Source organism: Copadichromis virginalis, linkage group LG22 (genome assembly GCF_057382275.1).
Source record: "Copadichromis virginalis isolate Kocher_CV1m ecotype Utaka linkage group LG22, C_Virginalis_male_GT1.1, whole genome shotgun sequence".
NCBI lineage: Eukaryota > Metazoa > Chordata > Actinopteri > Cichliformes > Cichlidae > Copadichromis > Copadichromis virginalis.
This window is the reverse complement of record NC_140638.1, coordinates 13,420,284-13,488,653: the sequence shown is the minus strand read 5'-3', so window position 1 is coordinate 13,488,653 and position 68,370 is coordinate 13,420,284. Positions and strand designations below refer to the sequence as shown.

Genomic DNA, 68,370 nt, shown 5'->3' with positions numbered 1-68,370 from the left:
TGTGAGTCAATGTCAATGACTAAATAAAAGAACTGACCAATGATTATGACAATGACTGTTTTCTACAGTCACTGGTCAATACCGACATGTAGATGTCTCTAGACCTGGACTCTATCAAGCTTGTGAAGCTTGGGACAGATGAGTTAGAAGAACAGACGAGTGAGGCAACACGAAAAACTCAAAAGCATTACAACTTAGCATCACCAAAGTCTGATGAGTAAACTGATCAACTATCATATCAATCTTAATAAATCTGTTGGAGGAGTTTGTTAAAGTTCATCGCCTGAGAGCATGGCATCTTAAATTTAAAATGGTAAAATTGGGTTGAGGGTAAGTCTTGAAAAACCTACAAAGTTTCATCCATGTAAAAAAAAAGTGCATGGACTATTTCATTTATATATTTTAGCCAGTGTGACACAGCCATTTGTTCCTCACCTAAATGTCACACACATAAAGTATGGAAGTCTATCCATGACTGAGAAGTGTGAAAGCAAATAGATCTCATTTTTGAGATCTATTTGGGTAAATAATAAAAAAGAAGCAGACAGGGTCTGCGCACCGTCAGTCTTTGGGGTTTAATCCTGTTTTTGCATTTGGCCCTGCACTTGTTACTGTTAAGCAGACATGACATGATACACACCAGACTACCAAGGTCAGGTTTCTCCATCGCCATGATACAGTGAATCCTGGTGGAATTACCCATGACATGCCACATCATTACATACATCATAGCGTGTGCCGTGTCCTGCCTGGAATACACTGGTGTGGGCAGCGCTGTGAGCGCGTGTGACTCTCAGTGGGAACGGTTGAGCTGGCTTTTCTCAGTGTATCTCCCTGCCAGCTCCTGTTCCGTTCCAGTACTCAGGAAACCTGTCCTCCAATCGAGCAGGCCTGGCAGACACAACACAACAGCCTGTGAGAAGGAGGGGCATGAAAACTGAGAGAATGAGATATTGAAACTTGAAAAAAAGAAACAGAGTGGGATATGCAGAATAAAGCAAAAAATAAAAATAAAGGAAGACAGGGGGTGTGTAGTGAAAGAGTTATTTTTGTAAAAGAACCAGAAAGAAGGGGTGGGTGGGGGCTTTCGAAGCTGATAGGACAGGAGTAGGACCAGACACGGAAAGCTGAGAGGACCACAAATAAAAAAGAAAGGCCTGACAAAGTATGTGAACGAAAGAGGAGAGGGCAAGAGAAAAAATGAGGGGAGGGAGGGAGCAGACAAGGGAAAGAGCTTTAAACAGGGGGTGAAATCAGGAGATTTGCAGGTGCAGCTTGAACAACCAATGACCTTAATGGTGCATTAAATCCAGCTGTTGCTTATCCAGACTTTCCTCAATCCCTCTAACACCTTCAGCTGCACAAAAGCCTGCATGCAGCATCTCAGTTCTCACAATGGTGAGTGAATATATATATATATAGCAGTGCAAGTAAAAGGAATGAGAAACAAAAGCATAAAGACGGTGTGTGACAGGGATTGGCAGAGACGGTGATTGTTGAGGAGATACTTGGTATTTAAGAGCAGAAACTGCAGTGATTGTGTGACTCCAGCCAGAAAGCAAGGATAAGGCCCATAGATAAAACAGGAACAGTGGTAATGGAGCGTTGTGTTGACTCTATCTCCTTGACTTTGTCAATATTAGCCGAGTGAAAGGTCCAGATAAGAATGTGTGCTACTACAAAGCTATATAAGGATCTAGATTGGTTAGATACTAATTGTGTAATATCTCAAGTGTGTGAAGCAAGCTGGGGAGATTAAAAAAAAAAAACGCTAAAAAAAAGCCAGAAGGAGAGAGGAGGGGGCGAGTGTGTGTGGACTGTCAAAATGCTGTTTAAGATAACAATAGAGCCTGGATTCAAAAACAGGAACCCTCTGTTTCCTGAGCTGGAGACTGTAGCTGTGTGTAATGTTGTCATTAGATGTGAGTGTTGATGTGCTTGAGAAAAAGCAAAGAGTGACCTACAGTCCAGTCCATGCACAGACTTCTTTTGGTTGGTGACCAAGAACAAGAAGAAGTGATACGTGTCTGGGAATCCAAACAAGGGGCAAAACAAGATGAAATCTCTCAAACTCAGGGTTTTTTCCATGAAAACGTGGGTTGGAAAACAACTTAAAAATTAGTACAGCCTGGCTGGAAAATGCTAAACCAATTAGCAAAGGCTTAGAGCTCATCAACCTCAGATTTACTGATGAAAGATGAAGAATCATCGGAAAAAGCATGGCCCATTTCTCCTTAAACCTCTTCAGGAACTAATTTAATTGCAATATTCATTAAAAAACTTTACAGTGTATTGACTAGAAATGGAAAATTGTGAAGTGTATTTACATTTTTAGTAATAAAACTAAGTTGGCTTTTTTTTAACCCTCTCAGGCTCAAATTAAACTTTTTGTTGCTAATGCACAACCAAGTCCTGCAGTGGTACTTCTGAGTAAAAAAAAAAAAAAACTCAAAATATGTATGTGGGGTAATCAGGTTGTTAGTTTTTAACTGTTGCAAATCGGCAACGCCTGCCTTGAGAAGGTTAATCTACTCTTTTACTTAAGTGTTTAAATGTAATTTATGTCAATGCCACAGCCTTGACGTGATGTCTAGGGGAACACTGGGAGTTACTGGAAATATGGGACCAAGCGCAACAAGGGGAAAAAGCAGCGGAAACACTCTTAAGTGTATTAAAGTATGACTTTTATTTACAGTGAGATAATTAACAAAGACAAACCAAGTGCAAAAAACAAAAGGAAGCAGATAAGTTTCAGAGCCTTCCAAGGCCAAAGAAATAAAAGGAAAAGAAAGCCCACAACGCCTAGGGAAACAAAACTCAGTTGGTCTATGGAATCAAATCGTTTCCGATGTTACCACAAAAACATGAGAAGAAGAAAGCAAGAAACAGATTGCCTCCCATGAGTTATCAAGTACTCCGGGGTCATAACAGGATACTTGTCAACAAGCTCAACAATAGATGGCACTCTGAGGATGAGTGGGACATGATGTCCAGCCCCAGTGATGGTCTGATGACCTTTTAGGCGTGGGTGATCCAGGCACTGGGGTGTGGCTGACAACCCTGAAACACAATGAGAGCAACATCGCTCGTCCAAAGAGAGGTCAGAAAAAGTGTTGTCCTCGAGGGTAACACTTCGAGTATTAAACTTTAGATGTCAGAAGTCTCATAAACAAAAAGTAACAAAAAGAAATGCTAAATGGCTAAATGCTAAAATGCTTACAGCAGAGCTTCCAACTCTATATTAGATGTTCAGTGAGGAGCACCACCATAATCCTCTCTTTTGTTAGATTTTGAGAGGCACGGAGCGAGAGAAGAGACTTGTTATATTTTAAGCTGACAATAAATGAAATGAAATGACCTGAAAGAAGAATCAGATGAAGAACAATTTTTAGCTAGGTCTTCCTGCCACTAACAGTCACTGTTACCTGTCACCACAACCTGAAGCTTTAATGTCTTTGTTTTTGAACAGTTTTCAGTCACATCTTTAGGCAGATACGTGATAGATCGAGTTTCAAGTGTTAATCTTTACATCGTGTATAATGGTTTCAAGTCTCAGTGCAACAAGGTGTGTGTTATCCCAATAAGACCATTAGTTTAGGCCTGTGTTGATGTGTCCTTAAACAAAGCTACTTCTCGGTTGTCTCCTTTGTTTTCGGCTTCAAACGGCACCTTTGTGCCCAGATGGATCATAACGAGTGAAGCTGAGTTTGTCTGCTAACTTTAAAGTTTAAGAAGAGGCTCTTCAGACAGTTGAGGTGGCTATGAATCAAAGTAGGGGCATCAGGGTGGAGGACCCGGCTACCCTTCTCATCGGGTGTCCTGGACTTAAAGTGGGACTCCTGAAGGTTTTGACATTGATAAGCACACAGCTCATAAATACCCTTGAGCCGCGATCATTATGGACAGCCAGGGCCTGTATTAAATTGCAGACATAATAGTTGTGGGATCCCTGCGCTACTTAGGGCCCACTTAATGAAGTCTCGGGCTACTCCGTTGGGTGTAAGGTCAGAGTGTGGTCAAGTGTGACCATCCTTAACCATGTGAGACCAGCACTTGCCCTCGGTGGCCCGAGTAAAGAGACACACCTGTTTCAGCTGCTGCTGTGATGGCAGCAGTGAAACAGTGGAGGAATGTGGCCCCCACCCTTCACCCTTCACCCTCCACCTCCCACGCCCCCCCATTCCCTCTTCTCCTCTCTCTCCACGCTATCAACGCTGTCCTAATGAATCTCATCACACAGCCTGCGTTTGTCCCACTAGTGCTTTGTTTGTTGACCTTTATAAGACGTCATTACTTGTTATCTTCATGTGTAATTCTGCCCCATAACACAACCCCTTCAGCCACATTCATAGGCCACAATATGTGTGTGTGTGTCAATGTGTGTGTGTCTGTGTGAGTGTCTGATCAAATGCTTCTTGTCAGTGTAACAGCCATTAACAACGGGCATAAGCTTGATGATGTCCCCTTCCTCCCTCCATCCATTCTCTCCTCTCACCCTGAAACACAGTGTCCTTTAGGATTACCGTTATTGACAGTGGAACTAATTGGCACATGGCTATGAAAGTTCCCCCACCCACCCCCCGGCCATTTTAAATTGGACTGCACAATTTCCTTCAACATCTGATAGGCAAGTATGCCCACAGGACCTGAGGAGGTATTGATTATAAATGTATTAATGTGGGTCAGTGCTGTGCACGCAGCAAGGGGCGGATGATGGAGAGCTGCATGTCTAGACTGGAATAAACTGACCTCGTCTTGTGTTTACATAATTGATGGTAATGGCAGGAAGGGGGAATTCTGTCTAGTAGTCCGATCTGCTCACTACATTGTTTTCCCTTGAAAGAGGCGATGCAAACAGCTCTTTGGGAGATGCTTCTGTATTGCTAAATTAAATGCAGCTATAGACCATCAGGAAGACAAAGCGCATTGATTTTAGTGTAGACATGGCAAACTTTATTTCACTATACTGTATTAAGGAGGTCTAGGATAAACTGAAACAAGCATTAAATAGGCAGATCTGCCAAACTGAACATCAAGTTAAAGACAAAAAACTAATTACGCCCAGTCGATGGATGCAAGCATCACTGACTGCATTCAAGATATCGCTTTTGGTGTCTCATTATGCAGAGAATGACCTTTCTTGTTTCTTTTCTTGCTTTGCATGAATGGGGAAATCGCATAGATTTGGTCATCCAAGCATAAATCCATACGTTATTGATTTACTCTACAAACTAATTATGCATTTATAGCAGCTACAGAGTTAAGCTATTGCGCGGTACGCCAAATGTAATCAGCGCCTGGCGCTTGAAAGGTGAAGTAAATAATTTATTTCACATTTACAGGTCAGTTTTGCAATTGAAACCACACAAAGATACGCCATTGTTGATGCCGCTGGTGACTGCCATTGACCTTATGTTGAAATGCTACAGGTCAAGGATTGGAGGACTATGGATTTGGGGTGGGAAGTGGCAGCTCAATGAGGCCACCACATCAGACAGGCTGTCTGTCTGTCATTACCCATAAATGAAGTTGATTGGGTCAGACTGCTGCTCTGCAGTCATGTCCATCTTGACACAAGCCATATTGCCCCGCCACCCCTCTCAACCCAAAGATCACGACTGCTCAACCTCACAGAAATCTGACCCCGAGGCTCCTCCCTGCTCCTTAAGGCACCTGCCAACCTTTCACCCCTTCACTGGGTGAGCATCTGGAAGGTGATGAGGCACAGAAACGAAGGCCAGGGTGGGCTGTTGCAGGGTGGTAACAGATAGCCCTAAGGAGTCATTAGACTTCAGAAAGCTGGTCCTATTTGTTTTCACAGATTAAATACCTACTCCCCCTTCTCTATTACATGTTTTGAGTGTGTCTGTTGGTATTACTTCCCACGTCTCCTTCTTTTTGTGTTTTTTCCCCCCTTCATGTCCATCTTTCTTTAACAGTGCACACACAGATCAGACAGGCTATGATGTGTGCACAGCTGGTCTTGACAGAGCCGTCCAGGAAACGTGTGGTTTACAGATCCCCTGTTGACACGCTGATTTGAATTGCCTTTTTCCTTTTCAGAAACCTGGAATTTTTACTGTGCAGGGGACATTGAGGTCCGACTCAGCATGTTTGACCATGGTGGAAAACCAATCTCAGTGTGCTGCGTCCTGACTGACTGACTGATTTACTGAGTGGATATGTCACAGTGCATACTGTAAAGCTCAATCCAAAATCTTGATTTCTTACCACACATGCACTGGCCCCACACCTGCTCACACCATTTGTTACAAAGATTCTGTACCATTAGTTTCTTTAAAATGCTATTCCCACGCCTCGGTTTTATGGAAACAGTAATATCCAAGTTGTTAAGTTACAGGCAGAGACTACAGACATACTAAATCTGAAGCTACGCCATCCTAAAAGTTACACCTTAGGGCCAAAAGCTATGCAATAAAGTTTGGTTCACTTCACTCACTTGATTGAAGAGACAGGATTTTAATGGTTCTAACCAGTGAACCATTCTTTTCAGGTTAGCGTAAAATCAATCTGCAACGTGAGGCATTCACATTGTTGGTTTAAGAGGTTAGAGTGATAGTTCAGCATTATGCAAAATACAGTTGCTTACTTTCTTGTCAAAAATTAAACTAAAAGATCAAATTTTGTGTCTAACAGGAGGAAACAGCCACTGTGTATACCAGAGGTTTCCAGGGGTGTCATATGTGTCAAACCCATTTTAGTTCATGGGCCACATGCAGTCCCAGTTCACTGGCCTGTAAAACCCATGCATAATAATATGTATAAAATAATAATGATGATAATAAGAGGAAAAACCTTGAAAATTTCCCCAGTGGAATGAAACATTAAAAAGCTCACATTTAATGAACCAGCTTTTTACAAAACAGACGACGAACAGCCTGAAGTGTCTCATTGAAAACAAAATACTCTAAGCTTAATTCAACAGTACATCTCAGTTTTTTCACATTTGCTCATCTTCACATGAAGTAGGCCACTTAGATCCTAACAACAACCAAATTTTACATCTTTATGAGTCAAATAACTTTTGTCAACATCTTTCAAAACTTGTAAAATTACCCAGACATTCCCAACCTCTGCAGTAATGCTGCAATCACCTAATTTTCAGCAATAGCATTCTCTTCCTTTGAAGTGCTGTAATTATTAATGACTTTGCTGCACTTTTACACATTGCAAACCCATGCGCTGGGTCCAATTGGATCCTTTGGCAGGCTGGCTCTGGCTCCATATGTTTGAGGCTCCTTCTCTAAGGAGTCACTACTTCTAGCCAAGAAAAAGCTTCAGCTTTATATTTAACAGACGTACATGGGAGTGGTAACTCTTAACATCTAGGCCTGTAATGTACAGTATCATGCCAAAAACATGCTAGTTGTAGGGCTGCGCGGCGTATGTGTCACGCCTTCCACTACACACTCATTGCATAATGCTAATTGTATCATTCAATTGAGAATACAAAGCTTAGTAAACAAATCCAATAGAGTGGGATATGCCACCGGAGTGTAAACATTAAATTGACTTAGCCCTGTGTCTTCCCTCACAATTGCAGTGCAGTGGGTTACAGTGGCCATATGGGCTCCGTCAAGCATTACTGTCACCCCTCATTTAGAATAGTGAGGAGAGATGGCCCTGCTATGCCCCTCAAATCCTCTTAGCCAACATTTAGCTGATTGATTTTTTCTCCCCCTCCTACCTCGATTTAGATCATCAATGCGATAAAAGCAGGAAGTTGTATATTATGAATTCCATTTCGTCTCATGTGGAGATGGATGGACGGGTAAAAGGAACATAAATGTTTCAGCAATCACTGCGTCTGGAAGAAAAATATCCAGGCAGCGTTATTAAATTTAAAGGCGGCGCAAACTCAGTAAAAGAAGCGAATGATCTGAGTGTGATTCAATCCTTTCGGCAAATAACCTGTGTCACATGGTGGAGGACTCGTCGCCTGTTGTGATTGCATATATATAAAAAGTTTGTCCGGTTATTTAAGAATAAATGTACTTCTTCAATTACATAAAAGTTTTGCTGCTGTGTTTTAGTGGGAGCTGGCAAAATCAACTTTGAATCACATGCGCATTATAATGATGTCTTTTTAAAAATTATTCACCCCCCTGTCTGTTTAATTCTTAGTGCCGGCCTCCATCACAAAGAACCATGGTAATAGTTTTGACTCAGCAGAATAGCATTAAGTTGGTTCCTCTTAAACAATGTATTCCCCTTCAGGCTATAGAAACCACTCTGTGCATTAAACAAACATCTCAGGCCTCTTGAACATGACGTTCAGCTCCATGTTGGCTGGGTTTGGGGATTCCAGCAGACCGAGTCCTATGTGTTCTCCAGATGGCACCACACACTGTCTCTCACAGATTGTATATACCCCCGAGATCCCTCATAAATTCAAATGATTGCCTCCTCCCCACCCCCATCCTCTCCCCTTGAACTATACTAAATGATGATCATGGAGATTATGTATTAGTAATTCCTGCCAGGTCTTTAAAAGAATGCCCATGCTGTGTGCTTAATACTCAAAGGAGGGATTATGCAGACCCCTACATGTGGTGTTGTGGCTGCATACCTCCAGTCAGACTAAACCCAATCTGTTACAGATTTGGACTAAAAGAAGAGAGGTGCAGCAAGCAAGCAGGGGGGTAGGTGGAAGGTTGCGCAGGCCATATTCATACTTTACAGTACATTCCACTTCTTCTATATCATGGGGGATCAGAGCTAAATCTCCCTTTGGAGGTTGTATTTTTATCTGTGTGCATAAGGACGTTAAAAAAAAAGAAAGAACCTTGGCTTGTGTCAAGGCTATACGCTTTATTATTTTTCTCTCAATCTCTCTTTTTCTCCTTCATTTTTTATTTTCCCTTTGTGGTCGAGGCAATCCCAAATCCCCATACAGCTTCCCCTTGAATGTGGGTCCAATTAAACACATATGTGGATTTTCATATTGAAGCTCATAAAAGGTAAACGGCAGTGATTTACATTACATTTACATAAGGAATGCTAAGTGCCTGCACATGTGAGGTGTTAATACATCTATCAAAAGCAGATGGTCATCTCTATTCATTGCTCTCACCCCGATTGTTTCATTGACCAAAAGAATCTCATGAGCAGGGATGTTATTTTCGAAACATGGAAAAAAACCATAAGCATATTATTTGTTATGAGGAAAGGGCAAACATCTAAACATTTGGAAATATCTACCAAGTCACCAGTCTGTTTCAACCAACAGGTGACGTCTTTTTTTGCTTTATCAGAGTAAACTCCTGTCTTAGTCACTATGTTAGCAGCAGCCTGGGTCTAAAGGGCACGTACAGAATGTCTGTTATAAGTTAACTTTTTATTGCATTTGTGTAAACAGTAAAATTTGATTTACTGGTACATCCTACACATCCTTTACAGCACATAATTCCAAGAGATCGTTTGGCAATGAATGCTTTTTCTGTGGAGTTCGGGAACTTGGCATGAGTGATCCGGTTAGACTTTATGAGTTAGATCAGCCAACGTGTAAAGGTTTGTGTGCTGTTAAGTGAATGATTTAATGCCACAGCTATCAGTGGCCAAAGTGTAGCAAATCATTAGAGGTGTAATGGTTTAAAGTCCAAAGGCTGCTCTCTGGTTGTGTCCTCCCATGTGCATTTGTGTTTCAAGATTTTCAGGCCACTTGTGTACATTGAATGTGAGTTGGCATCAGTTTGGCCCCTTAACAAATAGATGAATAATTTGTATTATGCTAAACAACCACATGTAGATATATGCCACAAGTATGCTAATGTGGTAAGCTGCGAATTTTAAACATGTTCATTTTAAAATTCATATTTAAATCCTTGCCTTTACTAAAGTAGCTTCGCATGACTTACACTTCTAAACGATCCGTCTTAAACCGAGACTCGGTCTGAAACAAACTGCTACTCTGTCTTTATGCCAACTTTCCTCTGATTGGCTGCCCTTCAAAAATGGAGAGCTTGAACACCATGTGGGTGGGGTGCCGTGTTCAGACAGAGAAATGCGTCCAAGATGACCATTTTATAGAGATTATCCCCATTTTTTGACATCATACAGATCCATCCATCTTCTTCCACTTATTCAATTCAGGTTCGTGGGAGGCTGTTGCCTAGCTCAGGTGTAGTAGGGTGAGAGTGAGAGGTTGTACACCTTGGAGAAGTCGCCAGTTTGTTGCAGGGCAACTTGAGACAGACAACCTTCAAACTCACCATCACACAAGCGGTCATTTTAGAAACACTTCATGTAGATCCAAGAGTAGAAAAAACTCTGAAAGAGTTCTGTGCCCCTCACCCCAACTGGTCATACAGATAGCCATCCCTCCCAAAGCCTGGTTCTTCCCTAGGTTTCTACAATATAAAGCACCTTGAGGCAACTGTTGTTGTGATTTGGCGCTATATAAATAAAACTGCATTGAATTGCACTTGGTTGATAGCAATTACTTGTATACATAAGCTGGCCTCATAATTTGATTTGTTTAATAGAAGCATCCACAACTGTAACAGGACATGTATGATGGAAAAAAAGGAAAAGTATAATAGGTCAACTTTAGAGATCGCTCACAAAGAAAGCAGAGCAAACTTGGTTTGTTAATTTGTTATTTATTTAATTCAAGTGATCAAACCTGTGGCTCTCTATTTTTTTTTAAAACTAAGTTTGACAATTCCTTAATTCTTCTTCATCACCTTCATCATCATAATATTTTCTTTATATGGCAAAAAAAAGAAAGACAAAGCAAATATTTATCTTTGTATTTAAGAATAAGGTTAGCAGCACATTTCAGTCATTTGTTTACCAGTATCACATACCAAATAATATATGGGGAACATCCTCAGTGATTCTCCTTTCCAAATAAATGTATTCAGACCATTACAGTAACTGCGTGTGTCTCTAGTGCTTTGCTCAGAGACGGAGTACTGCTGCCCCCTAGCGCTGAAACGGCGCCAACGTTTCACTGCCGGAGCACAGTAAAGACGCCGATTAAGAACAGTCTGAAACGCTGATTGAATTCTAACAACCACGGCAACACAATGAAACAGAAGGTGAGTCTGTAATAATTTAAACAATTTGAATTTATTCAGTGTTTCCTTCCTTAATCCATTTTTCTTTTGCAAACATTCTGTCAGCAGACGAAGTTTACACGTTAATCTTCTGTTTCTTTTCATGAGAAGCGCTGCTCATTAACTTACAATCAAGCAAGGTTGGGGGAAAAAAAATCCAAAGTATTGTGTGCGAGAAAACAAGTTTTCACTATCTGCCAGTCGGTGCCGTTATCAGTCAAGCCACACGCCCCCGTGAAAACAGGGAATTAAACACCCAAATGCACACACATACACTCACGCACACACACAGACAAACATCAGACTATTTGAAATCCAAAACAGCGATGCACAAACAGAAGTGTGGAAACTAGTGATTAGCTGTGCAGCAGAGGTATAATTGGAGCCTCTAATTACAGTATTGCCTCATTGTTCCTCTCTACCTCTAATTTACCACATTTACATCCCAGAAAAACAATCACTTTGGTTGGGATCATAATGGCTGAATGACTAGCATTAGCTGTGGTTAAACACAGATTTAGTTATAGATGCAATAAAAGCTCTTTTGTATTCACATAATGTTCATATCTCTGAAACAAAAGAGAACCATTAAGGACACGAAATGACAGAATAAAAGCTTCTACATGAAAGACGACACTGTGTGAAGCTATGTATACATTAGCATTATAAATGTATGCAGTATAGCCTGGCTACAAGTGCAAGCATCAAAGATATAATTACATATCAGGTGCTGGATAGTCCAGACACTACTTAAGCAGTAACTCTTGCAAAACTGCATGTAACAAAAATGTAAGAAACATAATTACATTGCATATTTGTTGCTATAGAAACATTTTCTTGTAGAAGAAAATTAAATACAAACCAAAGTCGCTGAGATGTCTAACTTTTCGCTCTAGCTTTGTAAATACTTCACAAATTAACCAAATACATTCCCGATTACCAACTTCAGATCAGCCATTATTTAAATTGGAAACTCGCGGCTGGATGGTCACCCGTCTGACCGGAGTCTGATCTGCGTTGCGATTGGCTACCAGCTCTTGAAGCTGTAGGGCCCCTCCACCAATGAAACAGAAAGCGGGGCACACGGGGCCGGTGCAATCCACGTGGCCTTCCCAAAGAGGCCGCAAGGAATGGGCATCGTAGAACGTGACGCGCCCTTTCTCAAAGTCAAGGCACACACCGAGCCGGGGCGGCAGCGGGTAAGTGAGGCCAGCGGGCGATGAATGGCCGTTGCTGTTGGTGTCCCGCTGTTGATGGTGGTAGCTGTGCTGCGGCAGGTAGATTTTACCCATCCCCATAGTCAGAAAGCAGAAGGGCGGCGCAGAATCCAGGGCATCCTCTGCGCCGCTGTCATGGCCGCTGTCTGGGTCGTAGCTGCAGAGAGACAGAGCGAGCTCTTAAGTTCTTTTCTGACCACCGGCTTTCTTTCTTTAAACTAGTTTTTGTGGTGTTGCAGTCACAGCATGTGTGACAAATGTTGGCAGGTGGAGTCAAGTATTTAGAGCCTCCTACTTTTTGCACACCTAAGATTTTGTTTATACTAAATTAAACCTAATCTGTAATCCTATTTGAAGAGTGGATCCTAAATACACATAAATAAGCATTAATATTGTAGTAAATCGTAATTTGCATAATCATCACTGCTGGAGTTAAAATCTATTAGGCTGGATCTGGAGCTGTCATATTTTCTTTGCTCACCGGGGACTGGCCATGTCTTGTGGAAGGTGAAACCACTCCTGCAGTTTGGATTCCAGGCCCACTCCCACCTGTTCCAAAAAGAAAAGAGAAACAACCATTGTGTAATTGATAAAGAACTTATTTTTATAGCAAACCTCATTTAAGTTATCCAATTTTGTCCTTATTTTAATTAAGTGGATGCATTTTAAAGAATGGATTAGCCTTTTTCTTAAAACAATAGGAGTAACCATTGAAGCTCTTTTCTGAACTGAGCAGCTACCCTTGATTAAAAACCTGGAAACTATTCTAATGCTCATCAGACAATATCTTTATTAATATATACGAGGTATCAAAACCCATCATTAAGAATACATGGGAAGCTGTTGTATGTCGCCCTTATTGGGGTAAATAAGGGTGACATATTTGATATGTCAGCCTTTTTGATATTGGCTGGGGCCTTTCTGGTACTCAGACGTCGTCCCAAGTAAGTTAAGTTAATTGGCAATTCTAATTTGTCCATAGGTGTGAAGGGTTGTCTGCCTCTCAATCTATGGCAGCTGGAATCTGCATTGAGAAAATAAATGATGTAGTTAAAACTCTGGAGTTTATATTACCTTTAAATAGAGCCATGGAGAAAAAGAGAATTACAGTTATTAGGTATATTAGTTTCAGTATAGTTTGGGTTATTTCACAAGCTGGAACCATTTCCTCATTTAGATTCGACAGCATTTCTAATAGATAACAGCAGATGGCGTAAGCATGAATTGAGGCTGCACTTTGGGGAAAGCCTCAGAGGGGATTGGCTGCGACTCCTAGACAAGGCAGATCCCCATCTACTAATGAGAGGTAAATAAATTGGAAAAGGGAGCAAGGGTGAGGCACGGAAATGAGAACAAACTGCTTGTAGTCCGCGTGGTGGGTTTATGTGTTCTCTGGGTTCGTGTCACTATTATAAGTGGATTAGGGCTCATTTTAAAAAGGAAGGCGGCAGACAGTGTGTTTAAATTCACACACATTCACACACACTTTGTCATTTCATTCAAACATTTCATTTTGGTTGAATGAAATGACAGAAGGCTGATCTTACATTGTACCAAATATGATGAAATCACACTTTAACTTCATTAACATATCATTCCCATTGAACCTTCCTCACACCAACTCTGAGGACATTTTAAATTTAGATTTTATGATTTTTTTAATACCCTTAAAGCCGTACATCTCGGACCTCTGGGTATCACACAGGCCAGTTTGTACTTTGAGATTGTTTGGACAAAGAGGCCATTTGTCTGTTCTAGTGCTCTTCTTCAAACTAAAATAGAAACTGTTAAAAGGTAGTTTGCAGTCACGACACAAAAACATAAACATAAAAACACAAAAATTTTATTTTCCTTGAGTTTCACCGACCACATTTGTTTTTATTAGTCTTTCTTAATCTGATGACCTGTGGCCTTAAGCAGTGCTCAAATTTGGTACTTTTTTTAAGAAGATTAAAGCATTTTTAATCTGGAATATTTAGTTTTTTTTAAAAAAAGTCTATACTATACTCTACACACAGTAATGGGAATATTGACCTGGCAGTACGTTTTCATGAAATGCTCAGTTCAATTCAGTTTTATTTAAATGGTGCCAAATCACAAGGACTTAAGGCACTTTATATTATAAGTATAAATCCTGCAATAATATGGAGAAAACAGAAAACCCCAACAATCAGATTAAACCCTATGAGCAAGCACTTTGTCAACAGTGGGGGGGCGGTGGGGGGCTGAGGGGAGGAAGACAGAACAGAGACACTTTGCGGAAAAAAAGGCAAAGATTAATAATAACCAATGATTGTTGAAATGTGTGCACATGAATTCACTTGCCTTCACAAGGTAAGACCCAGGCTCCACTGAGCATGCCCAGTAGTGCCGTCCTTGTGTAATGGCTACATCCCCTACAAGTAGGTCAGAAGTCAGGTGACAGGAAGTTAGGGCGTGGTCGGCAGCCTGCAGCAGAGAGAGACCAGGAACGCTGCGGGCACAACGCTGCTCTTTGCTGACCACCAGGCGGTCGGCGTGGAGACCCCAGCGAGAGTCCAGGTAGAAGTTAAGCACTGAGAGGAGAGAGTGTGACAGAGGACACAGCAGAGGGAGGGGAGAGAAGAAGAGAATGGAGGCAAGAAAGAGGGAAAATTGAGAAAACAAAGGGACAGGTGCATACAGAGATGACACATGGGGGTTTTAGAAGTGACAGGAGGTGACAGACAGATTTACAATCAGAAAACGGCAAAGAGAAAAACAGTGAGGAGAATAAGAAGCAGCTGAGAGGAGAGCCAAGAGGGAGAGGACCACAGAGTAGGCATGCACCTCCTTCCACCAGCACTGGAAGAGAAAAGGACACTGGTCCACACAATGCACTGATGACTCAGGAAGTAAAATACAGAAGCTTTGGCAGCGTTAAGTGCAGTATTTCCACAGGAAGTACAGTGGGAAGATATGCAATAGCAGGAAGGAAACAACAGCCAACAAGGACACGAGGAATTCAACAATCACTCAAATCGATGGTTAAAAAGCCCTAGATCTGAATCAGATCCATGTTGTTAAGCCTCAGGTCTTAACAAACCGCAAACCTCATCAGCACTCAGAGAGATCTCGTTACAGGAGCTAAAGTGGGAGGCGGAGGGATGAGTGGGTGTCTAAGCAGGGGTGGAAGAACAGAGGATGTGTGGGATGACCGTAAAGAGAAACAGGGAAAAGACCAAATAATTTAGTGGTATGGGGTACAGAGATTTGGTGAGAGGATACGTATGAGTGCACTTCTTACGTTCTGTAGGAGGCACGTAGTTTGGCAGCGTGGAAGTAGCACAGTTGAGGATGACAAGTAGAAAGCTGTGAAATGGAAATAATACATGAGAGAAAGATGAGGAAATAAAGAGTAAGAAAGTGAAGACGATTCAAAAGTGAAGAGAGAGAGAGAAGTGGAAATAAGTGAGAAAGGAAAAATTGGAATGACAGAAAAGAAAAGAGAATGGATTTTTAAGCATTTCACCACAGCAAGCATTCCAATGCTTTCATTTTAAATGAAAAAACAAAAAATGGGTGCGATGTGGTGAACGTGTCAAGTGTGTGTGATGCATTTTACACTCAACAGAGGGATAAACCATCCAAATTCATATCTCCTTTCATAGTAATTATAACATATTTGATACTGTCTAAAGACCTTGGGGTCTTGAGGTACAGCAAATGTATTTGGAAGAGTAACAGAGATGCCTGCTGTATTTAGCTACGCTAGTTTAAAAAAAACAAAAAAAAAAAAACACAAAAGACGTTGTGAGCCAAGAACTGTTTACTGGGTGTTTACTCTGGGTATGTTTTCTTACAGTTTTACCTCCAGCATGCACAGTTACTGTGAGCTAAGTTAATGTTGGTGCCAGTTTCTGTGTTTCTGTTACAAGCAACGTGCCTGCATGGCGAGAGAAACAGACAAAATAAATCAGAAAATAAAGTCCAAGTAATAAAGCTTTCACCAAGAAAAGTGGGCTGCGTGTTTACACCGTTTTTCTTGTTTATTTATTTTCTGCAGTTGCTTTTGTTTCAGGTATTAATATTTTCATACTTTTGAGGATTATGGTTTGTACAGTGCACATTGTTAACCCTGCAAGATGTGAATGACACTAAAACACATGCAGTTCATTAAGGTGTGCTAAGAGTCTCCTGACGATTCTTCCATGTTGGGAGCTGGGACTAAAATCAGGTTGGACTGCTCCTTTAAACCAGCTCTGCATAAGAGTCTAACCTAAAGGTGTTCAAGGGAATCTGATCGCAGGTCAGTTAAATTAAACTACTCGTGGAATGTACATAACAAGCAAATTTTTATCACATTATGGCTTTTCAAGTGACTTAAAATGTGACTCTTGTCTAACAAATTTACAGTTTCTGTACAGTGCTGTGATTGTACTGTTGAAGTATTTTCCACCTTCCTGATTTCTTAGTTTCATGCATATTTATCCCAAATGTAATGTTTCAGATCATCAATTGAATTCTAATATTAGAAAAATATTACCAGAGTAAATACAAAATGCTGTTTTTAAATAGTGATTTCATTAATTAAAGTGGAAAAAGTTACCTGGACCTGTATGGAAAAAGTAATTATCTCCCTTGTTAAATCCTTAATTAACTGTGATTAACAACATTTTTTTGGACAGATGAATTTAATTTAACATGTCACACCCAGGCCCGATTGAATCAAGAATCACTTAAAAAGAAGCTGTCTGATAGTGAAGTAAGCTAAAAGATCTGAAAAAGCAACACATTATGCCACAATCTAAAGGAAAAGATGAGAAACAAAATGAGTGACATCTCTCAGTCTTGAAAGGGTTACCAAGGCCATTTCTAAGACTTTGGGCCATCAACAAACCACAGAGTCCTCCTCCACTCTTTAACCAGGGGTGGCCAGCCAAAAAAAAAAGCCAAAAAACATACTGATAATCCCAAAGACTTTTGAGAAAATATTCAGTGGACTGATGACTGAGACTAAAGTTGAACCTTTTGGAAGGTTTTGAAGGTTTGCTGCTCATAAAATCCAAGATAAAACTAACATAAAAGCACTCGTGCAACAGTCAAATATGGTTGTGGTAGTGTGACACGCAAAACCCTCCAGTTTGGCAGAATTGAAACAAAAGTCCTCCAGAGCTGGACTGACTGGGAGAATCACTCACTGGCAGGTGTTGCAAAAGCTGGATTGCAGTTCTTGCTGCCATCACAACCAATGACTAGGTTTAGGGGGCAATTATTTGTTCACACATGGCCGTGTAGGCTTGGATAGCTTCCCCCCCCCCCTTGCTGAGAATTAAAATCATCATACAAAAACATGCTTTTTGTATTTGCATCATCTTCGTCTAATACTAAAATTAGTTTGATGATCTCAAACATGTAAGTGTGACATATGAAGAAAACTAAGACAGATGGGGCGAATACTTTTACACAACAGTGTTCATACACAGCATGTTTATTATCAGTTAGCTTGGTGAAAGAGAGATACAATCATAAGGTGATAATTCTGACAAAGTCACAGTGCTTACAGAGGCTGCTTGTGCAGAAAATTTAAAAAACTTTATGCAGGAAACCATCTGAACCTTTTTGAAGCAATGCCTGAAAGTCACTGCACTTTAAACTGGGGTGCAATTGCTTGGTGTCATAGTCATGATTATTAATTGGGGTAAATGTTGAGTCGTCAGATAAGATCTCATAAATAAAACATTGACTCCCAAAAATATATATGGTATAAAACTGGTTGTAGTCCAGTTTCAAGGTGTGGTTGCTTTCCCAGGACAATCTGTGACATGCATGTAAACAACCTCACGTCAAACTAGTTTGACATGTTTCTGGTTTGTTTTGTTTTTTCCTCAAACAGCCATGTTGTTTGGGTGTGTTTACACTGTGACAAAGTCGTCCTGTTCAGTTGTTAATAAGGACAACTAAGAAGCTCGGTGTGTGCCCTCACCTGGTGCAGGCGGGGTGTGCAGGTACACCTCCTCACTGTACTCTCCGTAGCCTGCCTTGTTGCAGCCTCTCACCCGCAGCACGTACACGCTGTCCATTTCCAACCTGTCAATCACAGCGCTGCTTCCACTCACTTCGTCCATTCGCTGCCAGCCCCAGCGTGCAGCAGCCAGTCCTCCTCTGATCCCACCTCTGGACGCTCCTCCTGGTACTACACCACGACGGCGATACTCTACAGAAAAGTGCCAGGATGGTGCAGACTCCGGGGGCAGTCGCCAGCACAAGAACAGCTGGTCGTAGGCCAGACTACGCTGGGTATCGATCACTGGAGCCAAGGGCACTATGGCAATAACATAATGATGAAGTTATGTTATATATGTAATAATAATAATTCTATAACCCACTCGCATGTAGTTGGTATGAAATTATTTAGACAGTGAATGTTTAATTAGAAAGTTAATAGAAAACTTGCTCTTACGCTATTTCATTCGTATCTTTTTTTTTAACCTTCAACTAGAACCCTCCTCACCCTGGATGAAGTTCAACTCTGTCAGGAGTTTAAGTTCTTTGGAGACGTCCAGCTGGAAGTGTCTGAATGATGGATCGGCCGCTAGTGTGAAATGTTGCAGATTCTCAATTGCTTTACTCAGCCTAGTGCAGTGAAAACAGGGAGAGCGGCGTCAGAGGAATCAAAGGCTTTCAGGAGGGACAGTGAGGAAGACTCACAGTTTAAAAGGATGTATGAAAAAGAAAATACATTAATAAATAAAAGATAAGACTGCTTTTAATCTATATTTCTATTATAATAAAAAACATAAGCAGCACATTAGTGACATCCCTTCAGTTTTTATTTCCAGATACTGTGCTGTATGTGGGGCTTTCCATATTTCCTTTCACATATTTACATTTGAACCTAGCCAGGGTGTTCCCTGCCTCCTCTCTGATGGATATTTACTTTTACAATAACAGATGCAACAATAAACTGAACTTTCAAATAATGAGTTAAGGGTATGCACAAATAGTCCCAGTAAATGTAATAAAATAGGCAGCCAGTCATAAGAATGTAGGCTCAAAGGTGCACGGGAGGTAAAACAGCTTGTTACAGAAAGAAAATAACAAAGGGGCTTATTATTATATAAATAAGACTCATGCAAAGCAACTCCAAGAATAAAAATATGGTACTGGAAACTTTGACAATACACACATTTTGTGCTATTCTTTGGATTTACTGACAACACTGCTTATGCTGTTTCTTTATTTGGCAAGATGATCAACATGAATCCTATATTGGAACCAATGAAGTTATGATTCCTATACATTCTAAGGCTGCTTCTTCTACCCTGAAGCCAAACAACACAGAGAAGAATGCAGGAAGAGAAGTCTCTGAAGATTTCCCCTCAAAAAAAGAAAGAAAGCGCTAATCTAAGATCTATTCAAATCAGAGAGTGATTACTTAACGTAAACAAAAAGGAAACCTGTTATGAGTCTGGCGAGAAGCCTGCACAAAACAGGGCTGATCTGTTTCTTTCAGCAGTTCCTGCGTGTACGCCATGAGCCCAGCGTGCTCCAACAAGCCACGTCTCTCCGCCACTTGAGCAGCCAGTGCCTCGCCTCGTTTCTGCCGTGCCCCCTCCAGAGCCTGGGTGAGCGAAGCGTGACGCTCGGCGAGAGCGGCCGTCAAATCCCTGATGCTCTGAGCCAGCTGCTCTCTGGCCGACACGCTGTTTACCTGGTGAGGAAAAAGCACAAAGACAAGTTTGGAGAACTAACACCAGGCTTCTGCTGGTACATTCTTAAAAAGGGTCCAAATAACATTATAAAACACTTTGAGAAAAAACACATTTTTGGAGTTATATAGGTTTGTAATGATATGATTAGGGATGCCAGCTATAGTAGGTAACAGGTTTACTGTAAAAGAGTCAAACAGGTTGGATCATACATGAAACATGCAGCAGTTGTACATAGTATCCAATCCTAAACAGCCAAGCTGAACAAATACTTGCAGTAGCTGCTGACTGATTTTAATCCCATGTTCTGGGAGATTTTGTGGGCCAGAAGTATTAATCACCTCAGTCTGTGTGATGGAACTCTCCAGCTGGGTAATCTGAGCCAAAACTGTGTCCTGGTTGGACAGAATGTAGTTCATCTCCTTTGTAATCTTCTCCTGTCAAATTAACACCGAATACGTGACACAGAAACAACAAATGCACACAGATTATCAGTTTCACACAGCCACACATCTGCATTATCTTGCACACTATGCTTGTCTAACAGTTAAAGCTGCATTACTGTAGCTTTTTAAACAGCACTGCATCATTTTTATCTTTACCTTCATTGCATTTGGTGGTTGCATTTCAAATGTTAGTGAAGTGCAAAACTATTTTAGAGATCTGGACTTAGTCTAAGTGGTGCAACAATTCCTCCATGATAGCTCAGAATCTCATCTCTGCAGTCTTGCGTGAAAGACTTGGAGCAGAGTCGCTACTTCTCCAAATAAAAAGGAGCGAGTTGAGGTTGTTTATCTGACCTTGTCAGATGGCACCTGGGTGAGGTGTTCCAGACAAGTGAAAGAAGATGGAAGGATAGATAGGGACAGGAATCAAGAACCGGTTCTCTAGTCCAGTTCCTTGGAATTGTTAGTCTGCCTGCCGATCGATCCTGTTTATCGGTTGCATTTGCACTTGTGCAACAATCAGCTGATTTCGGTTTGTTTGTCAGAGGAAGCAGTGAAGCAGTCTTTGACTACTATAATATATTATTTTAACCTGTGAAATGGAGGGTTTCACACTATTCACATATATGCTGGCTTCACTACTACATTCTTTGTGTGTATTCCTGCCTCTAGTAAACCTTTTACTGTGCGGGACAGAGATAGATGTCAGATTGTGAGTCAAACCTTCAGCGCTTGGTACGCCTGGGCCACTGGGAGGATTTTATGTCCGGTGTGAATGCGGCGCAGTTTGCAGAGGGGGCAGAGCAGCCGCTGACATGACCGACAATAGAACTGCAGCTTCTCCTGGTCGTGTTCTGGACAAGTCAGCACCTGAGCGAGACAGGCAAAATAGATGAGAACAATTTAATCTGAAGCACATTTTACTGATTGGAAGAAAACAGGAATGTAGCACACAAGTGTGAGTATGCTTGGGTAATTTATTGATTTGCCTTTTACTAAGCAGCAAAGAGCAAGCGGAGGGCTCTGAAAAACAAAAGTAAAGTAAATGTAAAGGGGTCTCTGTATTTTCTTCTTGTGTTGTTACAATTTAAGTGGGTCAGAAATCCATATTTTGCACATGGAAAGAAACCATAACTGTTCCATCCATGCAGTCTTACAGTAATGTAGAATTACTGTCCTTTATGCAACTTGAACTGTGCCTCACATGGCAATCACACTTTCTATATAATGCAGTGCAATATAACTACACTCGATTTACCACTTATTTAACAACATATACAATTAATACTTATAAACCCTCAGCAAAGCATGTCTTGTTGAAAAGTGTAACAAAAGACTTCATGTCTGCTGTCACTTATGCTTTATTTTAGCACAAGCAGATGTGGATGAACAGTATGCGTGTGTCAGTGTTTCAGTACCTTTGGTCTGAAGTTGAGTGTAGGCTGGATGTGCTCATGCTGCGCCCGTGGCGTTCCCCATGGGTGATAGAGTTTGAAACACTCATTGCAGAAATTAGACCTGCAGTCAGCACAGCCCTTGGTGGCTTCCAGAGTTTGAGGCGGCTTACAGAATTGGCACATCACAGCCACACTGCCCAGACTCACCGTGTGTCTGTACCTGAGAAAGGTAAGCGAGAAAGAGAAGACAGACTGATTTAGCCTCACGTTATTGAGCTCGTTCCACCTTTTTTTTTTTTTTTTAAATGAAGTGGGACCTGGCAACCAAGCAAATAAAGGATTAATGAGTTGAATATTTGGACATGAAATAAATTCTCATTAAAGGAACACAAATGTTTATAACAAAGAGTGAGTCGAGCCCATGGGTGTGCTTGAGACAAATGGTAATGAGCAGGTGATGAATGGAAAGCTGTGGAAACATGCGGTCAGCCAGGGTAGCTACAGCATGTTGCAGTGCACGCTCAGTGCTGGTTCAGCTGCTGAATACTGACAATAAGTTTTGGACCTGTTCCCATACCTTCTGCTTTTCAGGTCTAAGTCCTCTCCTTATTTACATTTGTCCATAAACATCATGAGCACTGAAGGACATCAGCAATCTGTAGGGTTATCTAACTGTTTTTGTCATGAATCTGTACTCAAATAGCATCTTTCTGCTCAAGTTAAACACAGAAAGCACTTTTTACTGCAAGTCTCATTCGCTCAGTCACATACACGATCATTTTTCTAATATTCATTCATCTGAAGGAGCTGGGGTTCGATCCATTGACCTTGAGATGGCCTGCTCGACCACCTGAGCCACAGCTCCCAATCTTCTGTTTGCAGATTGAGTCTATACTTACCTCTCCACTATACGCTCCAAGGTGAGGTTGCGCAGACAGTCAGTAAGGCCTTTCTCTCCCAGCTCAACATCTCTGCCGCAGGGGATACAGGGGAACATCATCACCAAGGGTGGACCTTCCTTACGGCGTCTACCTGGGTACGTCCCATAACCGGGAGACCGTGGCATGGATGGTGAAGGGGGGTGTGGACCTTAAACAAAAAAGTAAAACCAGTTATAAACAAAGAAAATTAAGGAAAATCATGGTTGCCATTTCTTTTAGTTTAGGTTATAAATGGAGAGAGGTACTACAAACCTGAACGCAGCACGCGGTCGATGGGCCGTTGTTCATTTTTAGGTGTGGGCCTGCGTGCCTGACGAGGTGAACGGGTGTTGGGTGTGGAGGCTGGTGAGTTGGGTTCTGGTGGAAGCTCTGGAGGCGGGTATCCATTTGCTACCAAGACCTCGGAGGCACACAAGAGACAGACGCTGTGCAGGCATGGCAGGACCACAGGCTGTTTAACTATTTCCTTACACACGGGGCAATGCAACTCATGCTCCAGGCTCTTCATGTTAGACTGTTGGAAGCAAACAAGCAAAGGATGACTATCTGCACATGGTGCTGTAGAGAAAAACAGGCTGAGTATCCAGACATCCTGAAGATGATTGTGTTTAGGAACGCAGCACACAGACACCTGACTGTGCACAAAAAAAACTTTAACTTGAATAAATGGAACTAAAATTTGCCGGCAGCATAAAAAGCTCTCAAACATGAATGCCAATGGAATTGATTAAAATCTAAAACTATCCAATTATAGCATAAAGATGCAAAATTAAGACTATGACTCAGCCAAATGTCGTTTTATACTTAAGAGCTTTGATTCTTACTTCCATACATACATTTTTACTCAGTACCAGAACAGCATTCAAGTTTTAGACCAGTCCGACTTGCAGATGTACAACTGAGGGGAAACGGCTTCACAGCAGATACCCTGAGAAATACTTAGCAATGTGAAAAAGATGTGCCACACAGGCGACACAGGGTGCCAATCTTGTTAAATATGGATTAAGATGAGGCATTAATTATTCAACCACCCATCTCTTAAATCACAGCCATGCATGTGACCATGAGCCAGTAGCCACATTTCTTTATGACTCAGAAATTCTATAACACACTTGTTTCTAAGAAATTTCGTAAAAATGTGTAGTAATGTGTAATATTAGCACGCAAAATCAGGTTTGATAATGCATTTGTCTTTTTTTATACATTACTGCCAATGCAGCACCTTCGCTTTGTGAAACTACAGCAAACAGACCTGGATGGCGAATCAAAACTCGCACCTCTGGAGCACCTAACGCGTGCTCTGCTCAAGGACATGGATCTGACAGAAAAGGACACTGACTATTGCATAAACCTGTGACTTTACCACTGCAGTCACTCTGATCTGATAAAAGATTAATTCCACTCTCATTACATCCTGGTCTGTGTGAAAAATACACAGATTTTATGTCCAGTGATGTTAAGAATAATAATATATTTTATTTGTTGTCCTTTTCCCAGTCATGAGAACCCCCCCCCCCCCCCCCCCCTTTGCTTTGTGGATGCCCTTGACACAGAACCTACTACCAAACTGGTTGCAGGGCATCACAGACATTATGAGTTAACTTCAAAACCAGGACAAAGCAAACAGACTGACAGTGCTGCATAGGGGATTTGGGGATTGTGTCACTGTGATGTGATATGATGCCACCATCAGGGCTATTTAAACACAAAGATCATGCATAGGGTTGCAGAACAATTGGAATATTATGAAGGGAATATAAAAAGGAAAGGTCTACATTCATACAATATAGCCGGATGAAAAAATCTGTGCAGATACTGGCTGATAGCGCACCATCTACCCAATTTGCAGATAGCACCACCTTAGTCAAATTAGAATTACACGGAGAGAACTGGCGGATAGCGACGACCTGCACTGAAGTATAAAACTGGATTAATGCTAATAACCTCCTTCCTCCCTCAGTCCACCTCAGTCATTTTCTCCAATGTCAGCTCTGGCCTATCTTTTTCTCATCCTCTAGCAGCTTAGCCTATCGCATTTTCAAGCACCTCCGATTCCTGCAGGCTGAGCGCACAGCTACAAACTGTGGCTCTCTACCTCCATCTCACACGCACAGTCCGCACTGCTGCTGAGGCCGGCGGGGAAAAACAAGCAGCGCATCCTTACCTTCACCTGGAATCTAGGCGCCATGACAGCATTTCCAGGATCAGAGCAGTGTCTGTGTAGTGCAAAGAGGGGAGGGGTTTGAGCGATTACAACGACCTCCTAGCGCAGGTACGATGGGCTCTGGAGGAAGCGGGCTATGGCGACGGAAAAGATAACGCACGTGACTGCCTTTGACTGCTGAACGTGCTCTGTGTGCACCTCTAAGACCACTCCACCACGCTCTGTTGGAGCCGTGTCTAAAAATTACCTCTAGGTTTTAACCCTGCAATGCTTGATGCTCCCAGATGCATCGATACACGTTTTTTTTATTTGTCTCAGCAGCAGCCCCGAGTCCTGCATCTCGTCTCCATGGAAACGAGCATCCAGAGTGCCGAAAAAAGAAACGTGTCATTTGGGTCTGCACCCATGCTATTATTTTTTTAATGACATTATAATTGCCACATTTGAATGGAGGTTAAGCTCAAGTCCGATATGTAGGCTACCGACTATAGCTCATTAATGTCGGTAAAGCAAAAATCGAAGAAGATCAATATTTAATTGGCTAAAGATGATAAGAAAAATATGTTTTAGTTTTATTTTATTTCAGTGGACTTTAATTGAGGTTCAGAAACAGATAGCACACGGATTGGGCCCATGTGATAGAGACACTCCGCCGATAATTCGCTTTTTCCCTTTAAAACATGATAAAACATGATAGCTACTCTTTATTTAAAAGAAATAAATAAATACAAATTCATACTCCACGTTATATTCAGCGTATATCAACTAACAGCACAATGTCACAGATATACACTTACGGTGGCGCGAACCAAGGCTTCCATCGCTGATGTGGCTGTTTTTAAATCCATCTCTGCCATTTTAAGAGCATAGCTTCCCCCTGTTTTCATCATCTGGAAATAGATTGTGGTGTGTCCAGGCCGATGGCCATGTAACACATATTAAGAACGCGAAATATGCCGAAAATATGTCTCGAATATAGAAGTGTTTTGGATATTAATATTATTTTTTTCTATTAGATGTTTAATTTGGACATTTTTACGCGCGTTAATTACCGACTGATAATAAGCACCTTGTGCTGCTTTTAGGCATAAAAACAAAACGCTTTCTGGAAAAAAAAAATCTGAATTTGTTCTTAATTTACGAGTACATCCACGCCGAATAGCTACTACTAAAAGATGCCTGTGGCTTTATTCCTCACGCAGGCATCCCTCCCCCTACGTTTCCCATCCTGCACCGGATGCCCTCAGCTGATGCGGAACACAGGGAAAATCGCTGTAAATCCAGGAACCCATTCCTTAATAACTCAAGAACGTAGTGGGGGGAAAAACAGTATTTGTCGGTTTAAAACTGATTTCCGGGATTTAAAATGTTGTAAAGGAGTCGTTGGCCTAGACTCTGTCGAACACATCTCTCGCGGATGATGTCAGTTTGAGCCAGAAAAAAACAATCATATCATAAGATAGAAGCTGCAACCAGCTTTTGGCAAAGGGAGTTTTATATATCTTTTATTGATCAGGGCAAAAACTCTCACTGACTTATAAAAATGTATTTTTCAGGAGCGATCACGCCAAGAGGATAGCAGAAATTGCAACAAATTTAACAGTTCTACAATGATAATATAAATAAAGATATATGCTGACGGCAATGCAGACACAGAGTAGGTAAAACAACACAAAGTCATAAATATACTCGGGAAAGCAGCTACTTTTTGTGTTTTGTATACAAACTCTTTCATAACTCCTGTTGACCAGAGGCTATTTACTAACGTAAGCAAAGATATAGTACATAAAAATAAATTAAAAAGGACAAACATCAGAAATCACTTTTTTTTCAAGTTTTAGGATCCTCAGATCAAGTTTAGTTGTTGAATTTTCTGAGGATACATAAATTTATTTTTATGTACTATATCTTTGCTTACGTTAGTAAATAGCCTCTGGTCAACAGGAGTTATGAAAGAGTTTGTATACAAAACACAAAAAGTAGCTGCTTTCCCAAGTATGACTTTGTGTTGTTTTACCTACTGTCTGCAAAATACAGTATATAATGACCAAAGTCTGGAATCTGTAGGCTAAAATACGCTACTTCAGAAAGTAGCCAGAATGAATCGTCCTACAGCTATGTTACAAACGCCGTTCCTTCGCTTGACCCCAGTTGCCCTCGTCTGCTCCCTTGCAACAATGTTCTTTTATTGAGGTTACATGAAGATACATAAGTTCATTAACATATGACGTATACATACAAACAAAGAGTACCTTGCCTGTGCGTTGTGTAAATGTGTGGGTGTGTGTGTGTGTGTGGGGGGGGGCAGAATGTGACCCCATAAACGACCTCCCTAAACCTGCTGGTCTGGAAGTCCAGCAGTTCATCTAAACAAAAGGCACTCAGACTAAAACAGATATAGATATGTTTATCCAACCATGAAACAATAAGATCAAGGACCTGATTCTGGACTATTGCGCCAATTTCAGGCTTAGGGTCACTTCTGGGGCAGTTACTTCATGCTGGCACCGCCTCGGGAAAGGTATAATAACAGGCTGTACCATCTCAGTTACGCTCTTTGCCCTTGCAATGAACATGGTGGTAAAGGCTGCTGAGGTGGAGTGTAGAGGGCCGCTAACAAGGTCAGGTGTTCGTCAGCCCCCTATCAGAGCCTATATGGATGACCTCACCATTACAACATCATCAGTCCCAGGATGTAGGCGGAGCTTGCAAGGACTTGAGAAACTCATCTCATGGGCAAGGATGAGTTTTAAACCTTCCAAGTCAAGATCTATGGTACTGAAGAAGGGCAAGCTCTCAGGAACCATTATTCCATCCATAACGGAACAACCAGTCAAGAGCTTGGGGAAACTCTTCGACTCCAGCCTGAAAGACTCTAATGCCATTCAGAAGGCAAATGAGGAGCTGGGAGTGTGGCTCATTAAGGTGGATAAGTCCGGCCTGCCTGGAAGATTTAAAGCCTGGATCTACCAGCATTCCATCCTGCCCCGAATCCTGTGGCCCCTGCTTGTCTATACAGTTCTAATAACTATTGTGGAATAAATGACAATCCAACAATACAAATCTAACAAATGCAATAAGCAAAAACTGGATTGTTCTTCAAAAAGACTGCCATAGCTATTCACATGTCTCAGTGTTTCCTCCACAGGTGGAAAGTTTCCTGACAGGTGTGTTCAATAATGACCTAACCAGCTCTCTGTTGGGTGTGTAGACTACTTCCTTATATTAAAATTCCTGTTTGAACAATGAACATGAGATATGCATGCCTCAGCTGTGTTTGACTCGGTCAATGTGTTTCATTACAAAAGTGCCGCTTTACTTCAAGCTGTCGCTAGCAATCAGAAAGTGTTTCTTTTTGTCTTTCGTCAGATCTTTTATTGAACTGTGCAAGTATGCTCATCAACACTAGGCCAGGGGAAGAATTATAACTGCAACAAAGAAAGACCATTATTACCCACACCTGGTCAAAATGGCAAAAAGGAAAATCAACCATACTAAAATAAGTAGGCACACTATAAGTAAACCAGTTCTGAAACTGAAGCTACCAGTCCTCCAACAGAAATCAAGTATAAGAAAGCTATACCTATTTTAGTGATTGCAGTATAAGGTGGCCTCTTGAATTTGCCTGTATGCGAGGGCCTCCAGGATGGAAGCGGTTACATATTTTTAAAAAAATGCAAACCAAGTTGCTAATCAGGAAACAGACAATGGGAGTGTCACGAACACCCTTTTGAACCTCGTGGAGGTGGTTTTCTCTTCGCTCTATTGACTCTGCTGAATCCAGGTAGGAGCAGATTCTTCTGTGACTTTTTTATTGTTTAGATAGAAACTAGACAAATTTTGTTTCTTGTGGTTGAAGATTGATCTGTAATTATGTTAAACTGGCTGGTTTTTGGTTCTACTCTGACTGCATGTATTTTGTTTTAAGGTATTTGCTTCAGTGAAGCTGCTCTTCCGTTTGACATATGTAAAACTTTTAGTTAAGAATCACATTTTTAAAAAGTAAAGAATTATTGTAAGTACAGTCTATCTACATTTCTGTCCCTCTGCCGATGCATGCCAAGTAATATTTTATGATCCATTTTATTTCTTGTCCAGATTCTTGTACAGCACTGCAAACATGTCAGACCCAACAAGACTGGAAATGGCATTGGCTGCAATGTTCAGTGCCTACATGTCCTACCAAGGAGATGACAATAAACTGACCAAAGAACAATTTCTAAAATTAGTGAAGAATGAACTACCCTTACTTTCTCAGGTAAGGGAAAACATTGTACTAATTAACTGCAAATGATCACAATAACTTTGGTGACATCCAGACACTTTTAAAGTGCAATGTAAATGTTTAAGGCATAGTTTAGCATTAAAATCTAGCCCTACAAATCTATTGAGTTTGCAAATGTATCATAACAGCCTGACTAAAAGCATGGACCAAGAGATAATTTTTTTTAAATAACTAATTTAAAAAAAACAAAGTATTATTAAACTTGGCACTTTTTTTGTTGTGCAAAAAAAGTGCAAAGGTTTTTTTTGCACAACAAAAAAACTTTGCACTTGTTTCACTTTCCAAGTTATTAAATGTTTGTTTCACCTTTGCAGGGAAAAAGTGAAGATGAGCTCTTCCAGTGTGTCGACCACAATGATGATAAACGTGTGGACTTTGAAGAGTTCGCCTCACTGGTTGCTGGTTGCGCCTGTGCAAGCCATGACGCCCTCCAAGAGGTCATGAAAGAACTGGACACAAAAGGCTGCCCAAAGTAAAGCACTGCTGATGTGGAAAGAAACCCAATATAGGCCTTCCCTGGATTCACATTAAAACAATAAAGTTTGTCAAAGTCAAAGATTGTGCTTGTTTTTTCTTTAACTTAAGGATGCATAGAAATGTTTGCTAGTTGTCTATTCACACCTCTGAACTAGTTGTTTCATGTTAGGATATACCCTTATTGTCTGCTTTTCTCACTTTACCCTTATCATAGGGTTTGAAATAAACCCTATTATAAGGTTAATGTAAAGGATTACTTTGCAAAAAGGTAATTAGATTACGGTTACTTCCCTGTTCTCTTCCACTCTATACAGCAATAACTGATATAGATGTGCTTCTGCCATAATATGTTTACAAACCCTGCCTGCAAATGTTCACGTTTTCAGAAAAATTGGAGATTAAAAGAAATTAACTGTCTCTTTATCTGAACAAACATTTTAAATGGTCTTCAGTTAATAGGTACGCTTCATCAGACACTAGAAGGCAATAAATTAGTTGCCTTCTAAATTGTTTATTACCATTAGTTGCACAGTAACCAGGTAGTCTCAGTGTGCAGCAAATGGCCTTGAGGTGCTATTATCTTTAAGAAAATAAATCAATAAATGAACAAGGATAAGTCTTCAAAACACAAAGCTTTCTTTATTTGGAAAAGCTTATACAACATTGAAAGTTACAGTAGTAGAATGCGGAAACTTTGATAATGATGACAGACATGGGAATAGATGCTCAAGAGTTCCCTCTGCTGGTGAGGAATATTTCATTGTGGTCTGACATGTTTTCAGTTTGATGGAGAGGAAACAAGATGGCGGAGTGAGCAGCAACTTTACTGCAGGCGTCCGAACTTTTTGGCTTTTTTTTGTCCTGAAACTCTGAATTTATTAAAAGCAATAACCCGTTTTTTGCGCTTTTTGTGCACTTCAACCAGCCACTGGAGAACTAACTGTAAACCAGCTTTAATTTGTAATTTGTCCGGGGTTAATTTTGATACTTGTCCTATGATCACGATGGATCATGACTACAACGTTTCGGTATTGAGGGAGGCGTGTGACGAGGAGGATATTCAAGATTTGGAGATCACTGACATGACTTCCAAGGACTCCAGAATCAACTGGGCTCACACTCCGACGAAAAGCCCTAACCCGAAGAAAGCAAGAGGGGTGCGAGCGCAGCCGCTGGAGGAGGAGGACACCGCTGCAGCAATCTTGCAAGCAGTCAATGTGTTAACGCAAAAGATGGATGAACAGACGGCGTTGCTGCGTAAGTTTGAAAAGCGCATTGACATGAACACGGCGGAAATAAGAAAACATAAAGAAAGTATAGTAGAACTCCAGGAGAAAGTTGGTGAGCTGCAGAAAGAAAACAAATCCCTGCGCAGCTCCTGTGAGGAACATGCTCGATATAAGAGGAGATGGAACCTAAGGCTGACTGGTCTTCCTGAGAAAGATGATGAAAACACGAGAGAGTCAGTTATCGGGATTCTCACCAGAGTTGTGCCCTTGTCTGTGGATAAACTGAGAGAGACTGTTGATACTGTTCATCGGCTGGGAAAGAAGGGGAACGCTGCATCTTCCGGGTCCCCGAGAGCCATAATTATCCAGTTTGGCATGAGAACGGTCCGGGACGACGTCTGGAAGAAATCGAGGCATGCGAGGGTTTGCAAGGAGATGAACATCCACTTCAAGGAAGACTTCTCCAAGGAAGATCGGGAGGCTCGAGTTAAGCTGTGGCCGCTGGTCCAGGATGCCAGGAGTAAGGGAAAGAGAGCGTTTTTGAAGGACGGCTACGCTCTGATTGATAACCAAAGAGTGGACCCGAACTGATTTTCTTTTGTGTGACCTTTTACACCTCTCAGGTATGCTGCTGTTGATTAAGCCTATTGCTTAGCATGTCATTTAATTTAAAAATTTCCCGGTTGTTAAGGGTTATTGCACTGAATAGTTATTTTATACAGGACACGGCTGCTCGTTCCTGCGTGTCTTCTTAAGTTTCTTTTTCTTTTCCCCAATACCTTTGTAATAGTGTTATATGTTATCTGTTATTTCCTTGAACGTCAGGGGGCTAAGAAACATTGTGAAGCGTAAGGCTATCTTTCTTTTTTGCAAGGAGCAACAGGCTAACTGTGTCTTTCTACAAGAGACCCATTCGGCAGAGGCAGACACAAAGTTCTGGAAAACACAGTGGGGTGAATCTGTTTTCTTTAGTCATGGTACGTCTCACTCAGCTGGAGTGATGATTTTATTTAATAGGTTTCCGGGAAATGTCATAGACTGTAAAAGTGATTCTGATGGTCATTGGCTGATGATAGTGTCAGAGATTAATGGTTCAAAATACATTCTGCTGTGTGTATATGGTTATACTAAGAGAGCTCAGAATAAGAAACTTCTAACCTTCCTTTGTGAACAGTTAGAGCAATGGAAATTGAGCTATCTTGTTGACAAAGTTGTTGTGGGGGGAGACTTTAACATAGCTCCTGATCCCTCTGTAGATCGTCTTCCATCCAGGACCTCATGCCACAGTTACGATGAAAGTATCCTTAATTTGGTCAACAAAGTTAGTCTCTGTGACGCTTGGAGGCTGAAAAATCCATCTGTATCTCAATTTACTTGGTTTAATTCATCTAATAATGGTCAGTGTTCCAGGATTGATTACTGGTTAGTCTCTAACAATTTGATCAACAACATTTCTAAGTGTGAAATCTCCGCTTCCCCTCTAACTGATCACTGTTTGATTTCCTTATTCATCTCATTAACCAAGGTGAAACATCAATCCCTTATTTGGAAATTCAACAACAACCTTCTGCATAATGACAACTTCTGCCTTGAAGTGAGAAATTTAATTGTGGAAATTGATAAACTAGATATGTCACATGTGAGCAAATGGGAATGGTTTAAATTCCAAGTTAAACAGGTAGCAATTCAAATTAGCAAATCCATTGCTAAACAGAAAAGACAGGAGCAACAAAGCATTATTGAAAGAATTAACAGGCTATGCTGCAAACAGGATTTATCTCTGGACGAACATATACAACTAAACACTTTTCAATCTCAACTAGACAAAATGTTCTTAGAGAAAGCCAATGGTGCCTATGTTCGTTCAAGAGCCCGGTGGATTGAGGAGGGTGAGAAAAACTCTTCCTACTTTTTTAATTTAGAAAAATACAGACAATCAAATAAGAAGATTCAATCACTGAATATCAAGGGGGTTTTGACTGAGGACCATGACAAAATAAACGTGGAAATACTTCATTTTTACAGTAACCTTTACAAGTCAACCTATTCAACGGAGAATGGCACTGTGTTTCTGGAAAGTCTTAGAGGCCTTAATGGGACATTGGATGTGGATATAAAGGTTCGTATGGAGAGTAAACTTGCAATCGAAGAGCTGGACAAGGCAATCGGACAAATGCCCAGGGGCAAATCACCAGGTATTGATGGGCTAACAGTGGAATTTTACTCCTTTTTCTGGCATGACATTAGATTAACTCTTTACAGTGCTTACTTAGAATGTATCTCATCAACTAATCTTTCACCTACAATGAAACAAGGTTTAATCACTTTAATTCCAAAACCCAACAAAGACAAACTACTTCTGGATAATTGGAGACCCATAACCCTTCTGTGTAATGATTATAAATTACTGGCTCATGTATATGCGAACCGATTAAATGATTGTTTAACACATTTAGTGGATGAATGTCAGTCGGCGTTTATAAAAGGAAGACATATACACAATCACATTAGATTGATTTTTGATATGCTTGATTATCGCCAGTATATAAAGACAGAAAGCTTAGTGTTGTTTTTGGACTTTTATAAGGCTTTTGACACGGTTGAACATCCCTTCCTGCTTAAAGCCTTGAATTTCCTGGGTTTTGGGGATAACTTTTGTAATGTGATCAAAATGTTTTACAGTAACATTTCTAGCTCTGTCTCGCTTAACCCTGGAATGACACCTAGGTTTGAAGTGCAGAGAGGTATCCGTCAGGGATGCCCTATTTCCCCCAAATTGTTCATATTAACCACTCAACTGCTGGCACTTATCATCCAAAAAGACCCTGATTTGTATGGTATTAACATTTTTGACAAGGAATTCAAAATAAGCCAGTTTGCTGACGATACTGCACTGTTTTTAAGAGATAAATCCATGGTAGCTAAAGCGCTTAACACTATCTCATTATTCTCCCAGGCGTCAGGACTATGTCTGAATATTAACAAATGTGAATTGTTACCAATTCACACGTGTTCTGATTCTAATATAGCTTCTATAAGAGTTGAACTGGAAGTTAAATATTTAGGTATAGTGATTTCTAAAAATATGTCCCGAAGAGAAGACAACAACATCTGCAATCGTATCGTCGACATGAAGAAATCCCTTAGTCGTTGGTTGACCAGGGATATCACTATATTTGGCAGAGTCATCCTTTCCAAAGCTGAAGGTATCTCTAAATTAATTTACCCATGTCATTCTCTTTATGTTTCTCCCCAAAATATTAGGAAAGCCAACTCAATTATTTTTCAATTCCTATGGAAAAACAAAACCCACTATATTAAGAGATCACAGTTGGTTAAAGATTATGAGAAGGGTGGTGTCAGAGCCTTAGACTTTGAATCAATGATCGGAACTTTTAAGATCAACTGGCTCAGAGCTTGCTTATCTCAGTCTGATTCCATGTGGTTTCATATACCCAGATCTTTATTTAAGGAACTAGGAGGAATTGATTTTCTATTAAAATGTGACTTTGAGACTAGTAAAATACCTGTTACACTCTCTAATTTTCACAAACAGATTCTTCATTTTTGGAAAATGATGTTTACACACAACTTTTCTCCTCATATGTCGACCCTATGGAACAATAGAGTGATAACTGCTAACAAAAAGACATTATTTATCAGGAACTGGTTTGAGAGTGGTATCTTGTTTGTAACTGACTTGCTGGATTTGAGTGGTGCTCTATTGGATTACGTGTCTTTCTCAAAGAGACACAACTTTAATTGTCCATTAAAAGAATACAGAAAAGTTTGCTGTGCTATCCCTTTGGCCCTAAGGCAGCTGATACGCAACACAATGCTACACTCTGAGGTCAATCCAGCGCTGCCAAACCTAAAAATTGGTAACTGCATCCTAAATGATAGTAAATGTAACAATACATTTATCAGTGTGAATTTTAAATCTATTCTTTTCCAGGGGTTTAACTCAGGTAGATATTTGCAGGCCCTTCATGGGGACCAGTCACTCATGGAAAAGGCGTTCTCAAAATTCATTCAGTGGCCTGTCTCCCCAAAAGTAAAAGAAACTCATTTCAAGATAATTAATAATATATATCCTGTGTCTGAATTTTTAAAGAGGAGGTTTAAATTTGAGGTTAACCAGTGTGCATTTTGTGATTCAGCCTGTGAAACATTACACCATTTGTTTTTCTCATGTCCTGTGTCAGCTGCCTTTTGGTTAGAACTACACAGCTGGTTATCCCTCAAGATCAACGATATTCCCCAGTTTAGTATTTCTGATATTATTTTCTATATGGCTAAACAACATCCATCTGTCTCTACTGTGATTAACATTGTCATCCTGTTAGGTAAATACCATATACATTGTTGTAAATGGAGGAATAGAAAACCATCCTTTACTTGGTTCATCAATGACTTTAAACATTATTTCATGTCACTTAAAAAACTGAAGTCAAGCAGATTTGCCGCAATCTATGATGACATCTCCCATTTGCTACTGTTTTGATTATTACCTATATTGTGTATCAACCTGTGCTCCTTTTAATTTCTTCCCCATTAATACTGTGGATCTTTTGTCTAGCCCCCTCCCCCCATATCCTTGCTGTTAGTTTTGTTGTATTGACTATGTTTTTTTTTTTGTTTTGTTTTTTTTTTATCCTCCACGAGAGTTCATTTGCACTATAATGTATTATTTTGTTTGTGACTGTATTGTTCCAATTGTTAATAATAAAAAAATAAAAATAAAAAAAAAATGTTTTCAGTTTGATGGAAACTCAGTTTACAGCCCACATCAATGCTTCCCTGAGTAGCAGAACAGACATATGACTACATTGGTAAAACTGATACAAGAAATCACTGCTAAGGGAGTCTGATAATAAGAAGAGAACTGCTTTAACCAAGAAACAAAACTCTGGAAATCTGGACTGACGAGTACTGTACTTGTAGCTCTTTCAGTTAAAATTATGTATTTATGGATAACAGCAAGAAAAATACCGATCATTGATACATAGCGTGATCAAATAGGTTAAAATAACAAAAGTTGAGTGCAGGAAAAATTGCAATGAGGTATTTTGGTGATTTTTATGTTCAATTGTGTCCTTTTTCTCCTTTGTTAGTAAAATGAGACACAAACCTCTAAAAAAAAAAGAAAAAAAAAGACAGAACCGATCGAGTTGTTATTCAAATACAGCTTTAACACTTGGCTGCAAAGCGTGCCATTTGTAATACCCTGTTTTCACCACAATGTGGCGCACTGTATCCACCTAGCTATCTGTCGTCCATCTTTGATATAAAACGCTTTTCAGGATAATAGGAGTAAAGGTTCAGGTTATGATAGGAATATAAATGCAGATAATATGAGACAAAACAGTCCTTGAAGCCACACTGGCTGGATTGCCTCTGTTGTGGATGATAGCTCTAGTTTGCAGAATTGATCTTGTACTCAGCAGAATGCTGCTGATTGGCTCTTCTTTAGGTATCAGTCTTACAGGTAAATTACAGATTTTCGAAATTACAGTAAATACTTTTTAAAATCCCTTAAACCTAAGGTGTGTTTATTATGAGAGATTAACATAAAAAGGTAGAGCGTGTGTGTGGGAGGTGGGCGGTGGAGAGGGGCGGAGGGTCAGTTAAACCGGTAGCCTAAACTTTAATGAAACTTTATCTTAAATTCCACAAAAACGGCTTTTAGCTCTTCTATCAGCAGCAATAGTAACTTTTTCCTTGTTTTTAAATCAGATGACTGAACTTAAGCTAAAGTCGTACTAATATATTTACTGTCCTATTACAAACCTTTCCAGTGTATTAACTGTTCAGAGAGTCCAGCGTCTGCAGAGCCACAGTGTGAGTCAGTGCGCACAGCCAGGGCGGCGCCTGACTATAAAATCTCTGTTGCTTGTTGCAGACGTCTGAACATTTGCACCTCTTCTGTTGCCACGTCCCAGCAACTGTACGGTAAGAAACTTTCTGCTCTTGTCCTACAGGTGTGGCTTTGCCACGATGTTTTTTTTAAAATATAAACTTTAGTTGCTAAAACATACAGATATACAGCTAGGAGGTGTGAGAATAGTGTTTCATACTGTTTAACCTACTTTAATCCGCTCCCAGTCACTGCTTTGTATTTACTGAAGCTCCCTCTGTGAATTTCTAACGGTATCTAACGGATCCGTGTATTTCCTCTGCTGTTAACTAAGTTAGGCTCCAACTTTTAGTTAGTTTATCTTGTTTCTTTCTCTTGTTTTCAATCTTTCACTATAATTACACTTTAATTGTTTTTCCAGTGTTATGATTATTTTTATTAATAAAATATATAATTAACATTTTTACATTAAGCTCTGATTCACATTTAAGACAGTTAACTAGGTCTCCATATAGTAAATATAAGCCTTTGTAAGGGTGTGGTTGGACTGTGGGCATGTACACACATGTGCTTGTTCCTGCAGTGTCCTATCTCATTACTCACATTGAATCCCACCATTTTGGGTCTAACTTTTTTCATTTCAAGTTGTTCACATTTTCCATTCTCTTGCGCACAAATAACACACCCTCCCTCCTACTTCTCCTTTCTTTTAACTCTTACAGCTACAAAGACAGTAACTCAAATGCTGAGATTTTCTGTATTTTGCACAGTGGTTTACTAAAATTTCAATGACATACCTTTACTGTCTTCCCACGAGCATCACTCATCAGTGAGAAGTAAAACAAAGACCCAAATGTGTCAGTTCCATCAATAATGGATGAGTTTAACAGCATCTCAACCAAAGCAGCTTTCATAAATGCTTTCTATGGACTTGTTTGGAAAATGTCAGCTGAAGTTAAACTGACTTGCTATCAGTTGTCATAGTCAACATTTTCTGAACATTGTTTTTCAGTCTAAACACATTCCAGCAACCATGCCTTCAGAACTGGAAAACTGCATGGAAGGACTCATCAAGGTGTTCCACCGTTACGCCAAGGACGGTTCGCTCACCCGGCAAAACCTCAGACAGCTAATGGAGGCTGAGCTTTCCAGCTTCCTTAAGGTGAGATGAGACCAAAACGTAAATTGTGCAATCACACTGCGCATCATTTACACACTGTAATCCAATACTATGCCACTTCTTGTGCAATCTCACTGTTGCTGATGTATCCTCACACACCCTTTTTTTAAACACAGTGTCAAAAAGATCCTGCTGCTGTAGACAAGATCATGAAAGACTTGGACGCCAACGGTGATGGTCTTGTGAACTTTGAGGAGTTTGTTTCTCTGGTTGTTGGACTGTCTGTTGCATGTGAGCAGTGCTATCAGCTGCAAATGAAAAAGACTGGAAAGAAGTAGGAAGTACAACAGTGGAAGAGAAGCGACCAAAAAGCATTGCTTTTTGTTTTTTTTTTGTAAAGTTTTGTTCATTAAAAGTGCTGAATCATTTTAAATCTCTTGTGTCTTGTGTTTCCTAACTATCTAATCTTTAAGTTAGACAGATTTGTCCATAAATCCCCTTCAACTTTTTATACATGTGTTTTTTTTAAGCAAGCACCAGAACCATTTCCATTTGAGAAGCTGGTAAAGCTTAATCCAGACAGCTTTCTCTGTTGGCTTTGTAACTGAGTGAGTACTTTATGTTTCCCCGAGTGTTAAAGGGCAGATGAGCCACTCCCTCCCAGACAAAGTCCCTGCTTTATCACTGCTCTGAGGAATCTGCTGAATGTTGTAGGCATGAACACACCTCTCTCAGTGAGGCATAAACTCTCAGAGGATGTTGCAACTCTATGAATAAAACGGGTGATAACATTGCCTAGTCAGTTTGATTTGTATTTTGCAAGCCCTCAACTGACTCACAAGAACAGCACATCACTGTTCTTGTGCAGATCACAAAAATCCCACCATGTTTCATGTCTGGTGAAAGTTGAATAACACCAGAGAAAGAGGAACAAGATAACCCCTTCACCACCCGTCTCTCATTATCCTTACTGAACAGAACAAATATCTTTTCTCTAAAACGAAGTCTTCCAGGCAGCCCTACCTCTCAGGAATGCTCCAACAATCAAATCTGTTATTGGTAGACTGTGAGCCACTGTTTACTATGATGGCCTGCCGATCCCAGTGAAGTCATCAAAGCTTTTACTGCCTGAGAAAAGCCTGCCTGAAAGGCTAAGCCCAGGAGGAAGAGGTCTTCTTGAGCTCTTGGCAAACACCGCTTTGGGCAGGGCTTAACTACTGGTTTGTCAGTGTTCATGGATACTGGGAAAACACTGAAGTTGCTATGTGACTATGTGATGAGTCTTAAGTGTGTGCGTGTGTGTGTAGCTAAAGTTTGCACCACTTGGTTTACAGAAGCACCACACCCATGTGACCCACAGCTGAGATTCCGAAACTGCTGCTTTTTCAGTGCATTTCCTTGTGTTTAGTGCCTCCTGCAGGCTATATGTTTATCATGTTGCCTAAAAGAAAAGAAAATCATCATTTGTCTAGATGAATTACTCTTTGATCTTACCAGACGCTGATCGGTGACACCACTGTATGTGTCATGTCTAGTTTTCTAACACAGACTTTCTAATATAGTAATAATGAAATTTGTCGCAACATTTTTCTCACTGAAATAATCCTGCATGCTTTTGGTTTTAAAGTTGCTCAAGTCATTCCTGGCGGGGGCGTTCTGTGGTGTGAGTTCGGGGTGTACCAAATATTCACTGTGGCATGCCACGCCCATCTTGGACACACCAAAAAAAAAAAATCCCCTCTCTGTGGAAACTTGTTAAACAATAACATTAATGTCCAAAACATACCAACCATCCCCAACGTCCAGTCTGCATGCAGATGTTGCCATGGGAAATAACTATTGTGAACCTGATACTGATTCAATTCACAGTTACATTTAGTTGTATGTTTTTTTTATTCCCAGTGTTCAAATGTGAGCATTTGAAACCAATAGACATTTAAATCCCACAGTTTAAAACCTATACTTGGCACTTTATCCAAAACATTAATATCACCTGCTTATTGTTTTGTAGGTCCTACTCAAGCTGCCAACACAGCTCTGTCCCATTGGACCTGCGTGTTTGGGAGAGGAAACTTTGTGTCCTGCTTGATTCATCGAAGCCCAGCCCTGCATCCCACAGGACACAAAGTATCCACAGCAGGGCTGGGCTTCGATGAATCAAGCTTGTTCAAATTGCAATCTGGGTTTTGGAGTTGTACCCCCTCTTCTGCCTTCAGGGAGTGAAGGCAGAAGAGGGGGTAGAAGGTTATATTGAAAAAGGCAGGGTCAATACATTTCACCTGTCAGTGGTTTTAATGTTGTTGCTGCTGCTATGTAAAAATGGTAAATGGCCTGTATTTGTATAGCGCTTTACTAGTCCCTAAGGACCCCAAAGCGCTTTACACATCCAGTCATCCACACGCACATTCACACACTGGTGATGACAAGCTACATTGTAGCCACAGCCACCCTGGGGCGCACTGACAGAGGCGAGGATGCCGGACACTGGCACCACCGGGCCCTCTGACCACCACCAGTAGGCAACGGGTGAAGTGTCTTGCCCAAGGACACAACGACCAAAACTGTCCAAGTCGGGGCCCGAACCGGCAACTTTCCAATTACAAGGCGAACTCCCAACTCTTGAACCACGATCGCCCCAAAATGTGTATTTTATAACCTGATTCTTCTGTTTCACTTCTCTTCTGTTCTTTTATTGATAGACACACAGAGAGGGAGCTTTGAACCAGTTGAACTGACAGAAGTTGACACCAAAACAGGTTACCAAAATAAAGTGTCACGGACCCGGCTCTGGAGGACTCGGGGGTCCGTGAGCAGTTTGGTCTGTTGTTGTTATTATTATTATGATTATTATTATTATTGTTGTTATTTGGTGATGTGTGTGTCTTTCTGCACAATGCTGCGTTAGTCTGTGTTCCACTCATTATATGTATAGGCAGGGTGTGGGTGTGTACATGTGTGGCTGGAGGATGGAGAACAGCCACATGCAGGCCTGATGGGTGTGCCCCTGCAGGAGGACTGGCCACACCGGAAGTTCCTGCCACACACCTGTTGGTGATCAGGGCTCGTTGGGGGAGCTACTTAGGAGAGTGTTGGAGCTCCCACCGGCGTGGGATCATTGAGTTGTCGACCCAAGTTAGTGTGTCTCTGTCAGCGTACAACGGTGCTGTTCGTGTATGCCTGCCGGGGTTGGTGTTGATGGCTGTTTTTGTGGTTTTCCCCCCAGGTGGAAGAGTGGACCAGAACGGCAGCACACACAGGGTGTGCGAGAACACAACAGCGGGTAGCACGAGCACAGACATTGGAGGGGAGCACACACACACAGGATTCAAGGGAGCAACGGGGAGTTATTGTGTTTACAGCCTTCGCTGTAAATAAAGTGCACTGTTTGTATTGCAGAACCATGCGTTTTGGGTCCTCATTCCCCCATATCCCCATGGTCTGCCAGCCAGACCGTGACATAAAGAGCCTATGACCTAAAGGTTTAGGTGCATACATGCAAACTGCAAACATGAGACAGTGGTAAAATCTAACCATGTACTTCTAGTTAAGTATGTTTTGAAGAATTTGCAAGTTTTCACCCACCTTAAAAAAACCTTGTTTACAAGGCAAGGTTTTCTAGCGCAGTGTTGTATGCAGTTTTTTATGTTATAATAAATTTAGTGCATGAAGTTGAGTGTTTTACAAATGAGGCACTAAACTTATTAATTGAATAAACAACAACCAGACTGGCTGTAAAGGCCTTGAACATCAATACATGGAAACATTAATTTACTCCCTCCAGCTAAAGTCATGACATATGAATGATAATATTATGCATGTCTTGTAGCCTTTCACTTCAGTTTTTACTTTTGATACTTCAGCTGATACAATGAAGATGATAGATGCACATATGCGTACATAATTTTAGAGCATCTTTTAGTGCAGTTCTGTTGAGGTCTTTTTTTTCTATTATTAGTGTTACCTTAATAAAACTCTTGAATACTTCCTCCAGTCATTTCCTGTGATTTGTATCTTAAACTGTCTCTGCTGCATACCTCCAAATAGTTTCCTTGTAGATGCATGACTTCATTATTTCTATAATCCTAGCTACAAGGTTCTAGGGTGACATTCACTATGCAGCATTTGCATGACGTATGTCTTTCTGAAGAAACAACTTACATTAGAGCACACATGGCTGGAGCTGGACACTAAAAATGTCTGTTTGTAACCACTAGATGGCACATATCTGTAATTATAGTGTTAAAAATTGGTCTGAGTGAGTGTGATTAAATCCACTCCAGTTGTACTGAACAAACAGTTTTGTGTGTATCACAGCTGGATATGACACAGGATGTGGTGACCATGGATACTCCCTCCATTATTTGGTAAATGTGAGTGAGTGAATAAGATCGAGAAAAAGGCGACAGGAAGATGTGTGACTCATGATTTCCACACAGTGAAGAAGGATGGCACAATGTTTAAAAATGCTGTGAATGATGGTGACAGTGAATTCTAACCTATCATCTGCTTTCAGCTGCGCTTTGAAGTTGTTAATTACAGGACTAAACAACGCCCAGACCAATGCCAGAAATATCTAATTCAAGTTATGCAACAGGCCACACGGACAGGGAGAAACAAACATGCAAACAGAGTTGCCACAGTGCAGCTTTTTTTCTTTTCTTCCTTCCTTCCTTTGCTTTTTTTTTGGACTCTGTGACTTTGGTTTTGGGGACATGACTATGAGTCACAGCCTCTCTGCAAAATTGTAAAGAAGAGTGGATCCACTCACAACCATAACAATCAGTGCTAGTGAGTCACTGTCCCCGTGTTTTTACTTTAACATAATGTGCATCTCAAACAAGTCAATAAAAAAGAAAATTTTTAATTACATACAAAAGAAACACACCAGAAATTAGTTGGTACAATTAAGGGTTCCTGCGATGCACGTTTTGCTTAAAACATACGTAACTGTTCATTTCTTTGGTCCTATTGTGCCAAGCGGTAAGTTTTTAAAAAGAGGAAGTGGGTTTGGTCATCCTGTTAGAAAAGTCAAAAAGAATTTTAATGCATTTGTAGAAAAACGGCATTTACATAATAGCACAAATGCTTCAAAATCATGTATGAAATCTTGTAAAGATCAAAGTTTCTTATTCGGGGCAAAATTACTTCTAAAATCTCTAAAAGCAGATCAAACATTTGTCCCATGACTCCACCACCAAAAGTCACAAGAAACTCGTTTATGACGGAATGAAATGTACGAACCAAACTGTGGACTTTCTTTTACAGAATTAACAAAAGTGACTTTCAAATGGAGCACAAAACGTGATTCAGTTCACATGTAAATGCTGCTTCCCTCCTTTCATCAGCAAAAGCCTCGAAGAGAGATGCCACAAAATGCTGCTCATGGGGTTTCCCCAAAATATAGTCACATAAAGTCAATCAAATGGGTGAAATAAAAAACTGTAAATCAACAATAAACATAACATTTTTATAGTCTTGAATCCATCACTGCAAAAAGGGTATTTTGTAAGACTGTTACATGACCATTATTTATTTAATTTACTTTAATAGTCTCATGCAAAGAGTCCTCTTAAAGACACAGCACCCCAAACTTTACATTTCATATTTTATTGTCTTTTGTTCTGCAGCAATTCCAGATTCAAAAGCAGTCCTGAGATCATAACGTCAGAAACATTTTGTAAGACATGCTGCAAGTTTTTAGAATTCTCCAAATCCTCAAATTCAAACATTCACTGTAACAGCACACGAGTGTCGTGTTTGTTAAAGAATATGTTTTAAAAAATGAAGGAAGGAGGAGTGGTTGGAGATGAAAGGAGCATTCTAGAGGGAGGGGGGAGGGATACTGGGTGTGGTGATGTATAAAGCATCTTTGCCACCCATTGGTTCATCACAACAGCTCTACCAAGATCAACAGTAGCCTCCAATTGTCTTAAACCTCAGCACTGGTGAGTAGAAAATCCTACAAGTGCTTTTTTTGTTTGTTATCTGCTTTTATTTGCTCGCTCTGGAAACCTTTCCTGGGTTTTCTTGATTGTTTGTTTGTTCATTTTGATCAAGCAATGCTCATTACAGTTAGTTTTGTATGAATGCACATTAAGAATTAGCAGAAAAGTATTGATGAACTGCAAAGTTTGTCACATCCATGTGGACTTTAATGTTTAAACTTCTCTTCTTGCTTATGAAACTTGATGCTGCAAAAGACTGAGCTCATTTTGTCTAAATCCCACTAACTTGTTTGGAAACTCATTTTTACGGATGCATTAAAGGGTTTTTTTGGTTAGCAGCACCCCTCGATTCTCACCTTTAACTGCAACCTAATTGAGGAATGAGGTTTTGTGCTCTCTTTCCTTGTAACTCCCTTCGGTTTCCAAACTCTCTGATGCCAAAGTTTCCTCAGCTTAGTGTTCCCTAAAGAGGGGAAAGCACTGTATGACTCACAACATAACCACTAGCAAATCTCTTGGGTTTATACAGTCAAGTGGAAAGAACGCATAATTTAGATATACTATGTTAGAAGAACAGACATCTGATGTTGCTTTGGGGACTTTAATTAAGCTGCAACCTGCTTCCTTATCTCCTTCTGCTGTTGCCATAACAATGTCCTGTGTCACTTGGCAGAGACGCTACATTAGAGACCGCTGAAAAGGGAAATAAGAGTGGTGGGGCCCAGGTGGATATCTTGAGTTTATTTTTATCAAGCTCCACTGAGAACCCAGAGAAACTTTGGCAAAGACAAACAGTAATATCAGCCACTGTTTTCTGCTATGACCTCCAGTATGCACTTGCACATGCATATGTTTTACTGCATGTTTACATATATAATTCCAGAATTTAAATATATTAGCAATTTAATTTGCAGAAGTGGTTCAAAAGTAACTGAAAGGAGCTTCATTGCATCATTATTTTAGGCAAACCTAAAATGGACCTCACAGGGTTAAACGACTCAATCTCTTTCACTCTGGTTTTACCAAACAGGCCCTGCCTATTCCCCTTTTTCTCCCTCGTTTACTTCTAAATAATTCCTCGTGTTCCAAATATCAATGATGTCCTTTGTTAAGATCCTACATTTGACCACAATACCACGTGATTCAGCCTAATCTGCACCAGATAATGAGTCATAGCAGAATTATGTGTAAACGTTATTCAGAGGAGGCATCTTTCTTTAATCAGTGTGGATTTCCTGTATAAACAAATACCACTGCAGTCTCAGACGTAACATTTTGTTTTCCTTCTGTCTCCCTAAACTAGCCCTAATCATGTCTGACATCCAGAAGGCTATGGCACTGCTCATTGGCGCCTTTCATAAATACTCTGGCAAGGAGGGAGACAAACTCACCCTAAGCAAGGGAGAGCTGAAGGAACTTCTTCAAAATGAGCTTGGAGACATATTTGGCGTGAGTGGTCTCTATCCTCCCTCTATCTCACACCCAGTAGGTTGCCTGAAAACACTGCCATACTGATGCAGAGCTTTTACTTTGAGAGAGTGGAAAATACACAGATTTTCCCCTGTGGTTTGCGCAACTATTTGGGCAGAAGTAGGCTGAGCAGTTCTTTGTTTTATGATCACTTAGTGTCTAAATTCAAGCTAACACTTTTCTCCATTGCAGAAATCCACTGACAAGGCAAAACTGGACAAGATCTTCAAGGATCTGGACGCAAACGCGGACGGCACTGTGGATTTTCAAGAGTATGTCACGCTGGTCGCCTGCCTCACTATGCTCTGCAACGATTTCTTCACCGAAAAATAAGGATCCAAGCGCCACCTTGCGGCCAACTGAGAGAGCTGCCGTTCGGTGACAGGAAGTGTCCCTTGACAGCTTTTTTGAAAAAGATATAAACACAAATATATGACACTGAATTCAAACTTGTACTGAAATCCAAAATGAAATAAATCTTTTTTTTTTCTCTCTCTGAAAGACTAGAGTTGCATTTTGTGCATTCTTTAACTGGGAGAACTATTTGTTCCAGTATTGAGCAATTGCAGAATCTTTGGAAGGCTTATGATAACAAGAATGTTTGCCTCGGAAATCAAAATCTTTCTATCAGCAGAGTTCATGCTTTGCAGCTGAAGTATCGTCTAAGTTTCCTAAAGTGTCTTCAGGAAAGGAGCAATACCACTGCAAGTTCTGACAGGAAGGATGTCACCAACGCTGACAGAGATGCAGAACTGAAAATATCTACCAGAGCAGGCTTTTTGAAGTTGCACTGAAGAAACTTTTGAAAGAAGCAAGAACACAAGCCTGATCTCACTAATAAAAAGTGAACTTCTTAAGCAAAACATCCTTATTATTATTATTATTAACCTTTATTTAACCAGGAAAAGTTCCATTGAGATTAAAAACCTCTTTTGCAAGGGAGTCCTGGCCAAGAGGCGACAACACGTTAAAATTACAAAGTTACATACATATTATAAATAACAATTACATTTTAAAAACATTTTTCTCCGGCTCTCTCAATCTGGACTTAAAAGCATTTAATGAAATAAATGCTTAAATTTAACACACTCTGGGTTTCAGTTTGGCAAAACACATGTTGCATGAAGTTACTTTAATACTAGCAACTCATTTGAGCCCCAAGCCTTGAATCATTTGGGGTCTCAGAAAACTTTAGGTTTGTTTTTTTAGGGGTTTTTTTTCCTTCTGAAGCTTTAATAGTCTGAGGGCCTAAAGTGATGTTACGATACCCATGGCCATTGTTGAATCAGTTTATTGACTTTATGACACGTTTCTGCTTGTGCTGCTATTATGTTACATTTTAGCCAACTCCATTACTCTGTAATTGTAGTTTGAAGTCACATATTCTTGCTTTAACTCAGGTTTCAAAGTCGTCTGCAATAACTTTACAGAGACACAGCAGGTAAAATAAGTACAGAGCACATCCCCGGTTTTCTAAGTAAATATATTTCTAAAGGCGTTTTTCTGCCCACCAGATGTTGGTAACAACCCATTCAGTTCACATGCGCAACAAAAAAAAAAAAAATCACACAATGAATTAAGATATGTGTAATCTTCAGAAATGACACAGGGGGGAAGTATTGAATGCATGAAGAAACATTTCATGTGTGGATGTGATCGGTTGTTACTGACATCTGGTGAGAATTTCACATCAATAACACCTTTAGAAATATGTTTACTTAGAAAAGTGGTGACATGTTCAACACTTATTTTAACCACTGTACTTTTTTGATTGTTTGAATTAGCTACTCTGCCTTGGTCACTAGTTATTCTTCAAAAATAGGGTGCTGTGCAAAAGTCTTAAGTCAACCTCCATTTCTTCATATTTTGCTTCCAAACAGCCAGACTTTTTTCAGTCTTGAACAATAGTGCTTCAGACTTTCTGAAAGTGTCCCTGGCCTTTGAGTGGCTCCAAAGCCTCATTAGAAATATTCTCAGTGGAAGGAAGCTATAAAGAAGTCATTCTTAAGATAGGAAAACAAGGAGAAAAGACTGCTATATACTAAATTACACAAATATTAGAGGGGGACGGTATCTTGCAACAAAACTGTGATGGACAATAGAGAGAAAAACAACACACAAAATATTTTTAATGTTATTAAAGAGACCTGGAGAGCTAATCCTGAAGACTACTTAAAGAATTGACTAGAAAGCTTCCCTAATATGCCAAAGAATAAAGGTGGTCATACCAAAGGGTTTTTTTTATCATTCAAACTCTGTTTTTGTTGTATGTGATGTATTGTCTTAGAAAAAACATAAAGGACATGGACATACAGCACATGACTCCACATGACACATTGCATGTATAACATTTAAGTAACTCCTGTAAGACTGAGAATGAATTAATACTTGGGGCATAATATAGCATTCCTGTTTATTTCATAGCTTTTGTTTCATAGTTGCATAGTGTGTGTTGCACTGCTGCATATACAAACCCATGATTCAGTATTTGTAAAACCACATTTAGCAGCAATAACTTGAAGTAATCACTTTATCTATTTAGTATGACTTCATCGGTTTCTTGCACTGCTGTGGAGGAATTTTGGCCTACTCATCTTTACAATGTTGCTTCAGTGCATTGAGGTTTGTGGGCATTTGTTTTTGCACAGCCTTCTTAAAGTGCCACTACAATATTTTTATCTGGCTGAGATCTGGACTTTGACTGTGTCATTGTAACACTTTGAGTCTTTTCTTTTTCATTTATTCTGTTGGAGATTTGCTGCTGTTCTTACATTTATTGTCCTGTTGCATGATCCAGTTTCAGCCAAGCTTCAGCTGTCAGACAATTGGCTTCTCAATTGACTCGAGAATACTTTGGTATACAGACGAGTTCTTAGTCAACTTAATGACTGCAAGGTGGCCAAGTCTTGTGGCTGTAAAACAAGCCCAATCACAATCATCACAATCAGTGGTTATGCACCTGCGTCTGTCTCTCTAACACAAAAAAAAAGAGTCACACCACTAATTAGAAGCTGGAGATTTCAAACATCATTACTTGAAAAACAAGACTTCATTAATTATTTTAAAAAGCAATGGGCAATGTATTTCGATAACAGGAAAGATAGTAATGCAAGGAAAATAATATCTTACTGTTCACATAAGATAAATGTAGCGAGTAAAAGCCATCGAGTAACCACTAAGGGCCTCTGTACTACCCGTGCAAACTTTCAGCCCCAAAGCTCTTACAGGAACGAGCCCAGAATAAACGGGACAAGAGGGTAAGTATAAGCGAGATACGTTACAGTTTATTATTTTTAAAAAAATAGCAGCTCAACAGTACAGCAGTAGGCATACTTAACGAATGTGGGAGGGGTGGACAGACGTGTGGTTCTGAATAACAAGAAACAAGGAGAAACAATTTTCACATATAAATATAACACTCGTCACTTCCCAACATCATGCCAATATAATGAACTGTAACACAAATAATCAGCTGAATGCTCTGACATAAAGTCCCACAATCCCATTTGAACAGGCAGGAAACAAGAATACCTACATATCTCAGACAACAGAAAGGACCTAATGCCCCCAAATTAGGAAAGGTCGCAATTACATGGTCTTCAGTGCCCTCTAGTGGCTAAATAACACAACCACGGTACACAGATCCAACCCGCAACAAATGCTACGGTGGTAAGTCACATGCCTCTACCAATCTCGATAAATCTCCTAGCATAAACCCCCTGTTATCAATGTCAAAGTACAACCCGTGCTATAAGTGGAAATAGACTCGTAGAACTGGAGGGATTTTGACTCACATTTGCACAGGAACGCACACGGCTGGAGATCGCTATTCCCCCACACTCATGGAGAAAAACATGGCTAGTGCTCCTCGGACTCGTGATACGGCAGGAGCGTCGTAAAAGCATGTGACGTCATCACCGCAGCAAACAGTAAGAACAAAGTGGAACTTGCAATTGAAATATAAGGAGACTTTCGGACACAGCCGCCCCCAAATTTAAGTAATAAATTTGCTCCTCAACCGAAAGTCTAAGCACCATTGGGTTGACAGTCCTCATCATCCTCCCAGGCTGAGAGTCTGACTAATCTGGCAAGTGGTCGAAGATATGTCTGTCCCTTGATTGTCACCTCAGCCGCTCTCACCCGACCGTCTGGCCCTGGACAGGCCTTGACCACCTTTCCGATGGGCCACTGCGCTCGCGGTAGTTGTGAGTCAACCACCATAACCACTTGTCCCATGGTCAAGTTGTCAGTTTCCCCCTGCCATCTTTGTCTCCTCTGAAGATCCGGCAGATGGTGACGCAGGAAGTTGGACCAAAAATGGTCCGCCAGAATCTGACTATGGCGCCATCGCCGTCTTCCCAGCATCTCACTCGAAGCATAAATCACCTGGGGGAGTGATGCATCTCGTCGCCCCATTAGCAATAAGTTGGGTGTGACTGGATCCGGATCCGCTACATCCGAAGAGACATACCCAAGAGGCTTTGCATTAATGATCCCTTCCACTTCGATCAGCACAGTTTGCAAAACTGCCTCTGTCACCGTATGGCCTCCCAACACCACTTGAAGAGCTGTCTTCACAGATCTTATCTCCCGTTCCCAAGTACCTCCAAAATGGGGGGAACCTGGTGGATTAAACCGGAACTCAATCCTCTGCTCCGCCAGCTGCTCTTTAATGGGGGCTTCAAGAGCTGAGAAACTAGACCGCAGTTCGGTCTCTCCTCCCCTGAAGTTGGTACCACAGTCAGATAGGATCTCATATGGCTTGCCCCGGCGTGCAATAAACCGACGCAGAGCCATGAGAAAGGCATCGGTATCTATGCTGTCCAACAGGTCAAGATGCACACAGCTCGTAGTCATGCATTTGAATATGATACCCCAGCGCTTTTCAGTGCGTCGTCCCACTTTGATGTTGTAAGGGCCAAAGCAGTCGACCCCAGTGGACCAAAAGGGTGGTTTGTATAGGCGCAGCCTCGCGGGGGGTAGATCTGCCATCCGAGGAATATCAGGACTGGCTCGCCACCTTCGACACTCACCACAGCTGTGCTGGTGCCGCTTGATTGCCTCCCTTCCTCGGAGAATCCAATATTTCCTCCTCATCTCCCCGAACACTCGTTCTGGCCCAGGGTGCAACAGCTGCTCATCATATTGCCTGATCAGTAGTTTAGTCACCGGATGCTGCGGATCAAGGACTATGGGGTGCATGGCATCCAAGTCCAGACCTTCTGCTCTTCTGAGTCTTCCCCCAACGCTTATCAGTCCAATAGCCGGATCATACTCTGGAGCAAGTGTTAGCAGGCGACTCTGCTTAAGAATTGCCTTACCAGCAACCAGGGTCTGTAATTCCTTGGGGAAGCTATCATTTTGAGCTTGTTTCAGGAGATGCAGCTCAGCAGCTGATACATCTGTAGCAGTCATGACATGGTTTTCGTGATCAGCAGCCGCCCCATGAAGGATCCGATGGGTAGCCTTAACCGCTTCACTCCATTTGCCAAAATTGGAAATTGGCACCGTTTGCTGTGGACTGCATGTGGTGGTGGTTCCACAGAATGCTGTTCCTCTCAGCTCCCCATCGTCTTCTTGACCTTCACCTTCATGGAGAGTTGGCCAGGTATCAGGGTTCGTTAAAAGGAAAGGTGGGCCCTGAGTCCAACGGTTTGGTTGACTCAGCTCGAGAAGGTTTTTCCCTCGCGTGAGGTCATCAGCCGGATTGTCCTTGGTGTTGACATATCTCCAACTTGACACCTCAGTAAGATCTTGTATTTCGGCAATCCTGGTACCAACAAAGACCTTATAGCGGCATGAATCAGATTGGATCCAGGTCAAAACGGTTGTTGAGTCGCTCCATAGGGTAATGTCACTGGGTTGAAATGCCAGCTCGGTCTCCAGTACTCTAGCCAGTTGGGCTCCGGCAAGAGCTGCACATAACTCCAAACGTGGCATAGAAATCTGTTTCCGGGGGCTTACTCTTGACCTCGCCATCATGAATGCCACGTGGACGTCGCCTTGGGAGTCCTGTGTTCGCAGATAGGCTACTGCTCCATAGGCTCTTTCGGAGGCATCACAAAATATGTGAGCCCCTCTATCCGGTCTCCCGACGTCGGCTCTTGGTGGGACATAGCATCTTGGCAGTTCCACCTGTGGCAAGTTCACTAGTTCCTTCTCCCACTGTGTCCATCTGTCTAGTAAGGCCGTAGGATGGATTTGTTCATCCCATCCAACTCCTGCCTTCCAAAGATCCTGAATTAGAACCTTTGATCGAGTTGAGAAGGGTATGAGGAAGCCCAGAGGATCATATTGTGATGCCATCACCCGGTAAACATTTCTCAGTGTGGGCAGAGAGTACTCCACAGGTCGATGCCTGTATCCAAGGCGGTCAGTGAGACAGTTCCAACGAAGGCCCAGAGCTGGTTCTTCTGGGTCTTGGCTGTGCTGGGAGAGCCAAAGCTCTGTGCTGGCTGCTTTGGCTTCCATTGGTAGGTGCTCCACCACCGATGGAACATTACTGGCTCATTGCCTAATCTCGAATCCCCCTTTGGCGAGTAACTCTCGCATCCGATCTATGAGTGTCTTAGCCTCCTCTGCAGATTGGAGACTATGCAAACAGTTATCGACGTAGAAGGCCCTCTCCACCGTGTCCAAGATATCTTCATTACCCTGGCTGTTGTCCCTGACATGTCTTTGGAGGGCATAGGTGGCACAACAAGGACTGCACGTTGTACCAAAAGGCAGAACCTGCCACTCGTACACACTTGGCTCCTCATCCTTCCTCATAGACCTCTATAGGAAGCGGAGCAGAGGTTTGTCCTCAGGCAGCAACCGAATTTGGTGGAACATTGCCTTGATGTCACCACTTATGGCCACAGTATGCTCCCTGAAGCGGAGGAGGACCCCAAGCAGTGAAGGTCCCAGAATTGGACCTGGAAGCAACTGGCTGTTGAGGCTGAGCCCGTTGTATTCAACTGCTCATACCAATACAAGTCTAGCCTTGTTGTTGTGGTGAACTACATGGTGGGGTAGATACCATGACTCGCCCGAACAATCCACCTTCTCAGGTGATAGTTTCTCAACATAGCCTACCACCTCCAGTTTATGCACTTCCTGACAATAGGTTTCAGCCTGCCCTGGGTCTCTCGCTATCCGACGTTCAGTACTCCGTAGCTGTGGTAGCAAGGCCAGTCTGGGTGCCCAGAGGCGAGGACTGTCTTTGCGACGGAGGAGGGGCGTTGCATATCTTGTCACTCCCTCCACCTGCACTCTGGTTGTGCGCTGCTCAAGAGCTTCAAGTGCTTTCTGATCTTCCTTAGAACGTGTCGCGGTCTTCACATTTGTGTATGGGAGTACATCTGTCTTCCACAATCGTTCTACATGTTGAAGGAGATCATTGTTTGGGGACCCAGTAAAGAGACACTGTTGCTCTTCCACAGCGAACTGGGTTAAGTTAGCTGGACCCTGCAGAGCCCATCCAAGGCGGGTACAGACTGCCAATGGACCCCCAGGAGGGCCAGACCGTACAGGCTTCATTGGGACAAGCAGATGAGGGAAGTCTGAGCCAATAAGGACTAAAGGCTGCACCCTGTCGACAGGGGAAAGTGGGAGTCTCTGCAGGTGTGCATATTTTTGCATGAGTGCCTTAACCGGATAACTGTGCTCGGAGAGGCCCAGTTTGTCAGCAGTGAAGGCATGATGGATGTGGTATCTCACCTTAGGATCATGGGCAGGGGAAATCTCAAAGGAGACCGAGGCCCCTTGCAGGTGAATCACATCCTGACGAACAGTTCTTAATGGAAGTGTCTCGGCTTCCTTCCCTAGATTGAGGTGCTGCACGGCTGGTGGTAGGATGATGGATCGTTCAGAACCGTCATCTAGTACAGCAAAGGTCTCCAATGAATACCCAGCATTGTACAGATACACCTTCACAACCTTTAGCAGGACCTTATGAGGACGGTTTGGGTGATCAATGTAGATGGTGGACGTATCTGGGGCAGTGCCAACCATCAGGACTTTCCTAGGCTCCTGTTGGCAAACCTCATGCAGCACTGTAAGATGTTGCTGTTTGCACACTTTACAGGGTGCCTTCAGGGTGCACACATCAGGTGCATGATTCCGTCCACAACGCCAACAACCTTTATCTTTGATCCACTCTGCAATTTGGGTGGTGGACAGTGTCTTAAATTTGGGGCAAAGATTAAGGTAGTGCTCACGGGTGTCACAGTATGGACAGTAAGGTTTTGGCTTAATCTTCCCTTTAATGAGAGGTGTCCGATGACCTGGTTCCAGATGAGCTCCATCCCCCTTCCTGTTGTCTGTGTTGTAATACACAGTGGAAGGATATCTTTGGCTTTTCCTGCCTTTCTGACCTTGTTTGGTCTGGTCCTGAAACATGTCGGCTGCCCTACTAGATATGCGCTTGACCTGCGACTTCACTTGTAGCCAGGCCGAAAAATCTGGCAGGGTATATGTCTTGTCAGTTCCAGTTCTCAGTATCCCACGACTGAGGCTGTACTCAACAAACCCATCTCTGTAGCTTGCTGGGAGCTTACTCAGTAACTTATCGACATGAGAGCCACATCGCAGTTCGTAGCCGTTTGTAAGCGCCAAACGTCTGCTTTATATTTTTTATTTATGATTGAGTTCATGTTTGTTTTATAATTCATAGATTCATTACACAAGTCATCTTTTCAGGATTAATAAATGTGAAAATATATGTGTTTACATAAAGTAATTTTAAGTCACTGTTTTGGGATTGGAACCTAAAAGGGGGTACCTCTCACTTTAAGTATGTAAGTGCAATAGTAGCATGAAACCCTGTGTGAGAGGGAAGGGGAGGAGCATGGACAGAGAGGTTAGGAGTCTCACGGTTTTCTGACCGTGTGCACAGCTAGTTCTGGATAACTGCTATTTTTTGGAACTTTCATGCTTTTTAGGAAGGAGTTCATTGTTACATCTTCCGTTTGTAATAAATAAACAGTCTTCAAATCATAATGCAACTGGAAGCATTTCTTTTGGAAACCAGGAACACGCGTCAGCCATAGACTCTTCTTTTTTGAACTTGGTTTATTGGAAATTACCCTACACCGTTTTCACCTTCCAGTGATCGAAGCATACCTACTAAAGCTTGCACATCCAGAGCAAAATTGTCAAAGGCTTCTGGGTCCCCCACCCGGATTTGGGGAGAGTTCAGGATAGATCCAAGCTCACTCTGTACGAGCTGACGAGGTTGACCATATTTGTCTTGGAGAGCCTGGAGTGCTGTAGTATATGGCAGGGGATCATGCATATATGCTTGTGCTAGTTTGTGAGCACTTGGTAGTTTTAACTGCTCCAGAAGGATTTGATATTTGAACTGCTCTGTGAGATGAGTATGGCTGCCAAGCAGACTGTCCAGAGCCATCTTAAGAAGCGCGAAATCACTTTCCTTACCACTGGCGAAAGAAGGTAGTGCTGGCTTGGGGATCCCATACGAGCTGGCAATTAGCAGTTCCATCAAGTTGTTGCCATTGCTGGCAGTAGGTGGCAACGGTATCTCGGACTGTAAAGACGGCGCCGTGGGCCCACAGCCAGCTGGTCCGACTTTATCCCGCAGGCGGGATGGTAAATCAGGAAGCGGTAGAAACTGACTGGGTGTTGAGTATGGCACTGGAGGAAGCCATCCCTGATGTTTCACCTTTCCAGGAGGCTGTGATTGTCGGTTAGGAATATTAGAGCTGTCCTCTGCTGCAGGTCGGAGAGTCTGAGTCGAGTAGGTAATAGGGGGGTGATTTCCGCCTGGCTGCTGACCATACTGATGACCAGCTGAGGGAGTGTCCACAGCAGGACTGATATGTTGCGTTGGACACTCATGGAGAGGTTCAGATACTGGCTCCAGGTCAGCCGAGGAGCTGGTGGGATGTAAGGGCTGCGAATCTGGTACTGATGCATCCACTGGCAAGATGGAAGGTGGGAAAGCATTCGCATAGCTGGTCATATTACGTTGCTGTCCGTTATGTGCTGGCTGCTCTGACAGATTCACTTGGGAGTTTACACCACTGCTGCAAGCCTGCAGGCCCGAGTCATACTCACAGTTATTTAAAGGTCTAGGTGCTGGCAGCCCATCTTCTTGATCACGAAGAAAAGCAGCAATGAGGGAAGCTTTCTTTAGCTCCATCTCCTTCTCTTTGAGTCGACGCTGCATTGATAGACGTCTGGTAATAGATTCTCTGGTGTTGTGAGCAGTACGTGCCTCTTCGTCTAATTGACGTCTTTGCCTTTCTTGCTGCATGTATAGTTCTTCCTTCTTACTGAGGGCTTCCCGGGCCTGAGCATCCAATATTAAACACTGTTCCTCAGCTAGACTCTCTTCCATCATCTGCCGCTGCAATTCTGCTAGCTCCATGCCCTTCATCTTCTCTTCCAACATCGCTGTCTGCAAATCAGTTAGCCCTGCGATGATAGAGCCTCCCGAAGGTGAGTGACCACTAGCCTGGGATCTAGGTTTACTGCATTGAGAACCTGAGGCATGTGATCGTGAAGAGGTCGAGCGCTGCCTGGCAGAGCGCTGATCTATAGCCATCCCTGCCTCTGCACCTGCTGTTAGTTTATCGGTGGATGTACCTGATTTGGGTTGATATTCAACTTCATAATCATCAAAGTAAGCCGGGAGATGTCTCTCTCGCTGAGTTTTCCGTCGCACGGATAGGTCAGGGATATCCTGGTGCTTAAACTCCATGTCGTCCTCAGAGTAGCTATCTATCCGGCTCGAAGGACCACTTCTTAGAGAGTTATCTCTGGGATGCTGGGATGATAGCTCCCTCAGGACTTAAACTCCGGTCAGAGAGTGGGGCACAGAGAGTGATGTCCGGATATACTTTAATGGAAGTTAATAGCAGCTCAACAGTACAGCAGTAGGCATACTTAACGAATGTGGGAGGGGTGGACAGACGTGTGGTTCTGAATAACAAGAAACAAGGAGAAACAATTTTCACATATAAATATAACACTCGTCACTTCCCAACATCATGCCAATATAATGAACTGTAACACAAATAATCAGCTGAATGCTCTGACATAAGAAATTCCCACAATCCCATTTGAACAGGCAGGAAACAAGAATACCTACATATCTCAGACAACAGAAAGGACCTAATGCCCCCAAATTAGGAAAGGTCGCAATTACATGGTCTTCAGTGCCCTCTAGTGGCTAAATAACACAACCACGGTACACAGATCCAACCCGCAACAAATGCTACGGTGGTAAGTCACATGCCTCTACCAATCTCGATAAATCTCCTAGCATAAACCCCCTGTAATCAATGTCAAAGTATAACCCGTGCTATAAGTGGAAATAGACTCGTAGAACTGGAGGGATTTTGACTCACATTTGCACAGGAACGCACACGGCTGGAGATCGCTATTCCCCCACACTCATGGAGAAAAACATGGCTAGTGCTCCTCGGACTCGTGATACGGCAGGAGCGTCGTAAAAGCATGTGACGTCATCACCGCAGCAAACAGTAAGAACAAAGTGGAACTTATCGACAAATTAACACTGCACTTATAGCGATGCAATTGAAATATAAGGAGACTTTCGGACACTGCACATTGATGGAATTCATGCGTAGAACCACGAGCAAAAATTTCATCTCATTCAATGCTGATTATAGTCGTCCCACTAGGTGGCGCTCTAACCATTACTGACAAATCGCTTTTTTAGCAGCAAAAAGAATTTTCTGGCACAACTTCACCTGCTTCCAAGGTGCATGGAGAGGATAAAAGAATTCACAAAGCAGGAACTCCAGCAACACTTGAGGGAAGATGAACAACTTTAATAATAGACCTATTATTAAAGTTGTTCATCTTCCCTCAAGTGTTGCTGGAGTTCCTGCTTTGTGAAATTGCTTTTTTTAAACATTTCTGAGCTTGACTCTTGACTCATGTCTGCGACGTTTGGGAGAGATTGGACATTGTGTTTTTGAGTGACAGCAGATTACTGCTCTTTGGTGAGTGATTGAAACTCCACGTGCTGCCATGACCACCCCGTTTCCCTAAACATAAAAAGCTTTGCAATTTAGCACCACAAAGGTCTTTAGGTTCCATGCACCAGAGATCACGTCATTTTGATGAAATCCCAAGGAAGAGTTAGTCAAAGTATGAGGCCTGAAAAGAGGGGAAAATGTCGCCAAAATTATAGTAGTTTTCGGGTAATAAGCCACTACTTTTTTCCACACTGTGAACACTGCGGCTGATCACCTCTTCACTGGGGTGAAGAATTTGGGCTGCTGGGGCATGGAGGTACAAGAATAAATCAATGTACATGTGACCCGTGGTAGGTACCTATTTAAAATAGGACAGAGCCGTAGGCGCACAGTCAGTTTAAAAGAGTTTAATTTTTAATACAAAATAAAAGAAACAGTGTAACAGCAGCACCTAAAAACAATTAAAAACGTTACCTTATTAAAAAAAACGATAAAACTGTACGATTGCCCGTGAGGCAGGACAAGCGCTGCAGGGAACAGTTTAAAAACAAATCGACATAGCACACAGGTTAAAAATGGACGGCAACTCACACATGACCCCAAATGGGTAAAACACTATAGAAAAAAAGGCAAATCTTCGGTGCCGTCTTCACTCGGGCCCCCCGCTGTGCATGCAAGAGCGGGGAGACAAAAAAAAAAGGATTTGTTTTCCCTGCAGCGCCTTCACCGCCTGCGAATCAATCTGTGGTGCCTACTGATACAGAAAAAGTAAAACAAAAAAACAAAACCATCGACAGCCGCAGCAGTCTGTCGGCTTACACCAGTTTAAAACAAATTAAAACACACTGATGTGTCGGGTCCTTTGCCCGCAGCCAGAAATCCACCTGGCAAAGCAGCAGCTCGGTACTCTGTGAATAAAAGGCAGGAGATCACTAGCTGGACAATAAAACACAGGAATATTCCTCCACTGAATTGGTTTTGTTACCTGTCCACAAGTTCGTGTCACACCCTAATAAATGTGGGTCAGTGGCAATGAAGTCCACTATACCGTTCTCACGGGAGCAATGTTTCCCACCTACAAGGGTGCAAATAACTGTAAACCTCTGCCAACAGCCAGAGCTCAAGTGGTACATTTTTGTGTAACCTACCCTTCTAACAGAAGTTTAGGGGAGGACGCGTATCAGACTTTCATAGTTAAGAAACACCAACTTGCCCAACTCGGACCAAGCACTCGCAGCTTCAGGTTTGCAAAGGAATACCCAATTGCCCACACCTGCGCTTATGAAAGGAGCGAAGACCAGCTCCGCCCACCAGGGGCGGTCCCAAGTCTCCAGGTCTCACCTGTCACATACACATCATATTCATATGAGTACAGTTCTATTAACCACCATGCTGTACAGCAGCGGTCCCCAACCTTTTTGCGCCACAGATCAGTTTATGTCAGACACGGAGCGGCCTTTAAGGTATCGCGGATAAATACAACCACATAAAATGATCCGACCAAGACAAAAACTGTGGCATCGTGAATGTACTGTGTAATTGTGTAACTTTATTAGCAGCGTCCTCCTGAAAATGTGCCAAATTGAGAGTAACATCCTCCTCTCTGCCGCTTAATGCTCTCTTGTCGCTATGGTAACGTGTAAATATTTCTTTCAAAATAAGACGCACAACTACAACAAGGGAAAAGACCCAGGGAAATCGAGTTAACAATTAAAAACCCTGAAAACCATAAATTTCACCGCGGAGCCTCCACTCTCGTGGCCTGGTACCAAACGACTCACAGACCGCTGCTGTACAGAACCTGTGATGTCCAGACGGTATTCCTCTGGTGTTGAAAACTTTTGGGTTTAGTGATTAACATAGTTGCCATGGTTTCCTTTCTTCTCTTATTTGTTGTGTGTGATCAGGACAATTCTGGGGAAGATGGGTCTGCAGGGGAAAGTCACCCCCTTGCAGGCCAGAAGACATGAGATAAGTTTAAAGAATACAAAGTATGTATGTGTGTTATCAAGAAGATAATTCTTATGAACACAAGTTAATAAATGTGCAATTACTAAGAGTTGTTGTAGTGTTGTTATTTGCTTGCTGTCATTTTTGATTTCCTCTGCCTTTAGGATTGCAAGTATCCAGGCTCAGGAGAGGGGGTCAGTGGGAAGCCCACTGATGCTACTTGGCCCTGGTTTGCCACCTCATGCATGAGGTGATAGGACAGATGCCTTCCATTAAGCCTCCTGTCCTAATGTCCTCTCTCCCTGAGGACAATCCAGAGCCAAGCACAGCAGTGGGTGACCAAAACGACAGCGATGACGAAGCGAGTCAGCCACTTACGACAGGGAGAAAGAGGAAAAGAGATGATGAGCTGCTAGACCTCATCAGAGAGGACATGAGGCAGCAAAGAGAGGCTGAGGAGAGGAGAGCAGGGAGAGGATGGACAGACTGTTTTCACTTCTAGAAAGACTAGTTCCCAAATGAGTTATGTATTGAGAAATGTATTTATTTGAATATATTTGTTACATTGTTATATGTGTTGCATTGGTTTAAAGGTTTTATGTTATTAATAAATTGATTCAAACAAACAGTAATTGTCACTGAACTCAATTTGATTTACAGGCATTTTTATGGAAGAAATATAGTATCATCAGAATTCAAGTATTTTTAGACATTGAATTTATGACACTGAATTTTTATCCTCCAAATTTCCCTGCAAAAATATTCACCTGCAAAAATTCACCTGAAAAAAATTCACCTGCAAAAATTCACCTGCAAAAAATTCACCTGCAAAAATTCAACTGCAAAAGTGATGAACTTTAATGACCCAAGCCAGAGCAATCAGCACCAGATCGAGTCGAGTGGCTCTCGGCCAATTAAATTACGCTGTTTGATCACATGACACCGTTAGCCAGCAGTTTGTCTCCTAAAAGAGAGCTGTTTAGAGGTGAGTGATTAAGTTTTTCTCCTCAATAGAGATCATTACAGAACGCCTAGTCCTACTTAAAATCCCATTTATTTTTTTTTATCATCTACTCGAACTAAGGAAAACGTTTGACTAACTCAAAGACAATTTCCACGCCTCCCATGCCTGTCTGCAGAAGCAGTTTTGAATTTAGGAGCGCCAAGATGGCAGCGGCAAACCCTGGCGGCTCTCCGGTGAGTATATATATTTTTTTATCTTCAAGTTTGTCTTTTGAAACCTTAATTTTATTTAAATCCGTTGCTCACGTATAAAGTACACAGACGGGGTCTTTGCTCAACTCGTCTGAGGCGTGTCTCACTAAGCGCTACATGCTAGCATCCTGCTAACCGAGCTACCCTTTACATGCTGTGCTTTAGAAAATAGGATACTCGTTAAAAAAAATACTCCGCAGATATTGATAGATAGACGAACACTGCAAATATAATGTTGGAAACGAGAACGGCCTTTGGTGAAGGGGTAAAATACACCATGAATAAAGCCATAGAGTGAATGGCTGCCATGGTTGCAGAACAGCCTGATTTAATGACAAGAATGGGGAAGAGTGAGGTGAAGTGAACCAAAGCCACAAAACACGGTCAGACAAGGCGGCAAAAGGGCAGTGATCTGTCCGTCAGTATGAAGTTGGTGTGTGCTTTGGTGAACAAAAACTCCAGACCGGTAGCAGGAAGATGGGAGACTCGTGTTTCACTGGAATAGTGGTGAATTAAAACATCCTTTGTTGGGGACATTTCGGTGTAAATGCATCCATACAGGCAAGACAGAGGCAGACCAGACAGTGAAGAAAACAAGGCAAACATTAGAAATATTAAAACGGAAATATAGGATTGAGTTGAGGCCCTTGCAGGCTACCCACAATTTCCCCAAACTGAGCCACCCATTAAGAAATTCATTCTCACTGTTTCATAAACAAAAGGGATTAAATTTGACAATATCAAATTTAATTTTCTGACCTTTTCATAAATGAAACACGCTGCCAGGCAATCTGTTTTCGTTTTTTTTTTTCATCCATTCAGAGTATTCGTTGGGAACACTGAACTCAATAATCATTTCCAGCTTTCTTCATTAAGTTTTGGTTTGGCTTTGTTCTCAAAAACATTTAAATAAAACAGATAAAATAGAAAATAAAGCTTTTTCTCTTGCGAGCTCAATTTTTACTGTGCTATTAAAACAAAAGATGTAAGAAAATAATAAATAAAATCCTAACCAGAAAATCAAAATACTGCAACAAATGGCATGAATTAAAAAATATACTTTTTTCAAAGAACCATAAGGAAATATGATAAAATAAACATTGGAATCTTATAGCCTAAGAATATTCAGTTAACGTAACTAACCTTGTGTTTTTAACTCACTTTTTGTTGGTGATTTAAAAATTACAAAAATAATTCTACTTTTTCCTCTCCTTTAGGATCTTCTCCTACATCATATTCTTCTGAGACTGCGTTCACGTTTAGAACATTGTCTTGAACACCTTCCCCTGGATCTGGACTTTTTAGATTTCATTTGCACCCAGGAACTAGTTTCTCTACAAGTTTTGTCTGGTCAAGTAGATGCATTATGTAGTTTACATACTCTGATAAACAGAGAAAAGGATAAAATGAATCTACATAGTGCTGTCATTCAGTTTGAGTGGGGACCTACTGGGCGACTAAGAATGGCTCTTTCCCCCCATCATCTTAACAGTCTTCTGGAACTGAACTTGTCCATCCCAGCCATTGCTAAAATTTTGGGAATGTCAAGAAGCACAGTATTCCGACGCATGAATGAGTTCAATCTTTCAGTCAAAGCACTCTATAGCAGCCTGTCAGATGAAGAGTTGGACCAATGCATTACAGACATAAAATCCAGGCAGCCTCACGCTGGATACCAGATACCGGATTTCAAATGTTTATTTGCATGACGCACAAACAGACACAATTGAAAGGTACAAATGTGTTGTGCATGAAACGAATTCAAACGTGGTGCAGATGTGTGTCACAAGTTGATCTGGCTGTAGGCTGTGGCACTTGGCCAGAGGTGGCGCTGGTTGATTCGAGTCCATGTTAGTGCACACAGCATTTACATTTATGTGTCACGGCTGCACAGCAGTCGTGTGGTGTATTGAAAAAAGGATCCAAAAAGCAGGTACCGGCTGGGGTGCGAGTGAGTGTTTATTTACAGCAGTGAGAAGGTGACAAAACAGGAAGAGCAGAGCGGGGAGTAAACAAACCTAAACTGGGAAAACTAAAGAACAAAACTTAAACCAAACACTCACGGGAGGAGGAGCGAAATGCACAAAGAGAGATGGCAGAGAGACGCAGAATGAATACCAGGTAACAGAATAATGCAGACTGACATGGAACTAAACAGACGACGCGACAGAGAGCACAGGAAAACACAGGGCTTAAATACACGGGGAGTAATCAGGGAATGGGCCACAGGAGGGAGACACAGCTGGGAGCAATAAGGCTAACGAGACAGGGGAGAGGTAAAACTGAACACACTGACATGAGACATGAACTTTCAGAATAAAACAGGAAACTAACAGACACAGAGAATCAGACAGGACACTGAACTTGACAGGCAGACTCATGAGCAGACACAATAACACCATGGACAGACAGAGGGAACACAGAGAAGTGGGAGCAGGCAGGCAAAGAACAGAAACCTAACAAATGGCAAAATCACAACAGAATACACACTCGGAATGAACAAAAGCATAAGGAAACACAAAACACTGAGTCCTCAGACTCAGGACCATGACAAAAACACTGAGTCCTCAGACTCAGGACCATGACAGTACCCCCCCCCTCAAGGGCTGGCACCAGACAGCCCAACAGAAACACAAAAACAGCCCCAACCCCCCCCCCCCAAAACCAAAAAAAAACAGAAAACGACCCGACCAGGGCGGGCGGTGGGGGCCCAGGACGGAGGGACATAGTCCAAAAAGGCCCAGACGGACAAGGTCAGGGGGCCGACCCGGAGGCCAAAACAGTTCAGTTCCGGGGGCCGACCGTGTGAAAGGCAGCGGCAGTGGGGCAGGTCCGGAGGCCGGCCACGCAGTAGGCAGTGGTGTAGAAACAGTTCTGGGGGCCGACCGTGCGGACAGCAACAGCGGCGTGGAAACAGTTCTGGGGGCCGACCGTGCTCACGACAGCAGTGGCGACAATGCAAGTCCGGAGGCCGGCCACGGTGGCGAAGACTCCCAACATGCGGCCTGGCAGATGACCGACGATGTTGAGGCGGCAGCTGGGGACCAGAAGGCTGCGTGGCCCCCGCAGTACCAGGTGAGAAGGAGGCCGGACCAGACGAGGCAGAGGCAGAGGCCGGACCAGGCGAGGCAGAGGCAGAGGCCGGACCAGGCGAGGCAGATGGGGAAGCAGAGGCCGGACCAGGCGAGGCAGATGGGGAAGCAGAGGCCGGACCAGGCGAGGCAGATGAGGATGCTGAAGCAGATGCTGGGCCAGGCGGTGAGGATGCTGAAGCCGGACCAGGCGGAGGCGAAGCTGAAGCCGGACCAGGCGAAGCGGGTGAAGCTGAAGCAGATGCTGGACCGGGCGAAGCCGATGATGCTGAAGCCGGACCGGACGAAGCCGATGATGCTGAAGCCGGACCGGACGAAGCCGATGATGCTGAAGCCGGATCAGGCGAAGCTGAGGCAGAGGCTGATGAGGAGGCTGCTGCGGGCGAGGATGATGAGACTGCAGCTGGCGAGGATGATGAGTCTTGGGGCTGGACGGGCTCCTCGGGCCCTCCAGCTGACGAGGCAGCAAGCTGGCTAGGTTCTCCTGAACCTCCAGCTGACGAGTCTTGAGGCTGGACGGGCTCCTCGGGCCCTCCAGCTGACGAGGCAGCAAGCTGGCTAGGTTCTCCTGAACCTCCAGCTGACGAGTCTTGAGGCTGGACGGGCTCCTCGGGCCCTCCAGCTGACGACACAGGAAGCTGGGCGGGCTCCTCGGGCCCTCCAGCTGACGACACAGGAAGCTGGGCGGGCTCCTCGGGCCCTCCAGCTGACGACACAGGAAGCTGGGCGGGCTCCTCGGGCCCTCCAGCTGACGAGGCAGGAAGCTGGACGGGCTCCTCGGGCCCCCCAGCGAAAACAGTCTCAGAACCAGTGGGCACCGGAGCCCCTGGCACACACAGGACAGAACCAGCAGGCGCAGGGACCTCTGGCAGGGACGGAACAGAACCAGCAGGCGCACGGGCCTCTGGCAGGGACGGAACAGAACCAGCAGGCGCACGGGCCTCTGGCAGGGACGGAACAGAACCAGCAGGCACACGGGCCTCTGGCAGAGACAGAACAGAACCAGCAGGTGCGGAGACCTCTGGCAGAGACAGAACAGAACCAGCAGGCACACGGGCCTCTGGCAAACACATGGCAGACTGCAGCTGCACAGAGCATTGAGTCTGCTCAGGCAGCGACGGCTGGGTGCGGTCCTCAGCTGGCTTCTTAACCGCCAGGGGTCCAGAGTCTGCTGGGGGCTGAGACCCAGCCTCTGGGGAGGCCCTGGGGCGAGTAACAGTCTCTAAATTAGCCAGTTTCTGAGAAACTAGAGTGGTTTTAATGCGTTTGTCTCTCCGCTCAAAATGGGTGCTAGGAACGGGGTTCAAAATGGGTGGCACAGACACAGCGTCCAGTATGGAGGGAGCGGGTGACCGGGCTAATGGAATAGATGCAGGCTGGGCTAATGAACTGGCTAAAGGCTGATGTACAGGTTGAAGTGAGACTGGAATTGGTGGTGGAGTGGATGAAACACAGTCAGTTACTTGTGAGAGGTTAGTTACCACGAAGGTAGGTAAACACCGTGTACTGTCTTTACCCTCCCCATGAACAGCCCCAGAAAACACAGTCCCAGAAGCACCAGCGTCCTTAAAACTCACCACAGCTGGTTGCACAGGAGTCCCTGAATCCGGCTGTGGGGTGAAGCGCCGGTGGCGCGAATGTTTCCTCCCCACCGCTGACGGCTCCGACAGGCAGGGAAAAACCTCTGGGGGGTCGGGCCGTGAAACCTCCGGTGGGTGAATCTGAGACGGATGCTTTGTGGCGGTCATAGTCCATTGTTGCTGGGCAGAATCCGCTACTTCCCGAGCTTGCACCGCTTCCCGGGCTTTATGCAGCTCAGCGATTAAGTCTGTAAATCCCCGGACCTGGTGGAGATAAGGATTTCCGGCCAGGATAGCCTCAACGGCATTTATCCCCACAACCTTCGCTCGTGCATTGGAGGTGTGGGTTACCCAGTCCACCAGGCGTAGGGCACATGTGAGGTCGCTCTCCCCGGCCAAGACCGCTGGATCCATCTTGTGGTCGCGTCGTACTGTCACGGCTGCACAGCAGTCGTGTGGTGTATTGAAAAAAGGATCCAAAATGCAGGTACCGGCTGGGGTGCGAGTGAGTGTTTATTTACAGCAGTGAGAAGGTGACAAAACAGGAAGAGCAGAGCGGGGAGTAAACAAACCTAAACTGGGAAAACTAAAGAACAAAACTTAAACCAAACACTCACGGGAGGAGGAGCGAAATGCACAAAGAGAGATGGCAGAGAGACGCAGAATGAATACCAGGTAACAGAATAATGCAGACTGACATGGAACTAAACAGACGACGCGACAGAGAGCACAGGAAAACACAGGGCTTAAATACACGGGGAGTAATCAGGGAATGGGCCACAGGAGGGAGACACAGCTGGGAGCAATAAGGCTAACGAGACAGGGGAGAGGTAAAACTGAACACACTGACATGAGACATGAACTTTCAGAATAAAACAGGAAACTAACAGACACAGAGAATCAGACAGGACACTGAACTTGACAGGCAGACTCATGAGCAGACACAATAACACCATGGACAGACAGAGGGAACACAGAGAAGTGGGAGCAGGCAGGCAAAGAACAGAAACCTAACAAATGGCAAAATCACAACAGAATACACACTCGGAATGAACAAAAGCATAAGGAAACACAAAACACTGAGTCCTCAGACTCAGGACCATGACAAAAACACTGAGTCCTCAGACTCAGGACCATGACAGTACCCCCCCCCCTCAAGGGCTGGCACCAGACAGCCCAACAGAAACACAAAAACAGCCCCAACCCCCCCCCCCCAAAACCAAAAAAAACAGAAAACGACCCGACCAGGGCGGGCGGTGGGGGCCCAGGACGGAGGGACATAGTCCAAAAAGGCCCAGACGGACAAGGTCAGGGGGCCGACCCGGAGGCCAAAACAGTTCAGTTCCGGGGGCCGACCGTGTGAAAGGCAGCGGCAGTGGGGCAGGTCCGGAGGCCGGCCACGCAGTAGGCAGTGGTGTAGAAACAGTTCTGGGGGCCGACCGTGCGGACAGCAACAGCGGCGTGGAAACAGTTCTGGGGGCCGACCGTGCTCACGACAGCAGTGGCGACAATGCAAGTCCGGAGGCCGGCCACGGTGGCGAAGACTCCCAACATGCGGCCTGGCAGATGACCGACGATGTTGAGGCGGCAGCTGGGGACCAGAAGGCTGCGTGGCCCCCGCAGTACCAGGTGAGAAGGAGGCCGGACCAGACGAGGCAGAGGCAGAGGCCGGACCAGGCGAGGCAGAGGCAGAGGCCGGACCAGGCGAGGCAGATGGGGAAGCAGAGGCCGGACCAGGCGAGGCAGATGGGGAAGCAGAGGCCGGACCAGGCGAGGCAGATGAGGATGCTGAAGCAGATGCTGGGCCAGGCGGTGAGGATGCTGAAGCCGGACCAGGCGGAGGCGAAGCTGAAGCCGGACCAGGCGAAGCGGGTGAAGCTGAAGCAGATGCTGGACCGGGCGAAGCCGATGATGCTGAAGCCGGACCGGACGAAGCCGATGATGCTGAAGCCGGACCGGACGAAGCCGATGATGCTGAAGCCGGATCAGGCGAAGCTGAGGCAGAGGCTGATGAGGAGGCTGCTGCGGGCGAGGATGATGAGACTGCAGCTGGCGAGGATGATGAGTCTTGGGGCTGGACGGGCTCCTCGGGCCCTCCAGCTGACGAGGCAGCAAGCTGGCTAGGTTCTCCTGAACCTCCAGCTGACGAGTCTTGAGGCTGGACGGGCTCCTCGGGCCCTCCAGCTGACGAGGCAGCAAGCTGGCTAGGTTCTCCTGAACCTCCAGCTGACGAGTCTTGAGGCTGGACGGGCTCCTCGGGCCCTCCAGCTGACGACACAGGAAGCTGGGCGGGCTCCTCGGGCCCTCCAGCTGACGACACAGGAAGCTGGGCGGGCTCCTCGGGCCCTCCAGCTGACGAGGCAGGAAGCTGGACGGGCTCCTCGGGCCCCCCAGCGAAAACAGTCTCAGAACCAGTGGGCACCGGAGCCCCTGGCACACACAGGACAGAACCAGCAGGCGCAGGGACCTCTGGCAGGGACGGAACAGAACCAGCAGGCGCACGGGCCTCTGGCAGGGACGGAACAGAACCAGCAGGCACACGGGCCTCTGGCAGAGACAGAACAGAACCAGCAGGTGCGGAGACCTCTGGCAGAGACAGAACAGAACCAGCAGGCACACGGGCCTCTGGCAAACACATGGCAGACTGCAGCTGCACAGAGCATTGAGTCTGCTCAGGCAGCGACGGCTGGGTGCGGTCCTCAGCTGGCTTCTTAACCGCCAGGGGTCCAGAGTCTGCTGGGGGCTGAGACCCAGCCTCTGGGGAGGCCCTGGGGCGAGTAACAGTCTCTAAATTAGCCAGTTTCTGAGAAACTAGAGTGGTTTTAATGCGTTTGTCTCTCCGCTCAAAATGGGTGCTAGGAACGGGGTTCAAAATGGGTGGCACAGACACAGCGTCCAGTATGGAGGGAGCGGGTGACCGGGCTAATGGAATAGATGCAGGCTGGGCTAATGAACTGGCTAAAGGCTGATGTACAGGTTGAAGTGAGACTGGAATTGGTGGTGGAGTGGATGAAACACAGTCAGTTACTTGTGAGAGGTTAGTTACCACGAAGGTAGGTAAACACCGTGTACTGTCTTTACCCTCCCCATGAACAGCCCCAGAAAACACAGTCCCAGAAGCACCAGCGTCCTTAAAACTCACCACAGCTGGTTGCACAGGAGTCCCTGAATCCGGCTGTGGGGTGAAGCGCCGGTGGCGCGAATGTTTCCTCCCCACCGCTGACGGCTCCGACAGGCAGGGAAAAACCTCTGGGGGGTCGGGCCGTGAAACCTCCGGTGGGTG

General features: G+C 43.1%; 3 protein-coding genes and 3 long non-coding RNA genes across 9 annotated transcripts; 4 read left to right on the top strand and 2 right to left on the bottom strand.

Annotated features, from left to right (window-relative positions):
• Positions 1-11,072: 11,072 nt before the first annotated feature.
• On the bottom strand, positions 11,073-26,323 carry LOC146682950 (tripartite motif-containing protein 46-like). 2 transcript variants are annotated; one of them, XM_085445642.1, is made up of 12 exons: positions 25,714-26,323; positions 23,005-23,266; positions 22,711-22,900; positions 21,833-22,031; positions 21,138-21,284; positions 20,310-20,405; positions 19,717-19,970; positions 18,771-18,892; positions 18,243-18,581; positions 14,624-14,853; positions 12,780-12,847; positions 11,073-12,455 (listed from the first exon to the last, which is right to left on the bottom strand). In XM_085445642.1, exons 1-12 carry the CDS (start codon positions 25,804-25,806, stop codon positions 12,032-12,034), a joined length of 2,424 nt encoding a protein of 807 aa, XP_085301768.1. In that variant the 5' UTR covers positions 25,807-26,323; the 3' UTR covers positions 11,073-12,031. The 2 variants fall into 2 exon arrangements, with proteins under 2 accessions (XP_085301768.1, XP_085301769.1); XM_085445643.1 differs by lacking the exon at positions 25,714-26,323 and adding an exon at positions 24,917-25,194.
• Positions 26,324-27,227: 904 nt separating this feature from the next.
• On the top strand, positions 27,228-29,751 carry LOC146682949 (uncharacterized). 3 transcript variants are annotated; one of them, XR_014917496.1, is made up of 4 exons: positions 27,228-28,700; positions 28,845-28,931; positions 29,015-29,174; positions 29,516-29,751. It is a non-coding gene; the product is annotated as an uncharacterized LOC146682949 (long non-coding RNA). The 3 variants fall into 3 exon arrangements; XR_014917495.1 differs by lacking the exon at positions 28,845-28,931; XR_014917494.1 differs by having other exon boundaries at positions 28,845-29,174.
• Positions 29,752-36,765: 7,014 nt separating this feature from the next.
• LOC146682948 (protein S100-A10-like) lies at positions 36,766-38,317 on the top strand. Its single transcript, XM_085446538.1, has 3 exons — positions 36,766-36,859; positions 37,777-37,926; positions 38,061-38,317. Exons 2-3 carry the CDS (start codon positions 37,798-37,800, stop codon positions 38,220-38,222), a joined length of 291 nt encoding a protein of 96 aa, XP_085302664.1. The 5' UTR covers positions 36,766-36,859; positions 37,777-37,797; the 3' UTR covers positions 38,223-38,317.
• A 1,753-nt stretch (positions 38,318-40,070) lies between these two features.
• On the top strand, positions 40,071-41,869 carry LOC146682947 (uncharacterized). Its single transcript, XR_014917610.1, has 2 exons — positions 40,071-41,016; positions 41,108-41,869. It is a non-coding gene; the product is annotated as an uncharacterized LOC146682947 (long non-coding RNA).
• Positions 41,870-43,747: 1,878 nt separating this feature from the next.
• LOC146682946 (ictacalcin-like) lies at positions 43,748-45,794 on the top strand. Its single transcript, XM_085446150.1, has 3 exons — positions 43,748-43,829; positions 45,133-45,278; positions 45,492-45,794. Exons 2-3 carry the CDS (start codon positions 45,141-45,143, stop codon positions 45,630-45,632), a joined length of 279 nt encoding a protein of 92 aa, XP_085302276.1. The 5' UTR covers positions 43,748-43,829; positions 45,133-45,140; the 3' UTR covers positions 45,633-45,794.
• An 11,847-nt stretch (positions 45,795-57,641) lies between these two features.
• LOC146682945 (uncharacterized) lies at positions 57,642-58,592 on the bottom strand. The gene is made up of 2 exons (XR_014917635.1): positions 58,236-58,592; positions 57,642-58,158 (listed from the first exon to the last, which is right to left on the bottom strand). It is a non-coding gene; the product is annotated as an uncharacterized LOC146682945 (long non-coding RNA).
• Positions 58,593-68,370: the final 9,778 nt, after the last annotated feature.

Excerpts from the sequence above, each read along its gene's own strand:
- LOC146682950 (XM_085445642.1), bottom strand. The coding sequence starts at position 25,806 with ATGATGAAAACAGGGGGAAGCTATGCTCTTAAAATGGCAGAGATGGAT. Across the intron at positions 19,971-20,309 it reads GTTCCATCACACAGACTGAG|GTAAACAGCGTGTCGGCCAG; the intron begins GTGATTAATACT and ends TTTCCTCACCAG. Across the intron at positions 14,854-18,242 it reads GCACACCCCGCCTGCACCAG|TGCTTAACTTCTACCTGGAC; the intron begins GTGAGGGCACAC and ends CTCTCCTCTCAG.
- LOC146682946 (XM_085446150.1), top strand. The coding sequence starts at position 45,141 with ATGTCTGACATCCAGAAGGCTATGGCACTGCTCATTGGCGCCTTTCAT. Across the intron at positions 45,279-45,491 it reads AGCTTGGAGACATATTTGGC|AAATCCACTGACAAGGCAAA; the intron begins GTGAGTGGTCTC and ends TCTCCATTGCAG.
- LOC146682948 (XM_085446538.1), top strand. The coding sequence starts at position 37,798 with ATGCCTTCAGAACTGGAAAACTGCATGGAAGGACTCATCAAGGTGTTC. Across the intron at positions 37,927-38,060 it reads AGCTTTCCAGCTTCCTTAAG|TGTCAAAAAGATCCTGCTGC; the intron begins GTGAGATGAGAC and ends TTTTAAACACAG.